This window comes from Crocodylus siamensis, chromosome 1 (genome assembly GCF_052110815.1).
Source record: "Crocodylus siamensis isolate JL-2025a chromosome 1, ASM5211081v1, whole genome shotgun sequence".
Taxonomy (NCBI): domain Eukaryota; kingdom Metazoa; phylum Chordata; order Crocodylia; family Crocodylidae; genus Crocodylus; species Crocodylus siamensis.
This window is the reverse complement of record NC_143395.1, coordinates 283819547-283871402: the sequence shown is the minus strand read 5'-3', so window position 1 is coordinate 283871402 and position 51856 is coordinate 283819547. Positions and strand designations below refer to the sequence as shown.

Here is a 51856-nt window from a genome sequence, read left to right as displayed (position 1 = left end):
TTCACCCATCCACATTCCAGCCAAGTGCAAAAATGAGCCGCCACCAATTTCCTTCCTTCACACTTCTTAGTGATTTCCCTGAGAAACACCCCTAAAAGCTTCTGTTGATCAGACAGTAAGATAAGAATTATATTTACAGTTATATTTCTAGCTTTCCTATTTTTATATTTATTAATTATTCCTACTTGTTGGAGATTTATTTTCCAGTCCCACAGACTGGAAGGCATGATATAAATTTATATTTATAGTGTTTCAGAAACAGTTTACTTTGGCTGTGAATTATCCCATGGTTTAAGGGACATAAAATGATACAGTGAATCCTGCTGTGCAAAACATACACTATAGGTAGATTATTAAAATGGAATGAGAAATCAGGATTTGAAAGTAAAACAAATTATTTTAGTAACAGTAGTTCTTAACTGGAATTACATTGGAATGAAAAAGCTGAAGAAAACTGCTCATCATTTTTCTATTGAAATCCAAAAAAATTCAATAAATTTGCCTGAAAACACACACACACACATAATTTTCTATGAACCTCTAGCACAGCATAAATGAATATTTTTGAATAATTGGATCAAGCCTAATTCTTGATATTTTAATTACATCAGTAAATATTACTTCAATTAAGCAGCAGTGGCAAGATACAAGAGCAGGTTTTTAAATTTTAATTTTCATAACAAAAACATTCTCTAGATGTGGCTATTTAGTACTTTACAACACTGTAGGTAAAATCTTGGCTCCGCTGGTTTTCACACTTTACCATGCCTGACAATATGACAAGAGGACAAATCAGTGAAATTAAATTTGTGAAAATTCAGAACCTTCTGCTTACTAAAACAGAACCATATCAAGTAAAGAGAAAAACCATAATGTTAATGTTGTGAGGTTTTTTTTCACTCAGCAGTGAGGTTACAGGATGTGGCTCAGGTACAAATGATTTGCAGATGAAATAGAGCTTCTTGCAGGTGCAGAATTTCAGTCCTTTTTTTGAGAAAACAGTTCAAATGTTGGAAGAATTCTACAGCCCCCCCCCCGAAACCCTAGGCCTGATCTTTCACCTTCCCTAAAGCTTCTCCTTATTAAGGCCTGTCTCCTAGCAGGCCTTGCATCTTACTCTGATGTTAGTATTTCCTCGACCTTTCATTTCTCTGATGGAGCAGGTTTGCTTTTACAGCACTATATCTGAGCTGTTATATGGCCCTTGATTAGTTGATGCAGGTGGTTGTCAGCACCTTGAAAAAGGGTGCTGTGTTGTGTGCCTCTCTCTCAGAATCATTTATCTTATTAAAGATGGTTGGAAAGAAAGAATTTTAATTTATCTCAGAGGACAATAGTATGAGTTTTCACTAAATAGAGATTATAAAAGGCAATGAAATACTCAAACTGGTCACTACAGTGGAGTTCAAAATCTCCTACACATATTATTGTAAACCTATAAGGCACTTTGCAGTGGGAAAAAGAACAGGATGCACTCACCTACACAAGGTCACTTCAGGGACATGCAGAGGCCAGGCACATACAATCGAAGCTCAAACATTGGACTGTTGCCAACAGTACTATCTAATCATACCCAGCCTACAATGCATGTGGCTAAGGGTGAATTTCAGAAGACATTTAACATGACAAAGAATGCCTTGCATTCAAAAGCTAGTCAAACTGTATCCTAACCATGCAATTGGTTCAAAAGAAAACACCACCCACAAAAGAAAATTTTCACAAAAGAAATTTAACATTGCCAACTCTAATGTACAGGCAGTCCTCGACTTACAATGTTTTGAGTTACGTTTTGCACTTAAAACGTTTATAAATTGACACCGTTTCAACTTTCTGGGGTCTGTTTCAACTTTACAGTGCTTGATCTAACACCACACCTTGTCAGTGAAAAAGTCTGCAGTGTTGCCCGTCTCCCTGGAGAACATCTTCCCAAACTTCCTTGGACACTTTCTTTAAGAAAGCAGACAAGACTCCAGAAAAACCTGCAGCTGAGACTCCTGAGAAGACTCCAGCCAAGAGCCCTTCAAAAAGTCCAGCAAAGTCACCCCAAAGAAGTCTTTCCAAATCAATATGATTGCTATTTACAATATAAATACATTAATGTAGCTATCTTACCCATCTATAATTGATTGATTATATTATTCATCAATAATTAAGTAATTGTCAGCAGTCTGAGGTGCAGTTTTCCAGAAACCCCTGCACCTATCTCCTTGAAACTTGGCAGGCTTTGTAGCCTCAGCAAGAGCTACCTTCCTGCAGTTTTCACCCCACTGTGGCTTAAAACACACACAACATGAGTTTTGCTTTCAGGACTTTGAAGTGCAGTTTCCCAGAAACCCCTGCACCTATCACCTTGAATCTTGGCATACATCATGCTCTTAGCAGAGGCTACCAACCCTGCAAGTTTCATCTGAATCAGCCAACAGACAACAACGTTATAGATATTTTATTGATTCCGCATTATACCCTTTGGCCAAATCACTGAATCTTTTCTGAAGTGATTCGGAAGCTCTGAATTGATTTGGAAAGCCTAAAACTAGCAGCGATTCAATTCACGTTCATAGATTCAGCCTCTGAATCATCTCCAAATCTGAACTGTGATCTGAAGCTCTACACAGTCCTACTCAGTACTTAATAGAGCAGGAATGAAAACTTGACCTCACTAAAGTCAAAATTCTTACTACTACCTTCCATAAAGACAGGATGTTATGCTAGGTCTCTCAGGTCCTATGACACAAAATAGGAACTATGCAGCACAGCCAATCTAAAGGAAAACTGTGGCTGATTGTACGATAATTTCCAATGACTTTATCCAGTATTAATGTATCTAAGTATATGTTTCACTAATGCTTAAATGTTGGACTATCACAGAATTTTGCATGGAATAACAGCAAACTATCAGATAAGGTGAAGATGTGCATCTATAAGAGTTGTGTGCTGTCGTCTCTGCTTTATGGTTTAGAAATGTGGACTACGTATGCTATGCGTATTGAGATACTGAACAGCTTCTACATGAGATGTCTGCGTAAGATACTGAAAATAAAGTAAGTACCGAACACAGAGGTACTGGAGTGTGCAGGACTGATGCACTTAGAAACTACTATCAAGGAGAGGAGGTTTGGATGGATTGGCTATGTCAAGAGAACGGGAGGAGACCGTATCCCCAAGAATATTTTGTGTAGCAAGATACGAGACGGCTCTAGAAAGCAATGTTGCCTCAATGGCAGGACCACGATGTGTGCAAAAATGAAGTTGTTCAATATCAACGTAGAAAGCTGGGAGGAGTGTGCAGAATCCCACCCAGTATGGAGGGAACATCTGGCATTAAGTGCTACTCAACATAAAGGGGCTTGATCCAGAGTTTGGAAGCAAAGCAAGAAAAAAGAAAGCAGCATTTTGTAAACTCGGATTCTAACTCAGACAACACATGGGTCTGTGAAACCTGTAACAAGCTGTTGCTTTTGAATTGGGCTTGCAGGCACAAACAGTTTCAGCCAGCATTTGACTAAACCTCTTACATCTACACCACAATCCAAAGGATCAATGGTTGCCTACTAGTTTATGTTGTAAAACTGACAAATTAGAGCAGAATTAAGAGGAGTAATAATGCCAGAAGGAGCCTTATTAGCTTAATCACGTGCATCAAGACAGAAATATCAGAGCATCAGTCAAAATTTGTAAGGCATTTGAGAAAGACAGTGCATATTAGGAGAGGAGAGGAATATTTAGCCTTGGTGATTGCAATGCACTGAACCTTGGAATGAAGATACTGACCTTGGACAAAAGCTTCAATTAATTCAAAGTGTAGTCGTCACCTTCTCAGTAATACAGGTCACTAAAGAACACATCACCCCCATGCTCAGGTCACTCCACAGGCTGTGTCGAATATGAGGTCAAATTCAAGGTCTCCTTTCTAATTTTCACAGCCCTCCATGGGTTTGGCCTGAGCTACCCGAAAGGAGTGTACCACTCTCTGGAACTCTGACACCTCACATTAGCTATATTCTTAAGCAACCGTATGACTGTTAACAGAAATGTGTAAAGGCAGCACACACCACACAGGAGGTTTTTTGGCTGCTGGCTTAACATCAACCTCCTGGCTCCTAGTATTTTTACTATTTCTGTATAATGTTCCAGTACAGAATCTTCTATTTCACTTTAGGTTTCCTTCTCCAACAACAAAGAACTAAATCTTATTTATATTTAAGGGCAGGAGGAATGAAACAGGATTAGCACATTCCCACTGCCTGAGGAAGGGTGCTTGTGCCCAAAAGCTTGCAAAGAACATTTTTTCAGCTGCCCAAATGGTCCAATACAAGATGTCACATCTGCCCAAAAAAGCTTGCCTTGCTGCGTTTTATACATTTTGATGATTTAAGTGGCTCTTTAAGGAACACTTGGCTGGAAGGGCCCTCCTGGACCATCACGTCCAGCTCCCTGTGTTTGCAGGCAATCATTAACCAGAAGAATTCCTTCCATCAGCGTGGACAATTCAGTGCAAGAGTAAAAGACATTCAGATTGTTTACCTCCCAAATACTTTGCTTGGAAAAGCATTCCAAAACTCTACTTTGATAGCTAGAAATTCTCAGTTCTCTAGTTCTCATTTCTAATCTAAAGTTATCTGTAGCTAGTTGTAGGTATTTGAGCTCGTGCTGCTGTTTTCAGCCTAAAAACCTCGTCTTCTCCGATGTTCACCCTGTGGATCTATTTTTAAGGAGTGATCATATGGCTCCTTAATCTTTGTTTGGCTAAACTAAACAAGCCAAGCTTCTTTCATCTTTTTTTTTTCATAAGAAAACAACTCTATCTCCCAGCCAATTTTGGCAAGCCTTCTTTGAACTAGTTCCAGGTTTGATTAATCTTTTTTGAACTTTGGCACTTCAAACTTTATTTTTGACCTGCCTCTTTTATGTATTGTAAATAATGGGATTCTTCCCCTTTTTTTGTTTTTATAATTGTGTTAATTATTTTAGATCTCTACTGTTTTCTGTTGTTTGCTGGTGGCTTATTTACAAGCACATGAAAATCTGCACCTCCCAGTGTTTCACTCTCATCTACTTTTGGTAGATGTCACGTTCCATTCCCTTACTGAGATTATTATTAAAATGGGAGCCACTGTATTTAGCCACAGCTCCTCAGTTCATAATAACTGAAAGTATGAAACATTTTAAAATGATTTGTGTTATTTCCTAATAGATCACATATAACTGGTTTTCCTGCTTGTAATCATTTCAGACAGCAATTAAAAATAATCTTTTCCTTTCCTATCAGGTGTCCAGTTAGGAAATGGTGGACAGTTGTCTTGAACAGAGCTGTATTGACATTGTACATTCAATTGATTACCTCCATATTCAAAGTAGTAGTCACATAATAAAAAAGACAAGGCATTCTCCCACATTCCTTATCTGAAGATATCTAAACTACTACACAGGGGATTTATGCAGAATCAGGGAGAACAAAATCTTCCCTCATTTCCAGAGCAAAGGCAGTACATGAGGCCAGAGATGTAACTAGCTAATTCTGCACTCTGGATAGTGCTGTGCAGGAGCAGCAGCTGGAAAAGATATGTAAAGGGACCTTCTTTTTGCTGCAGCTATTGGTGATCAGCTATTTAAACACAGATATTTGGTGACATCTGCCTCGGCAGCAGCAAACCTCCAGCTCTTGCTCCCGCAGTACCAATGGTCAGGGAACTGTGAGCTGCTACTGCTGCTGTGTATGCTTTGCTGCTGGAATTGGGGAAGGGGCAGGCAGGAAGGGAAGGAGGAAACAAAGGATGAGAGGGCGAGGCACACCCCTAACTCCATTCTGATGTCTCCACTCCCCTTTAGACAATGCCCAGGGCTCATGCCCCACTTGGTCAAACATTTTTACATCACAGCATGAGGCACCCAAGACTAGAGAACATAAACAGATCTGGTTCCTTTGGACTTGAGGGGACTGCAGCATGCCTCTGAGAAATCTTGAAGAAAGGTTCTGGCCAGTGATACTGTGTGTTGCCCAATAATCATAATGTTGGTCCCTTAGCACCTAAACAGATCATCATCTGTGGTTAAGGGGAGAAGGGGAAATATACTTTAGCAAAGTCTAATATTCCATGAATCATGATAAAATTACCACTATAGATATATTAGCTTTTTACTTTTGAGATCACATGGTGATATTCTCATCCTTTTGTTCTAAGGATAGTGTATTCCATTATCTGTTCTCTGTTTCTTAGTTTTGGATGTGTTTGAAGTTAATGGTTTTCAAAACAAAGCTAATGAAATGTACACTTTTAAAGGAAGGGATGATGGTTTCCTAGACAACACAGCCAATAAAGCTAATAATCATGTTTCAACAATGTGTAGAAGTAGCACTTTTTATATTACTGCAAATAAAATGTATTGAAACTAATCTTTTTCTTAACTATCACACTAAGAAACAGTGGCATTATGATGCAAAATGAACGCAAGTTTTTAACACAATTCATTTATTTCAATCACCCACTTTCACGAAATAGTCACATGGCTTCTATTTAAACTAATTTTAATATAATGACCTATGAATATTGAAGAGGAAATCCTGAGTGGAAGTTTCTGCCTTTGGCGTTTATAAACTTAGGACTTTTGGATTCAACTCCTGCTAAGGGGAAGAGAAGCCAAGGAGAGAACAAAAGGAAACAACAAATAAATAAATATATATAACAAAAAATGAATACTTATACTTTATATATATTTTTTAAATCTTGTTTTTAGGAGGAAAAGGGTTGAGGAAGGATGTGGTGGAAAACGCATTGGGAGAAAACTGAGTTCTACTTAGGATTTCATCTTAGTTTTTTCTTTGACAAGATAATTTTGATCAAGGTTTCTTCTGGGTCACCACTGCTTTTTGTTGCACTATCAGCAGATTCCAGCCATTTCAGGTTTTACAAGCCAGGAGAGAATCACTCTAACCTGTGGGGAATTTTCAGTATGGCAGAGCACTCATTGGCCTAGGTGGTAGTACTTCCTTCAGAAATAAGCTATCTTATTTCCTTCAGAAACAGCTATCAACAGTAGCAAAAAGGAAGTAGGAAGAAATACAACCAAATCAAAAAATATTTTTATTTACTTTGGTGGTTAATATCCAGCATGGGCAATTACTATTTCTAACATCTTGTGCAACATGGGGATCTAAGAAAGACTATATGTAGCCTCTTTTAAGTAGCCAAAAATAGCAGATTACTCTGTTCTTGAGTCAATTCAGTGGTGATGAATTTCTTTGGCATTAAGAAGGCTTGTACAGGCTTTTTAAAGCTCATGCTAGGTGTGCTCAATACAGTTGACTGAAGAGGGAACAGGAATCTTATTTCAAAATAGGTAAAACAGACAGATTTGTAGTATCTTGGCGAGGTGACAGACTACCACATTGTTTTAAAAACCTTGCCTTATTCCACAGCAGGTACCATATCCGAGTACCATTGGGTGCCTATAGACATATGCAGCTGCTGCTCCAATGGGCTGTGATTACAGCACATTGGGGCAGACACGATCGTCAAATGAGCTTCAGTTAAAGCTTTCCTGTCAACATTTTGAAGCACAGGATACTGAATACATAAGGCATTGTGGGCACTTTAATTAATGCTCCCTTCTTCCCCCATCCCCAGAGCATGTGTAAAGACACCCATTGAGTGTACTGGTAGAACAGTCAAAGGATGTTTGCTCATGGTCATTGTGTCCAAACTAAAGGATAGTCAAACAAGGTGCTTCACTTTTCCATGCCTTCTTTATTATTTTACAGTTAAGGAAATACCTTACATCCTTCACAAACTGCATTGGAATGTATTGATAAAAACAAGTTATACAAAAGTGAACATTATTTGAAATGTTTTAGTTTTATAAACTTGTTTGATTTCCACTAAAAATCTGAAACTGAATTTTTCAATACGCTGCTGTTTTCCTTGTGGTTCTTGCTTATCTTGAAAAGAAAGATGTTAGTGTATGTATATGTATGTGTGGCTAACATAACACCACTTATTCAAAATTATACAAATTAAAAGGTAACACACCAATAGTGACTATTTCTTAACAGAAGTAGATAAAGTTTCTTCTTAGTACATTCTAATATCCCAGCCTCATCCTTTGAGTCAAATCTGCTGTGTCTTTGTACACAGGTAAATGAAATTTCATAGTGTGTCAGCTTTCCAGCTTTCCTTTGAATTCTACGTGACAGATCCTGCCGTCACTCAAAAAGCAAACGCATAGAACACACATTTTAACTTCTTTATTAAAAAACACTTAGAAAACCAGGGTCTCATATAAATCATCTAAGTCAGGTGTTAACAAACTAAGACCCACAGAGCTACTGGATGTCCTGTGAAACTGGGGCCTTTGCCTGCTCTGCAGCTGGACACTGCTCATGCCATAGTGGAGTCAGGTGGTAGGGCCAACTGGCAACAACCAGAGTCTAGTGCTGGCCCGGGTCAGACACAAGTGGGATCAATTTGGTGGCCACTAGAAAACACTGCTGATTGCTAGTCTAAGTCAATGAAGACACACTGGGCCAATACAGCAAAGTATTCATATACAAGACTGAATTATTTATCTATGGCTGCAGATTAAAATCTAATCTAATCACATGAAAGGATCTGAATCCAGCTCAGAGCTACTGTAATAGATCTTAGTAAAAAAACAACTTTAATTATAAAGAGAAATCTTATAGTGCTGATGTTGATGACAACATTTTAACCAGGCCTCCAAAATACTGCTTCAGTTTTTGCAAATAACTTAACACTATGATCCCTTTATGTATTACATGCCTGGGCCTTGATTCTGCTCACATTCAGTTAAATGGAAAAATGTTCCATTAACTTTAATGGTACACAAAGCAAAGGCAAAAAAGCATACATTTCCATACCCTTTTTTCAAAGAAAATTGATAGTTTGCCCCAAGTCAGTCATTGATGTACCAGTGAATTGTGAAGATTTACAAGGAAACACTCAACAAGGTTCCAAAAATACATTTGTTTATTAAAATTTAGTAGACAAAGAAAAACTGCATGAAAATAGATTTTCAAAAGGTTGTTCCTGAATTACATTTACAGAAGTATTATATTTTTAAAATTCTGAAGCAGATGGACATTACAGAATTCAGAGAGACAAAGAACCAATTTAATAGCCAATAAACGCTAATGACAAATTATAATAAATACAATTAAATTGGGTTTTCCTCCCTACAGTCTGTTTAATTAGAATCCATACTTGATAACATACTGTAGAAAACTGATTTTGGAGTAAAAATAAATAGCAGCACTGTAGCCAGTCAATGTAATGTGCACAAAAACAGGATTCAAAACTTAAGAAAACTAGGAACAATTGCATATTTTTAGGAATAAAAAACCTGAATAAGTTTCTTAAATGATTAACATTAGAAACATTTTCAAGACCTTCCTAGAATATCACACAATGAACTTCAATAGTTACACATGCTACAAATTCTGATCAGCTATAACAAATTTAGTATATTTTAGTATAACACCTTCACAAACAGCAGCTTAATTCACCATGTGAACAATGTCCACTTGGACACGCATACAAATTCCAGATAAAGGCCCCTGTATATCTGTTGATGCCAATGGGTGCCATTCATCTAGCGCTTGATAAACAGCAATTGTAACAGCTACTCCGCAGATCCTGCATGAAGTATGAAGCTTAGCTTTGAAGACCATCTAACTTTGTTAATTTTGTACGCACAATCTATTTAAACCAGTTTTCCTTTAATAGGAAGTGTACAGCATCATCAAATCCATTTTGGAACAATGATTCCATTTTCTTCTGACTTGGTGGGAACAGAGCTTGATTAAGTCTTATCAAGTTAGCTACGGACAACTAGAAGAGAAAGATATGTCACATTTGAATTTGTTCACATCTAAAACTATTTGATTTTCTTGTTCTCTATTTATTTCTTACGCATAAGAAAATGATGTTTCCAACAATCTGAGGACTATTCAAGATACATTTGTGATTATTAAGGTGTAAGTATAGGTATAAGCAGGGATCCTGGTTTTCTCCAATTAAAAACATTCACAATTTTCAGGTCAAAAATATATTTATGTATTAGTGGTGTTTCATTTTAATCATGGAAACGTGGATTTTGGGTTACTTTTTTAAACCCCAAAATTGGGGATTTTTTTTTAAATCAGAGAAAACCAGGAACCCTGATAAGTATGCTCTCCATGTCTTCATTTATGGTTACGATGGCTTTAGCTTCTTCAATAACAGGCTAACTCTTCAGAAAAGATCATCATTATTGTAGTTATAACAAAGATTGGGAAGAGCAGCCTTGGGCAATGGCTAAATTTTTGAGGGCTTTAAACCAAGTACTAACAAGGATGGTAAAAACTTACCTATAATTCTGCAATTAGGATTCAAGGGATAATGTAACTGGAAAGCCCACATTAAGCGGATGCAGCTTGTTTTAGAGATATTGGTATTGTAAAAGAATAGGAAGTGCTCTCCTGTATGTCAAGAATTATACACTTGTCCCAGGGTCCAAGAAAAGTGAGTGTAAGATGTGTTTAACCTACCTTGGCAAAGGTAAAGTGAGAAAAAGAAAAGTGCTGGGGGTCTACTATAAATTCACTAAATCAGGAAGAAGAGGGGGGACAAGATATTCTTCAACTGCTAAAATTTTTTAGTAATAATAGTAATTATTAGAAATAATGGACTACTTAAAATTTATCCAATTTCTGTTGGAAGAAAAAAAAAACTGTAGAAAAACAAAATACCCAAAGTTGTTAACATTCTCAGCAGATGATTTTCTTTCAGGAAGTTTGGGAAACAACTAGGTCATCTATTTTGCATCTGTTTCTGCCCAACAGGGGTAAACTAGTTTGGAACATGGAAGTGGTTAGAAGCTTCAGATGAAGTCGTCATGATATGAGAGAATCATTAATGTAGGAAAAGGATGTCATGAGAACACCAAAACAAGTATATTAGACTTCAAAAGGGCTAAATTAGGTAAGATCCACAGGCAGACAAAATAAAAGGAAAAAAAGAAAAAAAGAGGGCTGGCATAATGCTGGAAGCCTGTCATCATGCTATTTGACACAGGTTAAAGATAATAATCATCAGTAAAGAACATGTTAGAGTCTTGTTACACATTAATTTTAGGCAGCTCTTAACCCCTGGATCGTTCACACATGCACAAATAATCTTAGTTTTAAGCACACTTTAGACAGCTTAAAGCTACACCAGTCCAGGGTAGGTTTATCTCTGGTTGGTACTACCCAGCTAGTGTTCCATTAATGTGTGGCCACTGCCCACAGACGAGCCACTCCAGTTCTTATCTAGCATCTCAGGATGAAGTGTCCCATCCCCTTCCCCACTTTTCTGTTTTGTGTGGACAAACCTTCCACCTCTTGAACTCTACTGCCTTGGAGGGTCAGGGGGGAAGGTGTGTTCTGGCACCAAGTCAACTTTTCTTCCGGCCCCCAGGAGCATGACTTTCCCATGACCAGGAGCGCAACTCCATGCAAACAGCTGGCAGAGCACATACCCACTAGCCAAATTGCAGGGTGTGGACAGGTCTGGGAGCGAAGTAGGGAGTGGGGGGGAAAAACGAAAGAAAGAAAGAAAAAAAAAGGTAGTTGTTAGATTGCATCCCTGTCAGCTGGGGCTTCCTTCCTAGGGCAGGGACAGTAGCTGCCCATAAAGAACCTTCCCTCACTGCTCTCAGCCACCTCAGGAGGCATGGCCAGCACGCAGCATGCCCACACTCCAAACCCAAGTCCCTATTTATTAAACCATAAGACCTTCTTTATTTTCCCTTTCCTTGCAACCCCTGCTTAGTGCTCTTAATTGGTTCCTGAAAAACTGAATATTAAGTGAAATGAGCATTAAGCAAAACCAAAAGTATTTGATGACCCATGATGACAACTGCAAGTTTTTTTTTTAATGACCCAAGATGGTGACCGTGAGCGTTATAATGAAACTCACTGAGAGCTAAGTGAAATCAGGTATCAATTTAAAATGAGCATTATAGCTAAATAGCACCAAGTGAAACAGAGTTAAGCAGCAGCTACCTGTATATCTTTTTGAATTTTTTATTTTATCCTTCAATAGTCAACTTCCTTCATTTCACCACTCATCCCCCATCCTCATTTCCTTTCCACCTCCCATTTCATTACCCACCCCCATCCCATTAACTTTCTACCATCCAGCTTCATGTTCAACCCATCTCTCTCACACACACCCCACTTGAACAGAGATAAAAGCCTGTCCTGGCTCACCAGCTCTCTAGTGGTAACTTGCAGCTATAGGTCCTAGTCAGGCTCCTACTCATGTGCCCTTTAGTGGCAAGTCAGAGCTTTACAGGTCAACAACAGTCAGAAGTTTTTAGTGTTAAGGTGCGATTACTCCAAACTTAAGTTATAACTCACACCAATGAACATTTAAGCAGCTCAAAGTGCAACATGAAACAAGGTCCTTAGAGAAACTCTGACAAATCTGAACAAGTTCCAGTCAGCAAAGCCTACTAGAACTTAGTTTAAGTGTACTGGCAGAAACAGCTAAAGCGATCTTGGAGCCACTGGCAAGAATACTTGCAATCGTCCCCTATTGGGATGCAGCAACCTTCTTCAAAGACAGGACAAAGGATAACCCAAGGGAATTGGACTAGTCAGCATGACTTCAATTCCTAGAAAGTTAATATTTCAAATTATAAAATAATCAGTTTATAAACATCTGGAAGATGAAGTGAAAAGAAAAAAAATCATAAGACAGGCAATACAGATTTGTTAGGAACAAATTATACCAATCCCACTTGATCTCCTTTGACAGGGAGAGGTGGTTAGCTATGTTAGTTTGAAGTAAGGAAGAAAGCAAGGCTAGGTGGCACCTTGGGCTAGATACAGATATTCAGTAAGCCCGAGGCAGAACTGATCCAAGTTATGTGGTTTTCTGTAAGCAACACAGTTGCGATCAGTTGTGAACACAACACACATTCACCCTTTGGTGGGGTGGAGGGGATCAAATCGTAGACTGATTTAAAAATGGTGGAACCCATCTATGTGCACCAAACTTCTTTTCTGTTACAGGTATAGACAGGTTTCTGTACCTGGCCTTAGACACTAATCATAGAGAGAATAAGCTTCTATAGGCAGCAGCCTACTTTGTCAAATGTTACCTGGTGAAGCAGCCTGTTTCCTACAAAGACTCCGGCCTCTCAAATCAGTTAGTGTCTAACTGGTGCCAATCTGTCCTACCTTTCTGGTAAGTTTGACGGATAAGGAGAAAGCAGTGGGCAAACATGGGCTTAGTTTAGGCTTTAAGTACTTGAACTCCATATTACACATGCAGATACGTGGGAGAGACAGAACTACTGTTAGGTTATATATATAAACCAACATATAATGGATTAAATAATCATAAGTAAGGCAGAAATATTTTTTAAAAAGTTAATGTCACACTGGCTGGAGATCTCAAGTAGGGCTCCACAAGGGTCTGTCTTCAGTCCAGTGGTGCTTAACATTTATTAATGACTTGGATACAGTCATATAGTCAAATCCGGTTGTGGACAGACAGAATTAAAATTCAAAGGGATCTTGATAAATTTGAAAACTGAACTATAGATGACAAAATGAAAGTCAACAAAAACAACTGTAAGGTTATAGGTAAGGAAGGAAAAACCAAAATTTTTGAGATTGGGAGTAACAAGCTTAGCAACAGCACTTTTGAGACTGACTGAGATTATGGCAAATCACGAACCAAATAAGAATCAACAACATTAACCTGTTGTAAAAAGAAACAAATGTATTGTGTGTTGCATTTGGATTGCATTAATAGAGTATCATGTGCAAGACTTAGAAAGTAGTACCAGTATTCAGTGCTAGTAGGCCTCAGGTGGAGGACCATGTTCAGTCTGGGGGCACTAGATTTTAAGGATTGTGTAAAGAAACTGGAGACAGTGCAGAGTCAGACAGAGAAGATAAAGACGTTCAGTCACATGAAAAAAGGATGAAGGAACAAGGTATATTTATTTTGGAGGGGATGAGGATGGAAAGCACATAGCAACTTTCAGATATTTGAAAGGCTACTATAAAGAAAATGGAAAAATGTTCTTCATTCTTTGACAAACACAGGAATAAGTAAAGAGATGATTTTCTTTACATTAGTAAGTTTGATGCTGCAAAAACTGCGGCCAGCTCTGGCATCCACGTTTTAAGAAAAACCTGAACAAAGTAGGAGAAACAACTATAAAATGACCTGAGGGCTGAAGAAAATGCCTGTAATATGAAACATCAAGAGTTCATCAAAAAGAAGACTGAAGGCAAACTGATTATTATATGAACAATTAGAACAGAGAAAGTGTCAGATAGTAAAAGACTCCCACATTATGGAAGAAGACATAACAAGAACTAAAGGTTAGAGGCTGAAAATATACAAATTCAAAATATAAATAAGGCACAAATCTTTAACAGTGAAAATAATTTAGCTCTTCATTTTGTGAGGTCTTCAAATCAAGGATGGGTTGCGTTCTAGAAGATAATTTAGCTAAAGAGAAAATAGTCCTTTAGTCAAACTGAAGTTATTAGATTTAGTACAGAGGTATTTGAATTAATTGGTCTACAATGCATGTGTGTAAGGTCTACCTAGACAATTCAATGTTTAAGGTCAGAAAGGATCATTACAAAGATAGGAAGGTTCTTAGCCCTTAGCCCTTTTGGTAAGGGCCTAAATTTGCCTAAATGGTAAAATTGACTGGGATATCTACTCTAATAAATAAACTAATCTGCAAAACTTAAAATAATGAATTTAAAGTTTTCAAACATTTCTTCCATTACTAAATCTATTTTAAAACGAAAACAAATGACTCACCATTAGATCTTGTTTTGCAACTTTAACATAGAGATCTACATGGCCTTTATCTTGTGGACAGATATCTAATCGACCACTGAAAGGAGAAATAGTCACTGTCCTTCCCACAGGCAGGATAGGGAGGCCATTGGTAAGACCACCATCAATCCATTTCTGTTGGAAAATAAAGTCATCTGTAAGTTACAGGTTGACAACAGGTGAACCTTCTCCTTTGCCCTTTCGCACCTAAAAATGATTTAAACACTGCTGTACTTCCTCTTCAGAACACTACAAAATACAGTGGGTGTATCTACATGTGCATTTATGCCAGGTTAAATTCACTGTGCAGTAAGCAGGAATAGGCTGACATCTAGACATGCAGGGGTTAAAACGTATTAACACTGTGCGCGGACTGACTTGGGACTAAAGTTCAGTTCTAAGTCAATCCATACACACACTGTTACTGTGCAGTAACTCATCTATAGGTGTATTACTGCACAGTAACTAATCAGGCACAAATGTGATACCTACATGATGCAGGCATCAAACTAACGCTCCAGTTGGTGTACATTGCCATATTTGCTGCACAGTATGGGTGTGCATGGGTAGATGCATGCCCCTACTGCACAGTAATTTTAATCAAAATTAGTGTGCAGTAAATGCACATGTGTAGATGTGCCCAGTTTGCTCTTGAATACTAGTCAATCCAAAAATGCTAATGACTGGGCAGTGAACAGAACTCATTGCTCATTGAGTGACTTACTCACTAATTAGTTTCATATTTACTTTTTACCTAAACATTGTCTTAAACACTGAAATAATACTACTCCCTCCCCTCCAACTACTAGATGAAATGGCCAAGCCACCATCATCAGTAAGACCCTCCAAGTTATAGATATACCAAAGTTCTTCATAGAAAATACAGAACTTGGAATACTATTACTATACAATTCTGTGAATATTAACTCAACCATTCAACAGGTTAACTTAAGAGAGAAAAAACAACAACAAAAATCACTATATTTACACCTCTTGTTAGTACTGTATAATATGGATATGGATATAAAAAAAACGAAGATTACTTGAAATCCAGTTAGCTTCCAAAGTTGGAATATCTACCTATTCATACATATCTCGGGGCTTTTATGTTGTACTTTTATTTAAACAAAGTTCTCATGCTGTTGGTGTTCTATCTTGCATTGAGTGGCAGTGGCGGCTATCCCACCCCTTTAATCTTTATGTAGCCTGAAGGGTACAATGAATATTTATGTGGCCACAACAGTTATTCAACTGTGATATAAAGCATAACTGTTCTTCAGAGTGAATCCAGTCTTCATGCATGGGGTACATGAACCCCAAGAATTGAATCGATGTAGATAATCCCCTCATTACTCATACAAGTACCTCTGGATCACCAATGGAAAAGTAAGATGGTAGATTAGAGTGAGGGCAGCTATGCTAAGATCAGAGTGCTGCATGAAGTCATCTAACAAAAACATTGTACGATGCAACTCCCTAGATTAAAAGTTCCTCCCTTAAATAAGACCAGGAGCCTACTATAAAAAGCTTGTAAAATACACACCACTGAAGTGTCTAAAAATGATTACTGTGTGCTCTGTAATAATTATTTTACAGTCTGTTCAAAGTTTGTAAGTATATCAGTTGAGATGTACTTTTAGGATTCTCAGAAATCAAACAAATAGGTTTTATATGTTAAGAGTCCAGTCTGAATTACTAAGACAACTTGATGATAGTTCCAGGCACAGAAGTGCACACATTGGCCCCTGGCAGACATGTGAGTGAAGGTGTAATGGACCCAGTGTATAATCCCCATAACAGTGCTTCCCGTCATGCCATACACCTTATTGCTAATGCAGGAGGAGTCTGGAACCCCAGGTTCCACCTGTACCAGCAAGTAGCAAGCTCCCATGGCTGGGATCACAATCAGCTGATCCAGGCTCCAGGTTGTGGGGACTCACCATAAGCTTCTGCTACTAGAAGCCCAACCAGCTGATCCAGGCTCCTAATGTGTAGAAGCACACAGGACTCCCAGACATGGGAGCACAGCCCATGGCTGAAGGCCCCATTCTGACCACACATTCAATTAATGGCATGATGGGAACCAACCACAAAGTTATTACACATTTTAAGTGGCTTAGTCCTAATTTTATCATGCCATTTACTTCATTAGCGTGTGGCCAGCTAACAGCTTAAGATGTGATTAACTGGTTAATCGCATCTTAAGCGCAACATGCGCCAGAGACTATTGTGCAATTTTGATTTTGAAACATATTATATCTCAAGCGATGGGAATGCTGGAAGGTGATTATTTATGAGGTCTTCATAAACATAAAAGAAACCAAAACATAACAACATTTAATTTCACTATATTAAAACACATTAATTTTCTAAACCTGTTTATGGTAGTTTCATTACATTAATGAGTGTTGTGAGTTACTGCAAAGCTAATAGTTAATTCTACAGGCAATTGCTGTGGGAATTCAAGGACTTTTAAGTCTTCTACCATTACTTATCATTACCCAGATTGGTTCTGTTCTTTTAGAGAAACTACAGTTATTAAAAAAATTTTTAATATAATCTATAAACAGGGCTTTCCAACTGGTGGCCCACAAACCACATGTGGCCCACAAGGGGTAAATTGCAGCCCCAGGCTCCCACCCAGCTGACACTTCCCCTATCCTTTTGGCTGCACCAGCAGCTGGAGTCTTCAGGCTTCTCGTCCCTTATTTCTATGAACAAAAGAAAAAGGATTAAGCTCTTATTAGAGAACTGAACCGTTAGCCTTTGTGCTGTTTTAAGTACCCATTATTCAAGTGCAAAACAGTACAAATTTCCATCCGCATAACAAGTGAAGATGAGAGCACTACAGGAGTTCAGTCACAGAAGTAGTGTCTATTCTGTCTGGAAATAATTTAATGTGACAAGGGCAATAAACCAAGTCAGTCCTTGAATTAAGAGGTCACTGTTTTCAAGATCCTTGCAATGAAAGAGTAGCTGCTCTTCAACAGCTTCCCTGGAGCTCCTTAAACTCCATCCTTTGGTGGAACAGCTCCTCCTTTTTTGACTTGACATGCGTCAGAATGTCAGGATCTCAATATTGCGCTGTTAGATAGGAGGGCGTGGTACAAAATTATATACACACATACAAACTACACATACACCACTATGAGTTCACAGTCACCTACACATACACAAACATGCACTTCTGTAGCTGTATGTTAACACCAGGGGGAATTTGGGGTAACTTTGTGCTCAGGGTTACTTGAGGTCAAAGTGCCCTGGGGTTACTTAGGGTTACTGGTGCTGTGGTGGAAGCGAGGGAAAATGCCAGGGCTGGAGACAGCAAAGCAGGCTGTGGAGTCAGGGGAGGAAACCTGGGTGGCAGCAAGGAGGAGTGGAGGAGCAAGAGGTAAAGGGGCGGTGGGCCAGAAATGAGGGGTGATGAAAATTGGGGTTTGGAGGAGAGCAGAGCCAGGGTTTTGGAGATGGCAGAGAGAGAGACAGAATGAAGGTCAGGGGCGCAGACAGCAGAGATTGAAACAGGGCCAAGAGGTCAGTAAGACAAAAACCCAACTCAGCGTTCCAAAATAACAGTTTTACTAAACAAGCAACACACTACACAGCCCCACGAAGTTACCAGTTACACATACACACAAACACTCACCCCCCCCCCACACACACACAATGGTAGCAGAAGAAGAAAGGCTTAATGGAAAGATTTGAGGTCAAGGTATATAGAGACACAGTTCAGGTCCCTTGCCTGGGGGAAGAAGGTGGGTAATAGCTACCTATCCCAGGCTGAGAGTTGATCCTTGATGGTCAGCTGGGGTCTTCTCTAGTAAGGTGTTGTCTGGGGTGGGGGTGTCACAGACAGGGCCTCTGGGTGGATAGGTGTCATGGCATAGTGCTGGTTCAGATGGAGAGGGCATCCCAAGGAGGTCACGGTCTATCACCCCTTTTATAGGGGTGGTCAACCTGTGTCTCCTATGGGAAGGACACGCCCAGGCAAGGGCCAGTCCTGCTCAGATGCATACACGCAGACCCAGGTGTCCTTGTTGTCTGGGGGAATACAATGGTGGGGTAGCTGGTTTCTGTAGGGTCTTTTGTCTTCCAGACGTTGGGTTCCTGTAAGTTCTTTATCTTTCAAATGCTGGGCTTGTCTCTGTTCCTGAGTGAGTCAATGCAAGGCAATGGGCAGGTTACTGAGTTGATGGTCTGGTCTGCTATCATTATGCCTCAAGCACCTTCATTCATTCAGGAATCAATTTACATGAGACTGGTTAGACATGAGCCACAATCAGCACATACCTTACACTAGGGCATAAGATGGAGGCTTGACATTACAAAACGGAAACTTGACATTACTTTACAGACACAGGCCTAAATTATATAAATTCAACATAAAACATTAAAAATCAATACAAACATAACAGAACACTATTTAAAATATAAAAGGGGCTTATGCACATCTTGTGTTTACATGATTTTTTATTAGGGTCCGGACTGCAAAATGCCCTTCAAGGTGTGCGTCATTCACGTATATACACGAACGCTCATGAGATTTGCATATATACATGAATGCCTCACAAGATTTGCACGCGGAATCAGGCCACACTGCTGTGCCGCCATTGTGGTAGCGGTATCAAGATGCATAGGTGAGATGCTAGACGCGCCTCCTAAAGGCCATTCCACCAAGAAAAGGGGGAAAAAAGCTATGACTAAGGTAGGTCTAGGGTATGTGACCCCTCACTATTCAATTATTTTCTATGGGGAAAATCGTCCTGACTTACGTGAATTCGACTTACACAAAATTCCCCCAGAACACAATACTTGTGTAAATTGGATGTCTACTGTAAAGGGTTCAAGAAGGCAGAGAGAAAGTCAGAAATGGTTCAGGAAGGGGAGGGATTGTATTTAAATTTAAAAAAAAAAGAAAAAGAAAAACCTAGGGGTTTTACTACACTTTCACTGGAACCTTCTTCTCAATGTATGAAAGCCTTTCTTCCCAATATGGGGATACCATATTTGACAGTGTATAAGTCAGGTTTTGAAGCCCAATTTTGGCCTCTGAAAATGCAACCTCAACTTATACACCATACCAGCATCCCCTGCGAATGGTGCTAGGCTCAGCACTTGGCTGGTGTAGTCCAGGCAGCGCTGCTCTCAGAAGATGGGGCCGCACCAGCCGAGTGCTGAGTCCAGCACCGCTCGCAAAGGACAGGGATGGGGCTGGGGGTGCACCATTTGCAGAGGCCAGGGCTGGGCTCGGCTGGTGAGGCCCCATCCCCCTAGAATGCTGTTGGGCTCACAGGGCATTGGGCCGTGCCAGCCAACTGCCAATCCTGGCCCTCTCTGCTGCAAGGACTGCTGCTGGGCATCAAGCCTGACACCGCTCACAGGGGACAGGGCTGGTCTCAGCACTCAGCATCACTGCTCACAGCAGACAGGGTCAGGCTTGGCGCTTGGCTGGCACGGCCCAGGCAGCGCTGCTCACAGAAGATAGGGCTGCGCCAGCCAAGCACTGAGCCCAGCCCCGACTTATACTGTCCCTATGAAAATCTTAACTTTTCTAACTTGGAAACTGAAGTGCATGCTTTTATCCCAGTGCAAATGCAGGACAAAAGCGGATGCCAAGACCATTCCTGCGGGGTACTTGTTGTTCTGTATACCCCTTTCTGCTCAAGCAGTTAAATTATGATCCCACGACTCCCTCAGACTTCTCTAATTTGATTTTAGCCTGTTCTCAGCTTTTTAGTCCCTATGAAAGGACCTAACAGTGGGGGTCTACTACAGGCCACTTAACCAGTGAGAGGAGCTGGACTGGGAATTCTCAGGTCAGGTCACGGAGGCAGTTAAATCAAGGGAAGTGGTCATCATAGGTGACCTAAACTACCCAGACATCTGCTGGGAGGAGCAGTCAGCCAGGTCTGCCCACTCACGTAGGTTCCTAGCCAAGTTACAGGACCTCCATCTTACCCAAGAGGTGCACAGAACCACCAAGGGAAATGCCTTGTTGGACCTGGTCCTGGCCACAAGTGATGACATGGTGAGGGGAATGCGGGTGCTCGACCATGTGGGCGATAGCGATCATCGGCTACTGGAATTCACCATCCAGCGCAGGGTGTCAAAGGCCTGCATCAAGGGAGCAGCCCTGGACTTTAGGAGGGTGGATTTCAAAGAGGTAAGGAGACTAGTTGGGGAAGCACTGAGGTCCCAAAGGGGAGGGGAGTTGAGAGTCCAAGAAGAGTGGTCATTCCTTAAGGAGACGATCCTCCAAGCCCAAAGGGTGACAATCCCCACAAGGATCAAAGGGGGCAAGAGTGCTCAAAAGCCCCCATGGCTTACCAAAAGCATCCATGAACGTCTAAAAGCCAAAAAACAGGTATGCACCCAATGGAAGGGAGGGGCCATCACCAAAAAGGATTATACTTCCTTGGCTCGAGATCGTAGGGGGGCTGGTAGGAAGGATATGGCAGAAATGGAACTGGGACTAGCCCCCTGGATCAAAGATACAAGTAGACCCTTTTTAAATACATAGGGGGTAAAAAGAAGGTACTAAGTAATGTGGGGCGTCTGCAGGACATGCTTAGTAATCTGGTGGTAGCACCAGATGACAAAGCTAATCTCTTTAACAGCTTCTTTGCTTCCATTTTTCTGAGCAGGGACAGGGACATCACCCCCCTTGGGATTCCGGACGGACCCAGGGGAGGCGCAGCCAGGCCCAGGGTCAGTGAGGACCTAGTCAGGGAACTTCTGGAGAGACTAGACATGTTCATATCAGCAGGTCCTGATGATCTCCACCCAAGAGTGCTTAGGGAATTGGCAGAGATCATTGCAGGACCCCTAGAACAGCTTTATGAGCATTCACCTAGTGAGGTGCCTGATGACTGGAAAAGGACCAATGTGGTCCCCATTTTCAAAAAAGGGAGGAAAGAGGACCCAGGAAACTATAGGCCTGTTAGTCTTACCTCAGTCTTGGGGAAGGTCTTTGAGAAAATTATCCAAGAGCACACTTGCAAGGGGCTAGCAGGGGAGATTATGCTTAGGAGCAATCAACATGGGTTCATTAGAGACAGGTCCTGTTAGACCAACCTCGTGGCCTTCTATGACCAGGTCACAAAAGCCTTGGATGCAGATGTCGCGGTGGACATAGTTTTTCTGGACTTTAGGAAGGCCTTCTACACTGTCTCTTACCCCATCCTCATTAAAAAATTATGCGACTGTGGTGTCAACTCCTACACAATGAGATGGGTCACAAATTGGCTGGAGGGCCGCACCCAAAGAGTGGTGGTGGACAGGTCATTTTTGACCTGAAGAGATGTGGGCAGTGGGGTTCCCCAGGGCTCAGTCCTCGGGCCCACACTGTTCAATATCTTCATTGGTGACTTGGACCAGGGCGTGAAAAGCACCTTGTTCAAATTTCCAGATGACACTAAGATGTGGGGAGAAGTGGGGACACTAGAAGAGAGGGACAGGCTACAACTAGATCTGGACAGGTTACAGAGGTGGGAGGATAAGAATAGGATGGGTTTCAATAAGAGCAAGGTGCATTTCAATAAGACAAGTGCAAGGTGTTGCACCTGGGGAGGAAGAACCAGCAGCATACCTACAGGCTGGGGAACTCCCTTCTTGTAAGCACAGAGGCAGAAAAGGATCTTGGAGTCACTATTGATTCCAAGATGAACGTGGGCCACCAATGTGGGGACGCGGTTAGGAAGATTAACCACACCTTGTCATGCATCCATAGATGCATCACAGCAGGTCCAAGGAGGTGATCCTCCCCCTTTATGTGACATTGGTCAGGTTGCAGTTGGAGCTCTGCGTCCAGTTCTGCACCACGCTTCAGGAAGGATGTGAATAGTATTGAAAGGGTCCAGAGGAGTGCATGATCAGGGGGCAGCAGGGCAGGCCCTATCAGGTGAGGCTACGGGACCTGAAGCTGTTCAGCCTCCACAAGAGAAGGCTAAGGAGGCTGGCCAACTGGTGGCCAACTATAAATTTGCCAAGGGGGACCAGCAGGCAATGGGAGAGTCCCTGTTCCCCCAAGCACTAGCAGGGGTAACATGGAACAATGGCCATAAATTCACTGAGAGCAGATTCAGGCTAGATAGCAGGAGGCACTACTTCACAGTCAGGGTAGCTAGGAGCTGGGACCAACTTCCAAGGGAAGTGATGCTTGCCCCTATCCTGGGGGTCTTCAAAAGGAGGGTAGAGATTCACCCAGCCGGGGTCATTTGACCCCAGCATCCTTTCCTGCCCATGGCAGGGGGACAGACTTGATGATCTGCTTGGGTCCCTTCCGACCCTACCAACTATGAAACTAGCTGTCCAGGAAGTTTTCTAATATTCTTTTTAGGTTTTCTCAATTGCAAAGATTTTTAAAAAATAAGAACCTATTTTTGGAGATCATAGAAGAGGCAGTCTGCTCTGCAGCTGTTTCTCCAAGATGTTGCTGCATTGGCTTAAAACTGATCTCACCTCATCTGTTAGGCTACATATGCAACTTCTAGAAGGGGCTGAATTAGAAGACATTAGGTTCCATAGACTAAAGTAGGGTAGACCATGCTTCAGTTACATTCAGTGCCATTAGATCCTATCCTTATAGCTAGTTATGCTTACTGAAGCTCTAACAACTTCTGAATTATAAGTAGCTCAAGGTTACAATGCTAAAGGGGAAGTCTGAAATAGTGTGCAATGAAAACTAAACCAGATACTCAAAAGAAGGATATAAAGCACGGTGGCTAGGCTTAACAGAATCTACATCTATCAGTAAGGGCAGTTTTAAATTTATTGCCTTTGCAGCGCCATACTTACGAAGGTAGGCATGCAACTGTTTAAGTGACAGAATAATCATCAACAAGTAGAATTTCTTCAGAACTAGCCGCCCTTTAAACACTGAGAAATCAGCAGAGAGATGCAGACCTAATGCATTCTAACAGAATTTGCATTGCCAGATCTACTTTAGGAAATCAGTAACAAGCTCCAGGAGAAAGACTGAGTATTTCTAAGCAACAAAACCTCTCCTTGCTTTGAACCATTCACTGATTTAGCATCTAAATTGAGAGAATAAAGTTCAATAAAAACGTGAACTGACTGCTAAGCAACAGCCACGTGCATTTTAGGCAATAACAGAAAGCATAAGGAAGCCAGTGATTGCCTTCATCTAGCGGAATGGGCTCTTTGCCCTTTTTGAACAAACATCTGAGTCGGACCAGATAAACTCTGACCTGAAATGAGCTGACCTTTCAACTCATTGCCAATCACCAAAAATACAGACATTAGAGTAATAAATAAATTATGTCTTTTTAAAATAATGTCCTCCTTACAGTCTGTATGCAACCTGTACTGGATAAATAGGATCAACATCCTAGATTCTACCAGGCAAAGACAGAGGTTGCCACTAAATCCCTGACAGATCTGTTAAAATTCAGCTTAAACCTGAAATGAACAGACAGAAGCTTGTTAAACAGTTTTAAAGCTGCCTTAAATGGTTCACAAACACACATGTAGAAAATCAAGTACTCTTTTGAATTGGTTTGCTGTGAAGTGGGTTAATGTTATGTATGGACATAAACCATTCCACAATATGGGTTTGGTTGGTTAATCAGATCTCCCACACTGAATGGCTTCTCTCCCTCTTCCCTCTGCTGCCAACTGCTGTAACTGGCTGCTCTGCTACATGGCCAGACAAAACTCTACTGCCATTTCCCATTCTTGCCCTTCATAATTTTGTTGGGACTTTCAAAAGTCAATGAGCTCCCTTGCCCTTTTTCAATAAAAGTGATCCTACTAACAACAACTGGTGTCCTCACTCCTATGCAATCATGGCCCCTGGAATCCCCAGCCATGAGGTCTGAGCAATCCCCTTCTCCAGACACCCCAAGTGAGGCCAGCATATTGAAAAATTCTGTCAAGTGCAGGTTATTGAACATTACACTGAACTCACGGTTTGGAAAAGGGAAATTACAGAAGTGAAAACAACCCTAACCACAGGTCGACCACCCCCTGGGACACTGACCCTCCCCACCTTGAAATGCTGAGCACTCATTCCCAGCCCCTGGAGTCAGAACGACAGCACTACAAAACCTAAAAGGGTGACCCTTTTACCTGAAATGTTAGAGCACTGTAGGTTTGGACACCTCTGACCCACAACAATTATGAATTGTTTCACCATCAGGGACATTTTGAAACAGTTCAACTGTTAACATGAATCCACACCCCCATTAGAATACTTATGATGGTCGGTCTCATTTTCATGTAGATCACTAGATGGGGTGAAATTCTTATGATCATGTATAATTTTAGAAGAATCAAAAGGATTTGGTTATACAAGTTACCAAAAGCTAAACTACAGCGTAAGTTTACATCATGTAATATAGTCTGTAGTAACTGCTTATGTACATGCCCTTACACCACAGTAAATGAAAGACAGCTACCCTATTTCACCAGGGTAATATGCTTTGTATTTACTGCAAAGCAGGAACATACATGAAGGGGTAGGCATCACCACAAGGTAGGTAATAAACCACAAGTTCACACTCTGGCCTAGTTTACTTGTTCACGTATCCATATCCAAAATACGCAAGACACAATATACATAATATCCACAATCACCCCATTTTGGTATGGTACATGAACTTGAGTTTTTTCTTTGACTAAATTGTCAAAGATGAATGCACTTCAGTACTAGGCAAAATGATATATTTGTATTTATTTCATAAAATCTCTTAGGGGAAAAAAAGATACTCTAAAAGCATCACCTTCCTTGGGTATATATTTGGGCTCAGATAAAGTCTACATAACACCCAAGGCAGTCCCAGAGATTTTTTATGCAACAAGCTATGTTTTTAATCCTTAGCAATCAATCATTAGATAAACAATGTAATACTGTATTAATATTAAGAGGACTTATTTCACGTCAGTACTTTTTTCAAAGTATAGCACCTGTTTGGCAACAGAACATCGCACCTTCCACTATTCCTCAGAGACCATCTGAAAGTTGGGTAATAAAAGCTGATTTTTGTAATGAAATAAAGCAGTACTAAAAAAGGAAACAAAATAACCTCCCTCAATCAAAATCTTACTTCTCCTTTATATTCCACTGCTTTTATTCCTGCATATATTGGCACAAAACTGCTTGCTAAGAGGACCTAGAAAGAAAATAAAAATTGTTAACAAAGTAATTATCATTCAACATATGAACTTCATATATTTGGAGAAAACCATTGTAAAGCATATTTATGTTTGCTGATATAGTGTATATGAAAATGTTCTTAAATATTCAGTATTGGGTATAGTGAAATAGCTATTTCAACATTTGTTATGGCTGCAGAAGGACAAATATGCCCAATGTGAACTTGCGTCAAATGCTACCTGAAGTTAACACAGCAGCCAATTGGTAATAGGCCATTCAAGCTGGGGAATCAAGGGCAACCAGATGTTTTACCAACTACATCATTCCCTGTGAGCCAGTAGTATCAGAAATTTGAATACATTAATCATGCTAGCCTAACATGCTGCTGAAAATTGGGCAGACTTTTCACTGTTTAGTTAATTTTTCAAATGGCATCTCAAAGAGGGAACAAGATACAAATGAATCATGTCATCAATTGAACAATGTTCACCAATGTTTGCCTTCTAAGAATCAGTGCTACCTTTAGATGGACATTATCTTATGATATAATATATTCTCATAATCAAAATTTTACTTAAAACATACAAATTATAAAAAGGTGCATTACATAAAGTTAGACAACATACTGCACTATGCATGTAGAAAATATTTGGCAAAAAAAAAAAAAAAAGAATGCTTTGGACTTAATTTAACCACATAAACAACAATGCAACACAGAACCATAGAAAATTGGGGCTGGAAGGGACCTCAGGAGGTCATCTAGTCCACCCCCCTGCTCAAAGCAGGGCCATCCCCAATTTCACCATTCCAGTCCAGATAGATCTATCATGAATCTAATGTGATTCTCTCTATATATACTAAATTATCTGTGAATGACAGCAGGAAGTTCCTTTTTGAACTTTGAGTTGGATAAACTAGGGTATGAATGAGAGTCACTTCTAATGTTGGCAATTTTTGGGAAATTTTCAAGTCTAGGAATTTTTTTGGGAGTGGGAGTACAGGAATTCTAGTAATCAGCCCTATCTCCTGCTCCCTACACTTTGTCCAGACTGGAATGACCCAGTTTCAGGAAGGAACGGGGAGCTTTACACAGCCACCCGACTCCTCCTGGTTCCAGAAGGTGAGCTGCTGCTGTTCTGCATGCCTTCTCCAGGCCAGGGTGACTCATATTCCCTGTGCCTTTTTGAGACCTCTCTCTGTTGCTTGACAACTCCTAGTTCAAGAAGAGTAGACCAGCAGAAAAGCAAACCAGCATTTATTTAGAAGATCTTTCTCCAAAATCAAGGTTTGCTGCAGGAGAAATTGAATGAATGATCGCTCATTCCTACTTTCTACTGGGACAGTGGTGATTCTCCCAGTAGAGACACATATGTGGCCCTAGTTAACAAGCAGATGCTGGCTGTTCCACATACAGAGTATCCACAAATGCACTTACACACACATCCCTATGTATTTGAGGGTAAAATAAAGAGCAAATAAAAATACCACTAAATTTTCTTAATAGAAAATAATTCCAAAGTTTTGCTTATTTCAAACCTTTAGACTGCTAACAGGGCCCTGGTATGGTAATCAGTCAACATTACAAAGGAAAGGACTTTGTCTTGAGGTTGTTTACTTTTCTAGAGACTAGAACAATAATCTGCAACGGGACATGCACCTAAAAATAATTGTTCCTTTTGTCTACTGTAATTGTGAACTGTGTCATTCACCAGGTACTGCTGTTAATCTCTTTTGCCCCGAGAACAGAAGACGCAGAAGATGCTTTCTTCTTCCACAACCCACTAATATTAAAACACTGCCACATAAATAGTATACAATAGACAAGATTTCAGAAATCAGCATCTAAAAGGTGGGTTGATACAGTCACACTGTGTAATGTACATAGATAGCTTGATTTCTAAAACGTCAATCACCAAGCAAACTTTCACTGACTCCAAGTGTTCAGGAAGACAGAAACCCATCCTACAAGTGCCACTGCCTGCAATCTGCCAGCTACGTGAGAAACAATTACAGCAAAAGCTTTGTTATCTGGCACCCATGGGGAATGGAGGGTGCCAGATAACCAAATATGCTGGTTATCTGAGAGGCCCGAAGAGGCGTCTTTGCCCCTCCCACCACATCAGTGCGCTGGGGAACAGGGAGAGGGGCACGCTAGGGAAAGTCTGCTTTGCCCTGGGCCATGGGGACTCAGCAAAACCAGAAGTGCCACGGGGGGGCACTTCAGGTTTTGCTTTTGCCATGTCAACTGGCATGCCAGTTTAAAAGGTCCCAGATAACACGGCTTTTACTGTACTAAAAAACGGAGAAGATGGCACTAGTGTAAGAACTGTAAAAGTGGGTAGGAAACTGGCTAGAGGGGAGATGACAAGCTAGAAAAGTCTATAAATAGAATGATAGTAACAGGATGGAGAGAGAGCTGATGACCCAATAGATTTCTTTCAGTCCTATATCCCTACCTAATCAGAATATTTTCAAACACCAATCTGTCAGAGATGTATGGGACTGTTTTCCAGAACTTTTTTAAATAAAATGCATTCCCTACCTGCCCTCAGAACCATCATTTATATTTATTTTAGATTAGCATATACTTGGAATCATGACCAAAGTCTATAAGAAGGGGACATCCGATATGGAAACAAGAAAAGAGAAAAAGAGAATACCAGGGACATGTCCCTCCCCAGCTCTATTTGATTGTATTTCATTTGCCCACTCCAAAAAAAGCTCAGAGTGGCTTACAATATACCCATATATACACGGGCTTAGTCTGTCTGTCTGTTCACCTATAACACTCTTGGAGCATTGATTGGTTACTGAAACAGCTAGAGTGCTCCAAGAGCTTTCCAGACAGGAGGCGGTGGTGGCAGCGCCTTGCCATGATGGTGGGGATAGAGCAGCGGGGCCAAGCCAGCACTGCTGGGTTCACCCACCGCCCGGCCCTTCTCCCTGGAGGCAGCAGCAGCACAGGGTGCTGGCCGAGGGGGACAAAAGGGAAGGTTGGGCAGGCCTCCCCACCCCCGCTCCTGGGAGGCAGTGGCAGCACAGGGTGCTGGGTGGCAGCGCTCCATCCTGCCCACCCCCTACTGCCATCATTTCTGAAGGGCAACTGGCGTGTGTTTGGGTGTAAAAAATACAGAAAGAGTATTAAACAAAAATAATAATAAAATGAAAAAACTACCCTCCAAATAATGCCTCCAAACTAAATCTAGCTTGCCCAAAAAGAACGTTTTTCCATCACTCCTGCAAAACATCAAGGCTGAAGCTCTGACAGGCCTCACAGAGGGAATTCCGCAGCTGAAGAACAACCACCAAAAACACCACTCTGCATGTTTTTCTTAAAACTGGTACATAAATGGTACACGGCTGCTTTTAGTTGACCTTAAAAAAATTGATGGGAGATAAGGAAGGACATAGTCCTTTATGTATACAAGACCAGGATCATTTAGGGCTTTATAGGCTTCTACACAAGTGTTTATCACCACACTATGCAAAGGCTTAGTATCTGAATGAAATATATAGATCAAGTGTTATTTAGATGGATATATACTTATGTACTTTAAATCGATCCTTCAGTCTCTTCCTCTACTGCTTATTGTAGAAAGGATAAAATACAATATCAAAACATATAAACAGTGAGCAAATCTGGTAAACAAGGTTACTATTTTGATCTACCAAAACCACTGGTTATTGCATTTTATGATTTTAGACTGCTTTTCTGAAAAACAGAAAATTATAAAGAAGCATTGTGAAAGAAGTGGAGGGCAATGTATACATTTAAGGAATCCTTTTTAGCAGAGTTTGCAGAAAGGAAGGGCAAAAATTTGCTTGCCTTATTTATGTAGGCAGTTCCAGCAGAGTCAATGGGATTACTTGAGAGAGTAAGAATAGGATTTAGCAGAGTTAATAAAATACACCCTAGGCTTTGGAGACAGTAATATATTTTCATTTACAGATATGCTGTGCAGCTTTGTTACCTTAATGAGATCCTCCCTACAGGCAAAATTTGAAACCAAGTAATTTTCTCCATTTTTAGTGTTGGTGATTGATACATAGAGACGATTCCCAGCTATCTCATGAGCATCAGAAGGAAGAATAGACTCTATACCTCCCCTAAAGAAAATGATAAACATTATTCATCATTAATTATTAACTAGCTTATAAATATTTGAGGGGAGAAGGAAAGAATGCTGAGATATCCATGGCACAAAAAGCTTTCCATACTCTCTATTTTCATTTATTAAACATTAAAGTAAAACTTAAGAAAAAAAACATTAAGATAGGTACCTAAGTCTTTTCATGAAATCATAACCTGGCGTTACTGCACCAAAGTCCAATTTTCTAGTTTCTTCTGCAAAATTATAGGTAAATTCCTTACAATCCTGAAAATTAAAGTGTTTGATATTAAAATACTGTAGTTGTGAAAGACACATGCAACTATATTACTCCAAAAGTTAGAAAGTCATGGATTAAAGCAACTAACATTTAGATAACAAATTAATGGTTAAAAAATATTTTATTTTAAAAGAGTTAAAAGGCAACAGATGAATTCAACATTTGCTTATGTGCCATTATCAACAAAGCAGATGTGCTTAAGATTAATGAGTTATTTCTCCACAGAACAGCAACTCACCTTGTGTTTATTATATGGGAACTGTTTAAACAGGAATTTCTGTAGGTATAACTCGTTCCCATTTGAAGTGAAGAAATCCCACAGGTATTTTGCTTATTAGGAACTATGAGAATTTGAAGCCTATTGTTTTATGAATGCCACCTGTTACACGGTGAATTTAGAAGTAATCAAAACTTGATGCTGTAAAAGTTAGCTTTTAGATCTGATTTCAAGCAAAGTGTTCTCTTATCCTAAGTACAAGTTAAATGCTAAATATGGATGCGACAAACTTTAAACACACACATACTATATAAATCAAATATACAAAGTCAAATCAGCAGGTATAAAAGAAAAATTTAAAGAGTCTTTCCTCGCTAATAAAAAGCATATAACTAAAAATATATGCTCTTACTAAAGACAATAAGCAGTACAGGTATATTTGAATGTGGATAAGAGACAGATTTACAGCAGTGTATAAAAGGTCATATTGTATGTGATCCACAAAAGGCTAATCAGAACCTATCCTACCTACCCTTAGGGTTTCCGCAACAATCATACTTTAAAAAACACTTGAATAATTTAAATTTCAACTATGTAAATACTAAGGCAGCTGAATGCAATTACTTTGTGTATGGGAAAGGTATTTTTTGTGATCACTTAACAAAAGTTACATTTACTTGCAAGTATTCACAAGGTTGTTAAGTCTCAATTTCATACCAAACCTTGTGTTATTTAATATTTTAAGATTCTGTTCCATTACAATCTAAGTTTTCAGCTTTTTTCTTTTTAGTCTTCCTGGTTACAGAGAAAAGCTTGATCATGTAAAACCTGAAGTATCAAAAACCAGAAGGCAAATAAAAGGAACCCATAATTTATTAGTTCTTAGTGTTTTTTGAAGTTCCAACTCATGACTCTGAACAAATGTTAGAAATGCTGTATTCATACCTATACCTTCATAGAATTTTGTGAAGAGATCTACATTTATTTCAATGATTTGAAGTACCTACAGTTCAGTTTTACACATTCATAAAACTGATTTAAGAGACACTGAATACTTCAAATTTGAATTCTTTTAAATGTTTAGTCACACATCTAGAAATAGTTCAATATTTCTTGATTATTGACTTCCTGTATGATTAAATATTAAATGTGTTGGGAGCAAACCAGTCATTTTTTAGTCACTGGGTTACAAAATTTGTTCATTTTATTATTAATGAAAATAAAGTTAATTCTCAGAAGTGGCAAAAAATTATCAGCCCTGAAAAGAGAAGTATCCTATCCACAGAAGCATTTGTTTGAATTTTTGGGGCACTGGTAGTCTGTTCCACTCATGTTTTAAACTTCACTCAGTGCAATCATTTACTGGTTAAGTGAGAGCAGGCACTTCAGTCTACATGTGCACATTGTATAGATTGCAAACAAAGGTATCAATTCAAGCAAAATGAGGCAAATGTTTTTGTGCCACTGATAAATTAATTATATTTTAAATGAAACTAATTATTTTGGCTGTGGTTCAAACTATCATTAGATGGAAACCAGGAACGCAGGCTGGAGTTGAATTTGGGCCCTAAAGACTCGCTGCCAATTCCAAATCCTGTTCCTTTCAAGTGTGTATGCAAGTTTATTAATTACTGTGAACTCCTTTGCTACATGGCATAATCTATTCATAAGACAAATATATCAGTTTTGCTTACAAAATAGATAGTTTTCTCTCTCAACTACTTAGAGTTACACTAACAAAATACCAATTAAAATGTTCAAAAGTTCCTTCATGACTTAGAAGCTTAAAGTTCCTTTTTTAAAATGACTTGGGCAAAATTTAGAAAATGTTTCAAGAGTAGCTAAAGAAACGAAGAAGGGTTAAGTTGTTAGAAATAGAGTATTGTTAGAAATGCACAGCTTGCATCTCGTACCTGATAAGAAAGAAACACTGCCAAGGACTTTTTTCCTTGGCCAGCCTTGCCAGAGTTTTTCTTAAATCGCAGACTCTCCCCCAGCCTCTCCCTAGCCTTTCTCATGCAGATTACAGAAGCTGGAATTCAACTGACTGTGTCCTTGAAAGGGGTGGGGTTTAAACTCTTGGTAACCTATAGAACTTTCTGAGCATGCTCAATTAGCTGATGCATATTTACCTCTCCGCCCTGCATACTTAAGTAGTTAATTATAATGTACATGCGATGGATGTAGTAATGTAACCACATGCATGTTTGTATGAAACAGAAATGAGCTATAAAAGTTCCTGTTTCTGCACACATGTCCAGAAGAAAAAAGATAAATACAGCCTGCAAAAATTCCTTAGTGGATTCAAAGTAATCTAAGTTTTTGACTCTGCTCTAACCCTATTTGCAAATACACCTTTTGTACTGCTAAATGTATGTGTGTCTGTGATTTTAGTGGCCTCCAAGAAACAGACCGCAATTTTTTGCAACAATTTGGCGAGCCAGCCATGAGATTTCTTGGACCACCCCAAAACTCAGTGACAAGATCATCTCTGCCACCATGGGGAGTGCGCACCAAGCCGCCTTTTTGGGCTCGCCCAGGGGGCTTAAGACGTGAGTCAGGATATCCGGGAAGTTAAAGGATCTTGTGCAAAATTTTTGGTTTCTGAGGACGCCAGACACACATTCCGGCATTCTGATGGAGATCTCTGGGGTATCTGAGTGAGTATATGAATTCCCTTGCCCAATTTGGTCTGGATCTGGGAACAAAGACGTGTTCAATTTTGGTTTAATACTGGGAAATTTTCGGCCTGGTATAAGAGAACCGTCTGTAACTAGGATCTTTTGGTATTTGGTGTGTGTTGAATGCACTTTTGTGGGCAATGGGTGCGGGTCGCTCCCGTGTAGAAAACTTGGATACGCTTTTAGGTTGTATATTACAAAACTTCAGTAAATTTGGAAAGCAGACAGATTATGGAGTAAAGATGAAAAAGCGTGATTTAATTAAGTTTTGTCAACTCAAGTGGCCAACATTTGGGGTCCACTGGACCCCAAAAGCATCCTTTGTAGTAAAAGAAATGATAGCTATCCATGAAATAGTTATGCAGAACAGATATTGGAATCAATTTCCTTATATCAATTGTTGGTTGTGGGTGGTTCAAAATCAGCCACCTTGGATTAAGAAATGCTTAGTAAAGTCTCATGTGATGGTTGTTAAAAGAAAGACTCGAGGAGGACCGCCTGTACTCCCTGAGTCTAATGAGGGGGGGAATTCTAAATTGACTGAGTATCGGACCGGTCACCCTGTCAGGTAGTGAGGATGAATCAGACACCTCCTCGAGATCCAGTCCCTCTGCACCACCGCTCCCTCCCTCAGGGAAACCACCACCAGCGTATCAAAGCATACCTAATGATTCAGAGCGTGAGCCTCAGCCAAGTGCCCCATCTGAATCAGGGAATAAGGCCTATTATTTGCGCAAGACTGTAGAATCACAGCCGGTGCTGAACTGCCCGATAAGAGAGGTTATTGGAGAGCAGGGCAATGCAACTTTTGTCTACACCCCATTTAGTACTTCAAATTTATTTAACTGAAAGAATCAGAGCCCCTCCTTTTGTGAAGACCCTGAAAAAATGAGGGACCTGTTTCGATCTATTGGGCAAACCCATCGACCCACTTGGGCTGATGTCCAGATGATGCTCCAAACCCTCCTGACCCCGGAGGAGAGGAGATTAGTGTTGGGGACAGCAGAGCGCATTGCAGCAGCCAGGGTAGAAGCGGAGAGAGCTGCTGGTCGTACCTTGCGTGATACCTGCCCTGTTGAGGAACCGAGAAGAAATAATCATACTGCAGAAGGAAGAGAGCTGAGTGCACGGTATCTGGAGATTATAGTGGAAGTAATGGGGAAGGCAGTGCCTCAGGTTACTAATCTGTCTAAATTGTATGAAGTGAGACAGGGAAGAGAAGAGGATCCCTCAGCTTTCCTCGGGAGGCTGTATGAGGCGTTCCGCAGGTTTTCGGACCTAGATCCAGAAGCCCCAGATAATCAACGCATAGTAAATCTTATGTTTATTGGTCAATCTGCTGCTGATATTCATAAAAAGTTACAAAAAACTGAGGGAAGTGCTGGGAAACCGATTTCAGAGCTGGTGGAAATTGCATATAAGGTATATGGGAATCGTGAGCAAGTGCAGGAGCGCAAGGAGGATAAAAAGGCTCAGCGACAGATGGCAGCACTGGCAACTGCTATAACTGGAGGTAACCCTGGAAAGGCTGGGATGCAGAAAGGGAAAGGAAAGAGTGGGAGAAGATGTTTGTGCTTACTGCAGGGAGAAAGGACACTGGAAAAGGGAATGCCCAAAGTTGAAGGAGAAGAGAGAGGGTGAACCAAGAGGTCACCTCATGCGGGCAGAGGAAAAGGGTGAGAACACAGAATGAAGGGGACGAGAATCTAAGACCACTACCCTTTGGGTTGGAGCCCGAGAAGATCCCATGGTAACCATTAGGATTGGTGGCAAAAACTTTGAAGCCTTGGTGGATACTGGGGCTACATTTTCAATGATTCCAGAAAAACCCCCCTGTGCAAGAACTAGTGAACAGCATGTACTTGTGGAAGGGATTGAGGGAAGGCAGTCCCGACTCCCTGTTTGTAAACCACTCCTCACCAAAGTGGGGGGCCATTTGCTTGAGCACTCCTTTGTATATTCTCCAAGTTGCCTGGTTGCCCTACTTGGGCAGGACCTACTCACAAAATTGCAAGCTGAGATATTTTTCAGAGACAACCAGATGGTGATCCAGCTACCTGTCAAGCAGAGCTTGAACTACCAGATGGCTCTCCTGGAGGACCGACGCCCTGTAGTAAGTTCTGAAAAATCACATGACTGGAGTAGACCCTTCGGTATGGGCTGATGGAACCCTTGCACAAGCTAAGTCGGTCTCCCCGGTAAGGATCATACTCAAGGATGGGGAGGGGCCCGTTCGGGTAAAGCAGCATCCACTCAGCCGAGCGGCCAGAGCTGGACTCAAGCCGTTAATAGAGAAATACAAGAGGTGCAAATGGCTAGTGGAAGGGTCCTCACCATATAATACCCCCATTCTTGGAGTACCGAAGGCAGATGGGGTCTCATACAGACTGGTCCAAGACCTGCGAGCAGTAAATAAGAAGGTCCTTTCAGACCATCCTGTAGTCCCGAACCCACACACGATTTTGACACAAGTACCCGGGGAAACTGAAATATTTTCAGTGCTAGATTTGAAAGATGCTTTCTTCTCCATTCCCCTTCACCGAGAGAGTAAAAAATTACTTGCTTTTAAATGGGAGGATCCAGATACTTTCCATAAAGCCCAACTCATGTGGACAGTTGTTCCACAAAGATTCATAGCAGCCCCCCATATTTTCGGACTTGCCCTTCAGAAGGACTTGGAGGAGTGGAAGGGATCACACCCCGCAGTGATTCTCCTCCAGGATGACCTGCTAGTTGCAAGCCCAAACTCTGCGAGAAAACCACCAGGTCACTGCTAAACACTCTAGGGGAAAAAGGATATAAAGTCTCTAGAGAGAAAGCCCAAATATGTCAGCCTCAAGTTACATTTTTGGGATATAAGCTCTTCAAAAGGAGTCAGAGCCCTGAGTGCGGATCGCATACAGGCAATCCAAGGTCTAACCCCACCTAAGTCACCCAAGGAGCTGCGGGCATTCCTAGGGCTAACTGGGTTCTGTCGACTATGGATACCAAATTATAGTGAAAAGGCTAGACCACTGTATGACTCACTGACTAAGAAAAGTCTCACTAAATGGAAATGGAATAAAAAAATGCAGCATGCCTTTGATCTGCTTAAGGCAGCATTAACCCAGCACCCTGCCCTGGCCATCCCAAATAGTAAAAAGCCATATCGACTGTTTGTTCATGAAAATCGAGGGGTCGCATCAGGGGTGCTGACACAGCCATCAAGCCCAACCTGGAGACCCGTGGGATATTACTCAAAGGTTCTAGATCCAGTTGCACTCGGGTGGCCAGCCTGTCTTCGGGCTGTGGCAGCCACAGCAGTGGTTGTTGAAGAAGCCCAGAAGATAGTCATGGGTGCAGAGATGGAAATACACACCCCACATAAAGTTCCCCAGATTCTAGGGACTGAGGGAGGAAAGTTTCTCAACCCCTCCAGACAATCACGATATAAAATATTTTTGCTCTCTAATCCAGGACTTACTTTCAAACATACTACAGCCTTGAACCCTGCAACCTTGCTGCCGGAGCCAGGAAAACCGACGCATGACTGCCTTGAGGTCCTGAATCAAACCACACAGATGCGGCCTAATCTTGCTGAGGACCCAATTGAAAACCCAGATGCTGAATACTTCGTAGACGGCTCCAGCTCTGTCATCGATGGAAAAAAACGAACAGAATGTGCAGTGGTAGCCTTGGATAAGGTAGTATGGAGGGAGTCATTGCCAAGCTCATGGTCGGCACAGGCCGCAGAACTCACTGCACTCACCCGAGCATTACAGCTGGGGACAGGCCAGCGGGTTAATGTATACACTGATTCTCACTATGCTTTTTCTACGGTCCACGCCCACGGATTATTGTGGAAAGAAAGAGGTTTCATTACGGCTTCTGGAAATAAAATTGCTAACGGCCCTCAGATTATCAAGCTACTAGAGGCACTCCACCAGCCTAAAGAGCTAGCAGTCATTCATGTGCGGGCCCATGGGAAGGCTGCTGAGTAAAAGCATAAGCTTGGAAATGCAAAGGCTGATGCGGCAGCAAAGGAAGCCGCATTTATTGGTGGAGAGGCGGAAGAAGTATCCAGGCAGGCCTTGTCCCATGCCATATGGCCATATGTCCGGGATTTAGTCCCGCAGTATTCCCCTGAAAAAAATAAATTTGCACAGAAAGCTTGTGCAAAAAAAAACTCCCGGGGTGGTGAATAGTACCGAGAGAAAAGGTCATAATACCCAGGCCATTGCTTTGGGAGGTGCTGCAACAGCTCCATGCAAGAACCCATATGGAAAGCTTGGCTATGAGTGATCTAGTAATCCACCAAGCAGTAGCCCCAGGGCTATATATAGAAGCTCAGCGTATTGCTACCAGGTGCATCACATGCCAGAAAGTAAACCCTCGAAAGAAACCCCGTGCCAATGGGAAGTAGACCCTGGGCAGCATACCCTGGACAAACATGGCAGATTGATTTTGCCGAGCTCCCACGGTCTGGACATCATAAGTTTTTACTTGTCATGGTAGACCAGCTCTCTGGTTGGGTCGAGGCATGGCACACCAGGACTGCCACTGCAGCTACTGTAGTGAAGTATTTGTTGCAGAAGATCATTCCCCGGTATTCTCTGCCTGAATCCATCAAGTCGGATCAAGGACAACACTTTGTGAGAAAAGTAGTTCAAGAAGTTGCACAAGCTCTCAAGATCACTTGGAAACTACACACACCATGGAAACCACAGAGTTCAGGACAAGTGGAACGCATGAATAGGACCTTAAAGACTCTACTCACCAAAATCTGTATTGAAGCACACCTTAAGTGGCCTCAGGCATTGCCGCTAGCTCTTACTTGCATTCGAAACACTCCCCGACGGGGCCTTAAATTAACCCCATATAAAATTATGTTTGGCAAACCCCCTCGAGTCTTACCCCCTGGAATGCGAAAAAATGTAACTTTTAAATTAAGTAATAGCAAGCTTCATATGTACGTTATTGCTTTACAGTCTGTCTTATCTTCTCTTCACAGGTATGCAGCCTCCTTTCAGTGTCTGCCTTTAGACGTACCGGTACATAACTTCTGCCCGGGAGACTGGGTCTTGGTACAGCGGTGAAAAAAGAAACCTTTGACTGAGAGGTGGAGTGGCCCTTTCCAGGTACTTCTAACAACCCACACCGCTGTAAAGATTGCTGGCCATGACCGTTAGATACACCATACCCGTGTGAAACGACATCCACGAGCGTCAGAGGACACCAACTCCCAAGACTAACTCACTCCGGAAGCTAAGTCGTCCTCGGAACAAGAAGCCAGCAAGTGGAGCTGTGAACCTAGTGATGATCTCAAAGTGCGCCTGAGACGGCTTAATCAAAGTTCAGAAAATTAAACAAAAAAAGAAAAAGAAAAAGTTTAAACTGTATTTAATCTCAAGAAAGGGAGAATATAGTGGAAATCTTAATATGCTTTGTTGTTATCTATGTAGTAAGAACAGCAGAATTGAGCAGCCCTAGCCACCAGCCTATATCCCCGCTTCCCCCAATTGCTCCCCCAGGGACAAATTTGTATGTTGACATAATGAAAAAAATTGCAGGTACCTTCAATCTTACCAACTGCTGGGCCTGTGGAGGACTCCGAGAGGCCGGAGAACAGTGGCCTTGGAAGGCTTTTCCTTTGGCCCCAAAATGGTTGGTAAGTGATAAGGCGGATGTTAAAAGTACTGGTCAAAAATGGAATGAGAACCGCAGCTGGGATCTTTCCCAAGTAGCATTAAGAGAGTACTATATTAGCAATAATGGTACAAAGAAGAGTTTGAAACATAGCCAGTGTACATGGACATTGAAATAAGTCCGAACATGCACTACCTGTTATGCCCTTAATTGCAGCAAGTATGCAGGTCAATGAAATTCTACTGCTGTTAAGCTCCCAAACTCCACGTGGATGAAATGTAACCACAATCATCCCTGTATGATGAAGACACCTGCTTCAAAAAGATTAATAACCACCACAGTTAAAAAAATGCAAGTTGCAGCAGTCCCCCTCAAAGCGCAGACTGTAGCAAAAGGCATGGTACTCAGAAAAATTCCTCGTAATTATCTTAATCTGCCTAAATAAAAATGGGAGGCAAAAATCATCTTGAGGGGGGGAATATTGTTAGAAATAGAGTATTGTTAGAAATGCACAGCTTGCATCTCGTACCTGATAAGAAAGAAACACTGCCAAGGACTTTTTTCCTTGGCCAGCCTTGCCAGAGTTTTTCTTAAATCGCAGACTCTCCCCCAGCCTTCCTCATGCAGATTACAGAAGCTGGAATTCAACTGACTGTGTCCTTGAAGGGGGGGGTTTAAACTCTTGGTAACCTATAGAACTTTCTGAGCATGCTCAATTAGCTGATGCATATTTACCTCTCCGCCCTGCATACTTAAGTAGTTAATTATAATGTACATGCGATGGATGTAGTAATGTAACCACATGCATGTTTGTATGAAACAGAAATGAGCTATAAAAATTCCTGTTTCTGCACACGTGCCCAGAAGAAAAAAGATAAATACAGCCTGCAAAAATTCCTTAGTGGATTCAAAGTAATCTAAGTTTTTGACTCTGCTCTAACCCTATTTGCAAATACACCTTTTGTACTGCTAAATGTATGTGTGTCTGTGATTTTAGTGGTCTACAAGAAACGGACCGCAATTTTTTGCAACAAAGTGCTCAATCCACGTTTTTGTTTTGTTTTTGTAAAATATCTAAGCGCCTACTGGTACCTTTACATGTCTGAGTACCTTTGTAAAATCTGGCCCCAAGACCTCTAAGTTTCGCTTTCAGCAAATACTCAGGATCCCAAGTCTTTCTGACAATGCTATTTGAAAAATCTCATACTAAAAAGTTATGCAATTACAGCTTTCTTTACTCTCAGCCTCACTCTTCAGTGTCACAAACCCATACAGGTTTCCTTCTTCCTTCCCTTTGTGCTAGGCCACCTGTTCCCTCCCCCACTTCCTTCCCTCCCCGTCCTGTAGCCTGGTCCAGCTCCCACTGCACCAGCCGCGGCTACTGGATTAAGCCCTGGCTGGATCCAGCCCAGAGATGGACCTGGCGCTGCTCATCTGGCCCACAAAAATGTTGGGCACCAGTAGTTCAGAACATTCTTTGTTCAAAGAGCTTTCCTTCAACCTCCCCCCCACCCCCACACACACACTTTTTTTTGTAGTGTTAAGAACAAAAAGGTTAATAGAAATTTCAACATCATTTTAATATTTCAATGAAATACATTTTATCCACTAGGCTAGACTATTTTTGGTTGACATCCATGGGAATGAAGAATTTTGTTCCTTGGACAGCTGCCATAATTTTCTGTGCAACTGAAACAGAATGTCTGAAAGGTTAATTAAGAAAAAGAAATGAAGAAAGTTCAACTAGTTCAGCAAGACTGACCTTTTTTGTCAGGCATGCCACAAATTAAGCCCCATGCCCTCCCCAAGTGCCACTCCAAATCTCCTTCCCTTGCCTGATCCACTGTTCGACTTCCTTCCCCATGTCCTATCTACGCTTTGCTGCCTGCCTCCTCCCTGATCTGCAGTGCACCACACAAAAATGCTGCCTATGCCACTCGTAGCATGCATGCTCCAGGTTGCCCCCCTTTGCCCTGGTTACATAATGATCTCTTTGTTTTCAAGATGTCATGAATCAGAAGTCAGATTTATTGTAATGTGCACCATACTTGAACAGAAGAGTGAAAACCAAAACTTCATTATGTGGAAAAGTCCTTATAAAAATAGGACTGGAAGAAACAAACAAACAAAAAACAACCAACCAACCGTTTCCAAAAAAATCAGGGGAAGCAAAAATGGTTTTACCCTGGGTTGGTAAAAGCTAGTGAGCTATCATATGTAGTAGAAAGCAAGAAGTCAGATGCTTCTGCAAGGTTTAAAAAATTCATGAGGAATGAAATCCCTTTACAAACTGCAAATGTCAAAGTATTTGTTTGGCTTCTATCTATTCTAACCTGAAAAACTAGTCAGATTCAAATACAGGACTCAAAAAATGTACCCAAAGCCTGAAAATTTTTGGATTAAGCCTCTAAGAGGAAAAATGACCTGTACAGCATGCTTACCATGAGCATCACCTCCCTCCCTCCAATTCAATAAAACAACCCATTTGAACTTCTATTTAGCTGAACTTAACTTTGTTTTAACGTTGAAAAAAAAAATCACTTTAGGCAAGTTATGAACCATTAAAAGGTCTTTAATTTTTATCAGATTACTAAAATGAATACTAAAACCCAAGAAATTTCAAATCACTTAAAGAAATGCACCCCAGTGAATGCTCACTTAGGAACACAATTAGAAGGACCTCCTGGGTCCTTATGTATGCCATAATACATAAGTCTGGTATAATTTTGCCAAATGTTTAGTATCATATTTACATTAATGTGTTCAATGCCCTTTGTTTACTAGGTCAACTTTGGGCCACAGAAGAAAGTGTAAAGTGGTTCTAAACAAGCCAAGAGGGTGGTGAAGAACTGCTTCTAAGGAGAGGAATTTTACCAGCAAAAAGCTGGGAAAGGCAGCTGTACTTTTTCCTGTACCAGTTGTTTATGTTTCTAATGCAAGTCTAAACCATGAGTGTTTCTGGGGATAAGACATGCATGGAACATAAAGGAGGTAGAGCACCACACAACACTGCTGTCTGATTCTTTAATCAACAGGGATCCAATTTTCAGATATAAAAGGTAACCTAAAATCCACATTTTCCCATGATTAAAATAAAATGCCACATATATAAATAAAGTGGTGTTTCATTTTAATCATGGAAAAAATGTGGATTTTGGGTACTTTTTATGTCTGAAAATAGGGGATTTTTTTTTTTTAAATCAGGAAAAAACAGGATCCCTGCTAATCAGATACATTAGAGATAAAAGCTCTGAGTCCTACAGCTTGGAAAAGAGGATATTATCAAGGCTTACAGATGCACATGTTCCTTCCCTTATTTGACTGGTATGGTTTATATTCCTTGTACTTCCTCTTTAAAAACAAGTAGGAATATATACTTACAATATTTAGTAACAGCAATTAGCCTTAAGAAAAAAAAGTGACTATTCCTTTTTAAAGCAAACTTTAAGTTATCATAAAAAAAAAAAATCAAGTGTCCATATATTTTCTATCTTCATAAACTCTCAACTAGAAGGGAGCGCATACACATGTTTAAGGTATAGTTATATCGTTATAGACTTCAACAAACATCCATTCATACACAACTTTACATCGTATTACATTCAAGCAAGTGTATATTTTGCTGTAAACATTCACAAGTTGTATACAGAATACACATGCACACATTTGTTAAGGAAAGCAAAGGGTTTTAAAAACTGCTCCTACAAGAAAACTGAAAGGTACCAGTAAATATAAAGATGTCCTAAATCTATCAGTTACCTCTATTTTTTCCGGTGCTGTTAACAGAACTGTGGCAACCAGTGATCCTGCAGAAGCTCCTGCAAAAGCCTTCACAACCTTCAGTAACTTCTCACCATGCCTGTAAAAAGCAGCTGCTGCCCCCAAGTGGTATATACCCAGAAACCCACAAGCTGCAAATGATAGATTGAGATGTTTCATTTTTTCTGTGGAAATAAAATTTTGCAAGCAGGAACAGATCAATTAAGTGTTTACTTTTTCTGCATAATACCTACATAAGAAACCCCAGGAAAAAAGGCTTAATTAAAGGACAAAGAAGTTGTAGCTGTTCAGAAGCTCTAAGCCTCAGAGCACCTGTGTTTAAAAATGGTTACCTGAGTTACACATCATTTTATTCCTGTTGTTCTACCTGGAAATATATTTTGTCTGTAGAACATTGGTTTAGGTAAACTTTCTTATACTGTTAATTTAAAAAGGCTTAATATTGTGTAGCCAGGAGAGACATTTTGCCATATTTTACTTCCCATCCACAGAAAACTTAATAGATGCAAACATATACACCACAGAAACAATGATTCTGGGCATTTTCCAGAACCATATGAAGCATACATACAATTTCTAAACCATCTTAGGCACAAACCTGGAGCAAAATTAATTACAAGTGCTGAAATTTACTATATATTTCCCAGTGTTGAACCTAAAATAGTACTATTTAGAAAAAAAAGTATTTCATTATTAGAACTGATACAACTTAAAAATGTTAATGTCAGTATCCAACCATTCTGAGAAATTTATACAAAGGTCATTTGTTTTTAAGAGAAAGAACGTAACAGCTATAGACACTTCTATGAAAAAGCAAAAGCGAGAGAAAGCATTGTAGATAAGTAAATGCAAGCCACTGTACATATTCTAAAGGAGTTATTAGTTTTAGATTATTTTTTTTTTTAAAACAGAATTTGTGGAAGCTATGTTTTTAGCTTCCTTCTCATGGGCAAACATTACACTACCTTGAATTTATGTGCAGTTAGGGCAGAAATTCTCAACCAGCGTGTTGTGGTACCCTGGGATGCCAGGAATTCATTTCAAAGGTGCTGCAGTGCTGGGCAATATCAGCACTGTTAGGCAGGCAAACACCCATGCATGATTAACAAGTTAAAGAAATTTCAAAGAGGAGGACATAGTGTCAAAAGCATGCTGATCTGTCGTAGTCTAAGCTCTTTGCAACACAAGAATTGCTCTATTTCCATAGTAAAAAAATGAGGCATAAGAGCTGGCATCTTCCAAGGGATGCCTCGAGTCTAATGAGGCTAACCAAGCGAGTTAGTGGAATGATGGTAAAGCAGGATCTCTCATATTAATTTTATTTCAGTTTAGCTCCACCCCTCTTTTCAACCAGACTTCAGATAGTTAGAGGCTGCTATTAAATTCCCCTCTGTCTTCTAGTCTGCAGAATAAATAAGCCCAGTTCCCTCAGCCTCTCCTCATAAGTCATACCTCAGCCTCTTCACCATTTTCACTGTCCTCTGTTGGACTCTGTCCAACTTGTCCGCAACCTTTATGTAGCGGGGGGGCCAAACTGGACACCGTACTGACGTGGCCTCACCAGTACAGAATAGAAGGAAATAGTTACTAACTTGAATCTGCTGGCAATGCTCCTACTAATGCAGCCTAGTATGAAGGTAGCCTTCTTGGTTAGGGACAGAAATTACACATAAACTGGTTTAAGAGATCAGAAACTGGTTTAAACCTATAACAGAACAGATGTTCAGTGCACATAAACCAGTTTCAAAATGACTGAAACTGCCTAGCTGGTTCATGTAATGTCTGTCCCAGACCCCTTCCTGGTTCAACTTAAAACCAGAGTCCCCCAGCATCCAGGCATGCTCTCTTGTCTGGGCTGTCTGCTCCAGTGGAGCAGGGCTGACCCTGCCTGTCTGCTCCTCAGCCCAGCAGAAACAAGCAGGGCCTGCGGTCTGGCCAGAGAAGGGTTTAATTCCTCCCTCCCTATCCCACTGGCAGGGACTTAAGCTGGTTCTGCCAGGCCCTTCCCCACTGCTGCTGCAGTGGTGGGCTGGTAGGGCCCCTGAGACAGAGGGATTATTCTTTTCTCTTCCCCACTGTCACTGGAGAACCGCAGCCAGGTCTGCCGGTCCTGACCACCACTGCTCACTCCTTGCGCAGGACAACTGGTGGAATAAGGGCCCTAATGAGGGGACAGGGCCCTTAATGGGGGCAGATGCCCATCATAGTGTCAGGGAGTGAAAGCTCCTTCCCAGTGGGGGAGCTGCACTGCAGGGCTAGATGCCTCCCCTAGCACCATTGCTGCAGCTCTGCATACCCCACAGCGTGCTCCCTCTCACCCACCAGGAAGGGGCTTGAGCTCCCCAACACTATAACAGGGGCTGCTGCCCCCATCCAGGGCTCTGCTGCCTTGCTGCTGCAGCGGCCGAGGTGGGGGCACGGCCAGACACTGCATAGCAGGAACCCTTGGGCAGGGGCTAGGGAACAGGATTATTCCCCCCCTCTCTCTGGCATCTGGCAGAAGGGGCAGGAGTGGGCTTATCCCGCCGCTTGTCCTGCACATGGAGTGAGTGTCAGCAGTTGTGATGGGCAGATCCCACTAGCCTCTGCCTCAGGGGCTATGTCCTGCCATTGCAGTAGTGAGGGGGGAGTGCCAGGCAAATCCCAGCTTGGTTCCCTGCTAGTGGGACAAGGAGGGGGGAAACCCCTCCGGCCAGTTTATGCCAGGCTACTGCTGGGGCCTGGCCATGCCCCCTGTTCCCCCTGCTTTCTGCAGTCAAGGGCCTGCTCTAGCACCCCCCAGCTTCTGGCCTGAGGCACTTCAGGAATGTGCTTGAATTTCATGAATGATATAATGTTCACTTCCAAATTGGTCCAACTTATTGGCCACTGTAGTCCCCAGGTCCTCTTTCAATAAACCTATTTATGGCAATGTACTTAACCCCATATGTATATATTTTTAACGATTTTTTGATTACCTCAAGAAGAAAGCTTAGCAGATGGCACCTACGCTGTATTAGACTCCTGAAGAGCTCCAACTGATCGGAGAAACTGCAGTAAAAGCGCTTTGTAGTAAAAGCCATATCAAACAACTGAATAGCTCATCCTTAATATGGCAACCTGCTGTGAATTAAGCAAGTTGCAAACCACCCAGATAGATTGGGTTCTACCATATAAAAGACTTGATTAATAAAATTCCTTACAACCTGGGGAAAAAATAACTTACCCAATCGCTATTTTAGCCAATTTTAATAACTTAAAATGTAAAGCGAGTAACAATACAGACTTTATGAATAAAAATATATAAAGAGAATCATTATTAAGCGTACCAGATATTGCTAAAGGCAAATGTTTAATATTAGCACATTGATTATTAGGTACTGTCTGCTGCACAAATTATTTTCCACTGTAATTTAGAATTTATGTTGAGTAAGGCTGTGAAAGGAAGGGATATAAATGTACAAGCCTCACTACAAGTAAGTTCATAACTTTCCAAGGATTGTAAAAATCTATCAATTAAATTAGCATCAAGAAATCAAGTAGCAGTCGTCATTCGAGAATCTGCTTCTAGTTTCTCATTAAAAACAGAAAATCCCAAAGGATGGACTACACTAAATGTAGAGAAATGGATTCAAAGCCTACTTATGTCAGATTTCCTTGATTTCACTGAGCTCTGGCTTGGGGCCAAGGAGATTTCAGGCTTCATTTCCCAAACATTAGGTGCTACCACACATGTTAAATAGGCTCAGAATGACAGAATAAACATTTGTTGTCCAACTTCTTCAGAATCATCCCCACATCTCCTCCATCCCAAGAGACTACGGAAATACTACTAATGGAATCAATTTAATTGTAAAAATACCATACTTGAAAAATTAATTTAGAATTTAAAAAGGGACAGAATGGGGCCAATTAATTATAACAGTAAATTATATTATATTACTTATTAGGATTACCATATTTACAGTTCCAAAGAAAAAGAGGACACTGGGAGGGAGGGGGAGGATGAGGGGAGGGAAGGTGCACCCCTCACTCCAGACCAGCAGCCTCCTGGCACTGCCAATGTCCCGCACTCCTGAACCATAGCCCCGCCCCATTTTCCGGTGCCCCTCCCTCCCCACCTAGTCCCTGTGCCGTGCCAGTTCCCCTCACTCCCAACCCATGGTCCCCCCACTCACTCAGGCCATGCTGGCGCCCCTCATGCCCAACCTACAGCCCCCTGGCACTGCCAGTGCTCTGCACTCCCAATCTGCAGCCCTCTACCCTTCTTGGTGCCCCTCACTCCCCAAGCCACAGCCACCAGCTTCCCCCAGCCCTGCCAGAGGGGTCCCTCAGTTGCCCCCATCCCAACCAGGCCACAGCATGGTGGTTCCAGCTTGTACGCAAGGCGGCAGAGTAACTCTGGCCCTGGCGCGGACTGAAGGGAGGAAAAGGGGAGGCCTGTCTGGGAAAATCTGGATGTATAGCATATATTAGTTACATCCAGGTTCTCCCGTGTTAAATTTTATTTCTTTAAGCTGTCATTTTCCTGATTTTTACCCTTTTCACCTCTTCATAATTTCTATGCTCTTAAAATAACTGTTAAAAACTACAAAAACAGTAAGCAGTAAGAGTGATTACTGTCAACTTTTTACAGAACTAATCTGTTTGCAAAACACATGAATCCATATTAGAATAAGACAAGAAATAAAAGATACCCAGAGTCTAAAAAAAGGAAATACCTTTCAGTATATGTTGTTTTTCATCACATTGTTCCTTGGGACCCTTTCCAGATGCTATTTTAACTCCCTCTGCATTAACAGTTGCTATCATGTCCATTATCATCTGCTCATCCTTTCCCCAGAAAATCTATATCCATAGAATCAAGAGTTAATCTTTTGAAGGAAGAACAAAGGAAATGGGTTCAGGAAAACATTAACTTATTTTTTGCTGAAATACTTTGAACAAGAATCTGAACAGGATGTAACTGAATCTTTTGTAATTTGCTGAAGACATTTTGTTTAGAAAGAAAAAGAAAAGTTCCACATCGTGTACGTTTGCAGGCGCTTAGCAGGTTCAAGTATTATATTATTGAATGCTAGTTTACCAATACATTGCTTGCTTTTAAAAATGTATATTATTCTGAATTAGGTGCCTAAACCCAGGGGCTGAATTGTAAAATTTAAACTGCCATTTCCCTCTACCCTGGATTTCATCTATTTGGAGATCTGTTCTGCTCCGATCCTGCCTTACTTACTAGTCTTCACCTTTTTTTCTACTGCATGTTTCATACCCACATACACTGAAGAAATTTTTTAGTATATCACTTTAAAATGAGTTCTTAAGAGAGCATTATCTAGTTAGTCGTCCACTAGTGATCAAGTACACTGTACATCTATTTTTACTTTAAGAGGAAAAAAAACCCCTTCAAACTGCAAGATGTGGGGAAAACCAATGTCTTCTCTTACCTCCCTTCCCTATTCTTTCAGTCATTTTACTAAATTAGTGTCAAAATCAGCAATTCAGGTTTTTACTCATATAGGTGATCCTCAATTCAATTCAGGTTTTTACTCATATAGGTGATCCTCAATTCAAGATTGCAGCCAAATGGTCAAACTTGGGACTGTAAGTTCTAAAGCAACTGGTCTCTGGGTGGAAGAGCAACATCCATGCCTATAGCACTATAGAAAGAATAAAAAAAAGATACTTACACTACATGTGGATTTAAAACGTATGGTTTTTAGACTGCTGTAGTTCAAAACACCAGTCCGAAACTGCTGACATTTTAGAAGTATGCAGCCATGAAGTCTACCTTCTTTCAATTTAATCCATTGCCTTTGAGTATTACATATTCTTTTAGTGGCCCACATCCTCTGCAAAGCAGCTTGTATTTCCAGATGATACAGAACTTAAAATGAATGTATTTGGAGCAGGGTCATCTTACTGCCACAGACATACGAATTACTTTGCTGTTATACATGGATCATAAGGCACACTTCCTACCATCCAATAACAAACCGCACACCTAGTTAAAAACATTAAAAAAGATACAAATTAAGTGATCAAAATATAGTTCCACAGTAAGGCCCTAATTCTGCAATGACATCCATATTTCTTTGGGATTATATTAATACTTGTAGAAATATTTACTCCAGAAATGAAGCACCTATAGGGAATAGCAAGGAAATTTCAACTGGCTCTCTAGTTTCTCTGGCTCCTAAACTGCCATGAGCTGATCAGTATTTTTATATACCTTCATAAACTCACTGCTTTATGCTTAAGTCCATAAAGTTCATGCTACAAACTAACCAGGGCCAAGCAAAACTTAAAAACAGAAAAGCACAAGAAAAGCTCATTATAGCTAAGGCAAAATCTGGTTAGTCACTGGGATACATTATCAATATGGTGTTACTAGTTAACTAAAGCCAATCCAGCTGATTAACAGATGACATATTAGCCAAAGTCTTTGTTTAGTAGTCATCTCCAGATGTATAAACATAATACTAACAGTCATATTAGAATTCATGCATTACTTGTCAGCTTAAAAAGGTACCTCCTGTAGAATCTGTCAAGCCATCTAAAGATCACAGAACCATAGAAAATTAGGGTTGGAAGGGGCCTCAGGAGGTCATCTAGTCTAATCCTCTCCTCAAAGCACATCCCTACACCCCAGCCAAGGCTTTGTCTAGCCATGTCTTAAAAACCTCTGAGGATGACAATTCTACCACCACTCTGGATAACCTGTTTCAGTGCTTCACCACCCTAATACCCAACTTAAACCTCCCTTGCTGCTACTTGAGACCACTGCTCCTGGTTCTGTCTTTTGCCACCACTGAGAACAGAAAGCAGCTTAAGCAGCCTTTCTGGCCCACCTAAACATAGATGAAACAGTTGATCATTTGCAAGAGTTATCTTCTATTCTGGTGATGAGCTTATCCAAAAGTGAAAAGCAAAAATCTCTGCTTATTTCACTTCTTCATAACCACATTATTCTTACATGGCAAGCAAGCACTCTGACTTTTTTGTAGCAAAACACTGTATTTTAAGATTTTATCAGCACGGTCAACAATTTAGAATGCATACAAGACCTCTGCCTGCAAACTATAATACATTGTTTCTAAATGTTAAAAATCATTTTCATTGTTTCAATGTGGCATTTAAAATATATTTTACAAGAAGTTTAAAATAGCTTGGCTTCCTGGTATCACAGACAAAGCAAGGCACGCATCTGAAAGCTTTTCTAACTTCATCCCATTGATAATTGGTCCAACCAAAGATATCACTCTAAGAAATTCTTGCTTGTCACCCAATTTCTGGACTGCAGCACTTACACAAAATTTACCTTTAAACACTTAAAATACAATTTTAACTAGGGGGGAAAAAAGGGCGCCAATCCTGCAAACCTCCATTTGCTGAGCTTCTTTCCACCAGTAGTCCCACTGACTTGAACTCAATGTTCACATGCAGACTATTCATGTAATCTGAGCCTAAATCAGGAATTTGCAAGACAGTGGTGTGTTAGGTCCCTGCTACACATGACATCTATAAGATGATTGGTTAATCGTGCAATACATTTTGACCATCCACACGTGCATAGTAATAATCACACAATTAACTGGTTAATCACACAAAAAATGCAGATCAGCCACTTATGCAAGGTGCTTATCACGTGTTAAAAATGACTATCCAATCAAGAGGCAGCCATCTATAAAGTTAGTGCTTGAAAAATGTGTAAGAAGAATTTTTCCAACTGAGTTGATTTAGTAAAAGATACCGGATTTACCTGTCTGCCTATGTCCTCAGACTAACACGGCTACAACTTACACCCCTGAAAAGAAGTGTAACAACTGTATATCTGGTTTCTATCCAGCTTTAATTTGAACATGTAGCAGGGTTCCTACGCACAGACATTTTCAGAGCTACCCAGTAATTAGCGGGTCCGTCTACATGAGATGCTGATTGCACAGTAGCCAAAAAATCCTGCGCAGTAGCATGGCACAGCGCAGACAGTGCCAACACACTACTGTGCAGTATTAAGCTACTACTTTAAGTAGTGTAACTTAAAGGATGCTTGCTAGTGCTACTAGACAGTAACTCTGGTTACTGTCCATTTATTTAGTACTAAATAAATGTTCAGTAACAACTGCACCATAGTGTCTTGTGTAGACGCGCCCAATCAGTGATAAATACAGCCCCAGACTATGGGCATGATCCAGCCTTACTGAAAAGGCCCTTCTGGCACAGCTACCAGGTTAGGGACATTTAGTCTGGGTGGCAGCAGCTGGAAGCCCCCCATAGCCAGGGGGCTGGGGCAGGGGAATGCGCCCCTACCCCCTCTGTCTGTGAGAGCCCCCGTGAAGAGCAGAGGACAGCAGCACAAAGCAGAGGCGCTAACACCGACCCCTACCAAGCAGAGAGGGGGAAAGGGTGGGTTGCTAAGAGACCGCGCAGGCTGTTTGTAACGGCCGGGGCCTTCCCTGAGCAGGCGCACTCCCTCCTCCCTCCGCGTGACACGGCGCTTCTAATGGTGGGAGGGGTCGTCTCCCGCCAACAGTCGTCCCCGCCCCACAGGCTGAGCCCCCGGGCTTGCGATGTACCTAGTGTTCTAGGATTTCGAGTAGAGGCACCTCCCGCCTCTGCCCGAAACCCCGCGAGATCCCGAGTGTGTGCGCACGCGCGCGCGCGCGGGGACAGTTGTAACCGGCAGCAGTGGAAAGCTGAACGCGGAGCAGGGTGGTGTTCCCCGCTGCGTGTGCACATGCGCAGTGACAAGAGTTCCTTTGCCTGCCCTGGCACCCAGGAAAGACGGGTCTGTCGACACGGGTCTTGAAGCACAGTCTCCTTTCCCTCCAGTTGTACCACTTGGGAACGTCCTTATCAGGGATCCAGGTTTTCTCCGGTTTTAAAAAAAATCCCCAATTTTGGAGTTAAAAGTAGTAACCCAAAATCTCCATTTTCCCATGATCAACATGAAACACCACTATACATACATTATGCACTAGGCGTTTCATGTTGATCATGGGAAAATGGGGATTTGTGGTTACTTTTTTTAACTTGAAAATTGGGGATTTTTTTTAATCAGAGAAAAATGTAGGATCCCTGGATTATCTTTCTTACTATAAGCAGAAATCTGTCCTTACCTAGGGTTCCCTTGTAATCCACTTGCCATTTTGGAGGTAAAGAGATTTTTGACTTTATTTGGGGCCAGGTGCTTGCTTCAAATGAACTTACTTGGGCA

General features: G+C 41.1%; 1 protein-coding gene across 1 annotated transcript; it reads right to left on the bottom strand.

Annotated features, from left to right (window-relative positions):
- Nucleotides 1–8966: 8966 nt before the first annotated feature.
- PNPLA4 (patatin like domain 4, phospholipase and triacylglycerol lipase) lies at nt 8967–51297 on the bottom strand. The gene is made up of 9 exons (XM_090064042.1): nt 51216–51297; nt 48330–48643; nt 47361–47487; nt 42640–42824; nt 30250–30344; nt 29940–30075; nt 25919–25984; nt 14835–14987; nt 8967–9845 (listed from the first exon to the last, which is right to left on the bottom strand). The coding sequence occupies exons 2-9, from the start codon at nt 48486–48488 to the stop codon at nt 9714–9716; spliced, it is 1053 nt and encodes a 350-aa protein (XP_089920168.1). The 5' UTR covers nt 48489–48643; nt 51216–51297; the 3' UTR covers nt 8967–9713.
- Nucleotides 51298–51856: the final 559 nt, after the last annotated feature.

Excerpts from the sequence above, each read along its gene's own strand:
- PNPLA4 (XM_090064042.1), bottom strand. The coding sequence starts at position 48,488 with ATGTGGGCCACTAAAAGAATATGTAATACTCAAAGGCAATGGATTAAA. Across the intron at positions 30,345-42,639 it reads CAGCACCGGAAAAAATAGAG|GATTGTAAGGAATTTACCTA; the intron begins GTAACTGATAGA and ends TTTAATTTTCAG. Across the intron at positions 14,988-25,918 it reads CAGTGGAATATAAAGGAGAA|AAATGGATTGATGGTGGTCT; the intron begins GTAAGATTTTGA and ends ATTTTCCAACAG.